The sequence below is a fragment of the Barbus barbus genome (genome assembly GCF_936440315.1).
Source record: "Barbus barbus genome assembly, chromosome: 28".
NCBI lineage: Eukaryota > Metazoa > Chordata > Actinopteri > Cypriniformes > Cyprinidae > Barbus > Barbus barbus.
The window spans coordinates 2,176,264-2,237,211 of NC_136756.1; the positions used below are offsets into that span (position 1 = coordinate 2,176,264).

The following is a 60,948-nucleotide window of genomic DNA, read 5'->3' on the forward strand; positions in this document are numbered from 1 at the left end:
AGTAAAGCTGAAGTACATGAAAAATGATAATTTCTCATTAAATGAAATGTCATTTGCAATGCAGGAGACAGATTTTCATGTGTTAGAGTATTTTTGAAGAGCAAGTCATGTTATAGCTTCAATGCACATAAATCACTGGTTTAGAGATTGTAAGAACACTAGTGCTGTGTTTAGTGCAACTAAGCAAATAAAGAGAAAGCAAGGCCACACAGACGCTGAAAAGATTCTTTCTCAGTGAGAGAAAGTTGGTTTATGCAATTTTAAGAGTAAAGCTGAAGTACATGAAAAATGTTAATTTCTCATGAAAAATGTTATTTGCAATGCAGAAGACAGATTTTCATGTGTTAGAGTTTTTTTGCAGAGCAAGTCATGTTATAGCTTCAATGCACATAAATCACTGGTTTAGAGCTTCTAAGTACACTAGTGCTCTGTTTAGTGCAACTGAGCAAATAAAGAGAAAGCAAGGCCACAGATGCTGAAAAGCTTCTTTCTCAGTGAGAGAAAGTTGGTTTATGCAATTTTAAGAGTAAAGCTGAAGTACATGAAAAATGATAATTTCTCATTAAATTAAATGTCATTTGCAATGCAGGAGACAGATTTTCATGTGTTAGAGTATTTTTGAAGAGCAAGTCATGTTATAGCTTCAATGCACATAAATCACTGGTTTAGAGCTTCTAAGTACACTAGTGCTCTGTTTAGTGCAACTGAGCAAATAAAGAGAAAGCAAGGCCACACAGACGCTGAAAAGATTCTTTCTCAGTGAGAGAAAGTTGGTTTATGCAATTTTAAGAGTAAAGCTGAAGTACATGAAAAATGTTAATTTCTCATGAAAAATGTTATTTGCAATGCAGAAGACAGATTTTCATGTGTTAGAGTTTTTTTGCAGAGCAAGTCATGTTATAGCTTCAATGCACATAATCACTGGTTTAGAGCTTCTAAGTACACTAGTGCTCTGTTTAGTGCAACTGAGCAAATAAAGAGAAAGCAAGCCCACAGATGCTGAAAAGCTTCTTTCTCAGTGAGAGAAAGTTGGTTTATGCAATTTTAAGAGTAAAGCTGAAGTACATGAAAAATGATAATTTCTCATTAAATGAAATGTCATTTGCAATGCAGGAGACAGATTTTCATGTGTTAGAGTATTTTTGAAGAGCAAGTCATGTTATAGCTTCAATGCACATAAATCACTGGTTTAGAGCTTCTAAGTACACTAGTGCTCTGTTTAGTGCAACTGAGCAAATAAAGAGAAAGCAAGGCCACACAGACGCTGAAAAGATTCTTTCTCAGTGAGAGAAAGTTGGTTTATGCAATTTTAAGAGTAAAGCTGAAGTACATGAAAAATGTTAATTTCTCATGAAAAATGTTATTTGCAATGCAGAAGACAGATTTTCATGTGTTAGAGTTTTTTTGCAGAGCAAGTCATGTTATAGCTTCAATGCACATAAATCACTGGTTTAGAGATTGTAAGAACACTAGTGCTGTGTTTAGTGCAAATAAAGAGAAAGCAAGGCCACACAGATGCTGAAAAGATTCTTTCTCAGTGAGAGAAAGTTGGTTTATGCCATTTTAAGAGTAAAGCTGAAGTACATGAAAAATGTTAATTTCTCATGAAATTTAATGTTATTTGCAATGCAGAAGACAGATTTTCATGTGTTAGAGTTTTTTTGCAGAGCAAGTCATGTTATAGCTTCAATGCACATAAATGACTGGTTTAGAGATTGTAAGAACACTAGTGCTGTGTTTAGTGCAACTAAGCAAATAAAGAGAAAGCAAGGCCAGACAGACGCTGAAAAGATTCTTTCTCAGTGAGAGAAAGTTGGTTTATGCAATTTTAAGAGTAAAGCTGAAGTACATGAAAAATGTTAATTTCTCATGAAAAATGTTATTTGCAATGCAGAAGACAGATTTTCATGTGTTAGAGTTTTTTTGCAGAGCAAGTCATGTTATAGCTTCAATGCACATAATCACTGGTTTAGAGCTTCTAAGTACACTAGTGCTCTGTTTAGTGCAACTGAGCAAATAAAGAGAAAGCAAGGCCACAGATGCTGAAAAGCTTCTTTCTCAGTGAGAGAAAGTTGGTTTATGCAATTTTAAGAGTAAAGCTGAAGTACATGAAAAATGATAATTTCTCATTAAATGAAATGTCATTTGCAATGCAGGAGACAGATTTTCATGTGTTAGAGTATTTTTGAAGAGCAAGTCATGTTATAGCTTCAATGCACATAAATCACTGGTTTAGAGCTTCTATGTACACTAGTGCTCTGTTTAGTGCAACTGAGCAAATAAAGAGAAAGCAAGGCCACACAGACGCTGAAAAGATTCTTTCTCAGTGAGAGAAAGTTGGTTTATGCAATTTTAAGAGTAAAGCTGAAGTACATGAAAAATGTTAATTTCTCATGAAAAATGTTATTTGCAATGCAGAACACAGATTTTCATGTGTTAGAGTTTTTTTGCAGAGCAAGTCATGTTATAGCTTCAATGCACATAAATCACTGGTTTAGAGCTTCTAAGTACACTAGTGCTCTGTTTAGTGCAACTGAGCAAATAAAGAGAAAGCAAGGCCACAGATGCTGAAAAGATTCTTTCTCAGTGAGAGAAAGTTGGTTTATGCAATTTTAAGAGTAAAGCTGAAGTACATGAAAAATGATAATTTCTCATTAAATGAAATGTCATTTGCAATGCAGGAGACAGATTTTCATGTGTTAGAGTATTTTTGAAGAGCAAGTCATGTTATAGCTTCAATGCACATAAATCACTGGTTTAGAGATTGTAAGAACACTAGTGCTCTGTTTAGTGCAACTGAGCAAATAAAGAGAAAGCAAGGCCACACAGACGCTGAAAAGATTCTTTCTCAGTGAGAGAAAGTTGGTTTATGCAATTTTAAGAGTAAAGCTGAAGTACATGAAAAATGTTAATTTCTCATGAAAAATGTTATTTGCAATGCAGAAGACAGATTTTCATGTGTTAGAGTTTTTTTGCAGAGCAAGTCATGTTATAGCTTCAATGCACATAATATCTGGTTTAGAGCTTCTAAGTACACTAGTGCTCTGTTTAGTGCAACTGAGCAAATAAAGAGAAAGCAAGGCCACAGATGCTGAAAAGCTTCTTTCTCAGTGAGAGAAAGTTGGTTTATGCAATTTTAAGAGTAAAGCTGAAGTACATGAAAAATGATAATTTCTCATTAAATGAAATGTCATTTGCAATGCAGGAGACAGATTTTCATGTGTTAGAGTATTTTTGAAGAGCAAGTCATGTTATAGCTTCAATGCACATAAATCACTGGTTTAGAGCTTCTAAGTACACTAGTGCTCTGTTTAGTGCAACTGAGCAAATAAAGAGAAAGCAAGGCCACACAGACGCTGAAAAGATTCTTTCTCAGTGAGAGAAAGTTGGTTTATGCAATTTTAAGAGTAAAGCTGAAGTACATGAAAAATGTTAATTTCTCATGAAAAATGTTATTTGCAATGCAGAAGACAGATTTTCATGTGTTAGAGTTTTTTTGCAGAGCAAGTCATGTTATAGCTTCAATGCACATAAATCACTGGTTTAGAGATTGTAAGAACACTAGTGCTGTGTTTAGTGCAAATAAAGAGAAAGCAAGGCCACACAGATGCTGAAAAGATTCTTTCTCAGTGAGAGAAAGTTGGTTTATGCCATTTTAAGAGTAAAGCTGAAGTACATGAAAAATGTTAATTTCTCATGAAATTTAATGTTATTTGCAATGCAGAAGACAGATTTTCATGTGTTAGAGTTTTTTTGCAGAGCAAGTCATGTTATAGCTTCAATGCACATAAATGACTGGTTTAGAGATTGTAAGAACACTAGTGCTGCGTTTAGTGCAAATAAAGAGAAAGCAAGGCCACACAGATGCTGAAAAGATTCTTTCTCAGTGAGAGAAAGTTGGTTTATGCCATTTTAAGAGTAAAGCTGAAGTACATGAAAAATGTTAATTTCTCATGAAATTTAATGTTATTTGCAATGCAGAAGACAGATTTTCATGTGTTAGAGTTTTTTTGCAGAGCAAGTCATGTTATAGCTTCAATGCACATAAATCACTGGTTTAGAGATTGTAAGAACACTAGTGCTGTGTTTAGTGCAACTAAGCAAATAAAGAGAAAGCAAGGCCAGACAGACGCTGAAAAGATTCTTTCTCAGTGAGAGAAAGTTGGTTTATGCAATTTTAAGAGTAAAGCTGAAGTACATGAAAAATTTTAATTTCTCATGAAAAATGTTATTTGCAATGCAGAAGACAGATTTTCATGTGTTAGAGTTTTTTTGCAGAGCAAGTCATGTTATAGCTTCAATGCACATAATCACTGGTTTAGAGCTTCTAAGTACACTAGTGCTCTGTTTAGTGCAACTGAGCAAATAAAGAGAAAGCAAGGCCACAGATGCTGAAAAGCTTCTTTCTCAGTGAGAGAAAGTTGGTTTATGCAATTTTAAGAGTAAAGCTGAAGTACATGAAAAATGATAATTTCTCATTAAATGAAATGTCATTTGCAATGCAGGAGACAGATTTTCATGTGTTAGAGTATTTTTGAAGAGCAAGTCATGTTATAGCTTCAATGCACATAAATCACTGGTTTAGAGATTGTAAGAACACTAGTGCTGTGTTTAGTGCAACTAAGCAAATAAAGAGAAAGCAAGGCCACACAGACGCTGAAAAGATTCTTTCTCAGTGAGAGAAAGTTGGTTTATGCAATTTTAAGAGTAAAGCTGAAGTACATGAAAAATGTTAATTTCTCATGAAAAATGTTATTTGCAATGCAGAAGACAGATTTTCATGTGTTAGAGTTTTTTTGCAGAGCAAGTCATGTTATAGCTTCAATGCACATAATATCTGGTTTAGAGCTTCTAAGTACACTAGTGCTCTGTTTAGTGCAACTGAGCAAATAAAGAGAAAGCAAGGCCACAGATGCTGAAAAGCTTCTTTCTCAGTGAGAGAAAGTTGGTTTATGCAATTTTAAGAGTAAAGCTGAAGTACATGAAAAATGATAATTTCTCATTAAATGAAATGTCATTTGCAATGCAGGAGACAGATTTTCATGTGTTAGAGTATTTTTGAAGAGCAAGTCATGTTATAGCTTCAATGCACATAAATCACTGGTTTAGAGCTTCTAAGTACACTAGTGCTCTGTTTAGTGCAACTGAGCAAATAAAGAGAAAGCAAGGCCACACAGACGCTGAAAAGATTCTTTCTCAGTGAGAGAAAGTTGGTTTATGCAATTTTAAGAGTAAAGCTGAAGTACATGAAAAATGTTAATTTCTCATGAAAAATGTTATTTGCAATGCAGAAGACAGATTTTCATGTGTTAGAGTTTTTTTGCAGAGCAAGTCATGTTATAGCTTCAATGCACATAATCACTGGTTTAGAGCTTCTAAGTACACTAGTGCTCTGTTTAGTGCAACTGAGCAAATAAAGAGAAAGCAAGCCCACAGATGCTGAAAAGCTTCTTTCTCAGTGAGAGAAAGTTGGTTTATGCAATTTTAAGAGTAAAGCTGAAGTACATGAAAAATGATAATTTCTCATTAAATGAAATGTCATTTGCAATGCAGGAGACAGATTTTCATGTGTTAGAGTATTTTTGAAGAGCAAGTCATGTTATAGCTTCAATGCACATAAATCACTGGTTTAGAGCTTCTAAGTACACTAGTGCTCTGTTTAGTGCAACTGAGCAAATAAAGAGAAAGCAAGGCCACACAGACGCTGAAAAGATTCTTTCTCAGTGAGAGAAAGTTGGTTTATGCAATTTTAAGAGTAAAGCTGAAGTACATGAAAAATGTTAATTTCTCATGAAAAATGTTATTTGCAATGCAGAAGACAGATTTTCATGTGTTAGAGTTTTTTTGCAGAGCAAGTCATGTTATAGCTTCAATGCACATAATCACTGGTTTAGAGCTTCTAAGTACACTAGTGCTCTGTTTAGTGCAACTGAGCAAATAAAGAGAAAGCAAGGCCACAGATGCTGAAAAGCTTCTTTCTCAGTGAGAGAAAGTTGGTTTATGCAATTTTAAGAGTAAAGCTGAAGTACATGAAAAATGATAATTTCTCATTAAATGAAATGTCATTTGCAATGCAGGAGACAGATTTTCATGTGTTAGAGTTTTTTCGCAGAGCAAGTCATGTTATAGCTTCAATGCACATAATCACTGATTTAGAGCTTCTAAGTACACTAGTGCTCTGTTTAGTGCAACTGAGCAAATAAAGAGAAAGCAAGGCCACACAGATGCTGAAAAGATTCTTTCTCAGTGAGAGAAAGTTGGTTTATGCCATTTTAAGAGTAAAGCTGAAGTACATGAAAAATGTTAATTTCTCATGAAATTTAATGTTATTTGCAATGCAGAAGACAGATTTTCATGTGTTAGAGTTTTTTTGCAGAGCAAGTCATGTTATAGCTTCAATGCACATAAATCACTGGTTTAGAGATTGTAAGAACACTAGTGCTGTGTTTAGTGCAAATAAAGAGAAAGCAAGGCCACACAGATGCTGAAAAGATTCTTTCTCAGTGAGAGAAAGTTGGTTTATGCCATTTTAAGAGTAAAGCTGAAGTACATGAAAAATGTTAATTTCTCATGAAATTTAATGTTATTTGCAATGCAGAAGACAGATTTTCATGTGTTAGAGTTTTTTTGCAGAGCAAGTCATGTTATAGCTTCAATGCACATAAATGACTGGTTTAGAGATTGTAAGAACACTAGTGCTGTGTTTAGTGCAAATAAAGAGAAAGCAAGGCCACACAGATGCTGAAAAGATTCTTTCTCAGTGAGAGAAAGTTGGTTTATGCCATTTTAAGAGTAAAGCTGAAGTACATGAAAAATGTTAATTTCTCATGAAATTTAATGTTATTTGCAATGCAGAAGACAGATTTTCATGTGTTAGAGTTTTTTTGCAGAGCAAGTCATGTTATAGCTTCAATGCACATAAATGACTGGTTTAGAGATTGTAAGAACACTAGTGCTGTGTTTAGTGCAAATAAAGAGAAAGCAAGGCCACACAGATGCTGAAAAGATTCTTTCTCAGTGAGAGAAAGTTGGTTTATGCCATTTTAAGAGTAAAGCTGAAGTACATGAAAAATGTTAATTTCTCATGAAATTTAATGTTATTTGCAATGCAGAAGACAGATTTTCATGTGTTAGAGTTTTTTTGCAGAGCAAGTCATGTTATAGCTTCAATGCACATAAATCACTGGTTTAGAGATTGTAAGAACACTAGTGCTGTGTTTAGTGCAACTAAGCAAATAAAGAGAAAGCAAGGCCAGACAGACGCTGAAAAGATTCTTTCTCAGTGAGAGAAAGTTGGTTTATGCAATTTTAAGAGTAAAGCTGAAGTACATGAAAAATGTTAATTTCTCATTAAATGAAATGTCATTTGCAATGCAGGAGACAGATTTTCATGTGTTAGAGTTTTTTTGCAGAGCAAGTCATGTTATAGCTTCAATGCACATAATCACTTTTTTAGAGCTTCTAAGTACACTAGTGCTCTGTTTAGTGCAACTGAGCAAATAAAGAGAAAGCTAGGCCACAGATGCTGAAAAGCTTCTTTCTCAGTGAGAGAAAGTTGGTTTATGCAATTTTAAGAGTAAAGCTGAAGTACATGAAAAATGATAATTTCTCATTAAATGAAATGTCGTTTGCAATGCAGGAGACAGATTTTCATGTGTTAGAGTATTTTTGAAGAGCAAGTCATGTTATAGCTTCAATGCACATAATCACTGGTTTAGAGCTTCTAAGTACACTAGTGCTCTGTTTAGTGCAACTGAGCAAATAAAGAGAGAGCAAGGCCACAGATGCTGAAAAGCTTCTTTCTCAGTGAGAGAAAGTTGGTTTATGCAATTTTAAGAGTAAAGCTGAAGTACATGAAAAATGTTAATTTCTCATGAAAAATGTTATTTGCAATGCAGAACACAGATTTTCATGTGTTAGAGTTTTTTTGCAGAGCAAGTCATGTTATAGCTTCAATGCACATAAATCACTGGTTTAGAGCTTCTAAGTACACTAGTGCTCTGTTTAGTGCAACTGAGCAAATAAAGAGAAAGCAAGGCCACAGATGCTGAAAAGATTCTTTCTCAGTGAGAGAAAGTTGGTTTATGCAATTTTAAGAGTAAAGCTGAAGTACATGAAAAATGATAATTTCTCATTAAATGAAATGTCATTTGCAATGCAGGAGACAGATTTTCATGTGTTAGAGTATTTTTGAAGAGCAAGTCATGTTATAGCTTCAATGCACATAAATCACTGGTTTAGAGATTGTAAGAACACTAGTGCTGTGTTTAGTGCAACTAAGCAAATAAAGAGAAAGCAAGGCCACACAGACGCTGAAAAGATTCTTTCTCAGTGAGAGAAAGTTGGTTTATGCAATTTTAAGAGTAAAGCTGAAGTACATGAAAAATGTTAATTTCTCATGAAAAATGTTATTTGCAATGCAGAAGACAGATTTTCATGTGTTAGAGTTTTTTTGCAGAGCAAGTCATGTTATAGCTTCAATGCACATAATATCTGGTTTAGAGCTTCTAAGTACACTAGTGCTCTGTTTAGTGCAACTGAGCAAATAAAGAGAAAGCAAGGCCACAGATGCTGAAAAGCTTCTTTCTCAGTGAGAGAAAGTTGGTTTATGCAATTTTAAGAGTAAAGCTGAAGTACATGAAAAATGATAATTTCTCATTAAATGAAATGTCATTTGCAATGCAGGAGACAGATTTTCATGTGTTAGAGTATTTTTGAAGAGCAAGTCATGTTATAGCTTCAATGCACATAAATCACTGGTTTAGAGCTTCTAAGTACACTAGTGCTCTGTTTAGTGCAACTGAGCAAATAAAGAGAAAGCAAGGCCACACAGACGCTGAAAAGATTCTTTCTCAGTGAGAGAAAGTTGGTTTATGCAATTTTAAGAGTAAAGCTGAAGTACATGAAAAATGTTAATTTCTCATGAAAAATGTTATTTGCAATGCAGAAGACAGATTTTCATGTGTTAGAGTTTTTTTGCAGAGCAAGTCATGTTATAGCTTCAATGCACATAATCACTGGTTTAGAGCTTCTAAGTACACTAGTGCTCTGTTTAGTGCAACTGAGCAAATAAAGAGAAAGCAAGCCCACAGATGCTGAAAAGCTTCTTTCTCAGTGAGAGAAAGTTGGTTTATGCAATTTTAAGAGTAAAGCTGAAGTACATGAAAAATGATAATTTCTCATTAAATGAAATGTCATTTGCAATGCAGGAGACAGATTTTCATGTGTTAGAGTATTTTTGAAGAGCAAGTCATGTTATAGCTTCAATGCACATAAATCACTGGTTTAGAGCTTCTAAGTACACTAGTGCTCTGTTTAGTGCAACTGAGCAAATAAAGAGAAAGCAAGGCCACACAGACGCTGAAAAGATTCTTTCTCAGTGAGAGAAAGTTGGTTTATGCAATTTTAAGAGTAAAGCTGAAGTACATGAAAAATGTTAATTTCTCATGAAAAATGTTATTTGCAATGCAGAAGACAGATTTTCATGTGTTAGAGTTTTTTTGCAGAGCAAGTCATGTTATAGCTTCAATGCACATAAATCACTGGTTTAGAGATTGTAAGAACACTAGTGCTGTGTTTAGTGCAAATAAAGAGAAAGCAAGGCCACACAGATGCTGAAAAGATTCTTTCTCAGTGAGAGAAAGTTGGTTTATGCCATTTTAAGAGTAAAGCTGAAGTACATGAAAAATGTTAATTTCTCATGAAATTTAATGTTATTTGCAATGCAGAAGACAGATTTTCATGTGTTAGAGTTTTTTTGCAGAGCAAGTCATGTTATAGCTTCAATGCACATAAATGACTGGTTTAGAGATTGTAAGAACACTAGTGCTGTGTTTAGTGCAACTAAGCAAATAAAGAGAAAGCAAGGCCAGACAGACGCTGAAAAGATTCTTTCTCAGTGAGAGAAAGTTGGTTTATGCAATTTTAAGAGTAAAGCTGAAGTACATGAAAAATGTTAATTTCTCATGAAAAATGTTATTTGCAATGCAGAAGACAGATTTTCATGTGTTAGAGTTTTTTTGCAGAGCAAGTCATGTTATAGCTTCAATGCACATAATCACTGGTTTAGAGCTTCTAAGTACACTAGTGCTCTGTTTAGTGCAACTGAGCAAATAAAGAGAAAGCAAGGCCACAGATGCTGAAAAGCTTCTTTCTCAGTGAGAGAAAGTTGGTTTATGCAATTTTAAGAGTAAAGCTGAAGTACATGAAAAATGATAATTTCTCATTAAATGAAATGTCATTTGCAATGCAAGAGACAGATTTTCATGTGTTAGAGTATTTTTGAAGAGCAAGTCATGTTATAGCTTCAATGCACATAAATCACTGGTTTAGAGCTTCTATGTACACTAGTGCTCTGTTTAGTGCAACTGAGCAAATAAAGAGAAAGCAAGGCCACACAGACGCTGAAAAGATTCTTTCTCAGTGAGAGAAAGTTGGTTTATGCAATTTTAAGAGTAAAGCTGAAGTACATGAAAAATGTTAATTTCTCATGAAAAATGTTATTTGCAATGCAGAACACAGATTTTCATGTGTTAGAGTTTTTTTGCAGAGCAAGTCATGTTATAGCTTCAATGCACATAAATCACTGGTTTAGAGCTTCTAAGTACACTAGTGCTCTGTTTAGTGCAACTGAGCAAATAAAGAGAAAGCAAGGCCACAGATGCTGAAAAGATTCTTTCTCAGTGAGAGAAAGTTGGTTTATGCAATTTTAAGAGTAAAGCTGAAGTACATGAAAAATGATAATTTCTCATTAAATGAAATGTCATTTGCAATGCAGGAGACAGATTTTCATGTGTTAGAGTATTTTTGAAGAGCAAGTCATGTTATAGCTTCAATGCACATAAATCACTGGTTTAGAGATTGTAAGAACACTAGTGCTGTGTTTAGTGCAACTAAGCAAATAAAGAGAAAGCAAGGCCACACAGACGCTGAAAAGATTCTTTCTCAGTGAGAGAAAGTTGGTTTATGCAATTTTAAGAGTAAAGCTGAAGTACATGAAAAATGTTAATTTCTCATGAAAAATGTTATTTGCAATGCAGAAGACAGATTTTCATGTGTTAGAGTTTTTTTGCAGAGCAAGTCATGTTATAGCTTCAATGCACATAATATCTGGTTTAGAGCTTCTAAGTACACTAGTGCTCTGTTTAGTGCAACTGAGCAAATAAAGAGAAAGCAAGGCCACAGATGCTGAAAAGCTTCTTTCTCAGTGAGAGAAAGTTGGTTTATGCAATTTTAAGAGTAAAGCTGAAGTACATGAAAAATGATAATTTCTCATTAAATGAAATGTCATTTGCAATGCAGGAGACAGATTTTCATGTGTTAGAGTATTTTTGAAGAGCAAGTCATGTTATAGCTTCAATGCACATAAATCACTGGTTTAGAGCTTCTAAGTACACTAGTGCTCTGTTTAGTGCAACTGAGCAAATAAAGAGAAAGCAAGGCCACACAGACGCTGAAAAGATTCTTTCTCAGTGAGAGAAAGTTGGTTTATGCAATTTTAAGAGTAAAGCTGAAGTACATGAAAAATGTTAATTTCTCATGAAAAATGTTATTTGCAATGCAGAAGACAGATTTTCATGTGTTAGAGTTTTTTTGCAGAGCAAGTCATGTTATAGCTTCAATGCACATAAATCACTGGTTTAGAGATTGTAAGAACACTAGTGCTGTGTTTAGTGCAAATAAAGAGAAAGCAAGGCCACACAGATGCTGAAAAGATTCTTTCTCAGTGAGAGAAAGTTGGTTTATGCCATTTTAAGAGTAAAGCTGAAGTACATGAAAAATGTTAATTTCTCATGAAATTTAATGTTATTTGCAATGCAGAAGACAGATTTTCATGTGTTAGAGTTTTTTTGCAGAGCAAGTCATGTTATAGCTTCAATGCACATAAATGACTGGTTTAGAGATTGTAAGAACACTAGTGCTGTGTTTAGTGCAAATAAAGAGAAAGCAAGGCCACACAGATGCTGAAAAGATTCTTTCTCAGTGAGAGAAAGTTGGTTTATGCCATTTTAAGAGTAAAGCTGAAGTACATGAAAAATGTTAATTTCTCATGAAATTTAATGTTATTTGCAATGCAGAAGACAGATTTTCATGTGTTAGAGTTTTTTTGCAGAGCAAGTCATGTTATAGCTTCAATGCACATAAATCACTGGTTTAGAGATTGTAAGAACACTAGTGCTGTGTTTAGTGCAACTAAGCAAATAAAGAGAAAGCAAGGCCAGACAGACGCTGAAAAGATTCTTTCTCAGTGAGAGAAAGTTGGTTTATGCAATTTTAAGAGTAAAGCTGAAGTACATGAAAAATGTTAATTTCTCATGAAAAATGTTATTTGCAATGCAGAAGACAGATTTTCATGTGTTAGAGTTTTTTTGCAGAGCAAGTCATGTTATAGCTTCAATGCACATAATCACTGGTTTAGAGCTTCTAAGTACACTAGTGCTCTGTTTAGTGCAACTGAGCAAATAAAGAGAAAGCAAGGCCACAGATGCTGAAAAGCTTCTTTCTCAGTGAGAGAAAGTTGGTTTATGCAATTTTAAGAGTAAAGCTGAAGTACATGAAAAATGATAATTTCTCATTAAATGAAATGTCATTTGCAATGCAGGAGACAGATTTTCATGTGTTAGAGTATTTTTGAAGAGCAAGTCATGTTATAGCTTCAATGCACATAAATCACTGGTTTAGAGCTTCTATGTACACTAGTGCTCTGTTTAGTGCAACTGAGCAAATAAAGAGAAAGCAAGGCCACACAGACGCTGAAAAGATTCTTTCTCAGTGAGAGAAAGTTGGTTTATGCAATTTTAAGAGTAAAGCTGAAGTACATGAAAAATGTTAATTTCTCATGAAAAATGTTATTTGCAATGCAGAACACAGATTTTCATGTGTTAGAGTTTTTTTGCAGAGCAAGTCATGTTATAGCTTCAATGCACATAAATCACTGGTTTAGAGCTTCTAAGTACACTAGTGCTCTGTTTAGTGCAACTGAGCAAATAAAGAGAAAGCAAGGCCACAGATGCTGAAAAGATTCTTTCTCAGTGAGAGAAAGTTGGTTTATGCAATTTTAAGAGTAAAGCTGAAGTACATGAAAAATGATAATTTCTCATTAAATGAAATGTCATTTGCAATGCAGGAGACAGATTTTCATGTGTTAGAGTATTTTTGAAGAGCAAGTCATGTTATAGCTTCAATGCACATAAATCACTGGTTTAGAGATTGTAAGAACACTAGTGCTGTGTTTAGTGCAACTAAGCAAATAAAGAGAAAGCAAGGCCACACAGACGCTGAAAAGATTCTTTCTCAGTGAGAGAAAGTTGGTTTATGCAATTTTAAGAGTAAAGCTGAAGTACATGAAAAATGTTAATTTCTCATGAAAAATGTTATTTGCAATGCAGAAGACAGATTTTCATGTGTTAGAGTTTTTTTGCAGAGCAAGTCATGTTATAGCTTCAATGCACATAATATCTGGTTTAGAGCTTCTAAGTACACTAGTGCTCTGTTTAGTGCAACTGAGCAAATAAAGAGAAAGCAAGGCCACAGATGCTGAAAAGCTTCTTTCTCAGTGAGAGAAAGTTGGTTTATGCAATTTTAAGAGTAAAGCTGAAGTACATGAAAAATGATAATTTCTCATTAAATGAAATGTCATTTGCAATGCAGGAGACAGATTTTCATGTGTTAGAGTATTTTTGAAGAGCAAGTCATGTTATAGCTTCAATGCACATAAATCACTGGTTTAGAGCTTCTAAGTACACTAGTGCTCTGTTTAGTGCAACTGAGCAAATAAAGAGAAAGCAAGGCCACACAGACGCTGAAAAGATTCTTTCTCAGTGAGAGAAAGTTGGTTTATGCAATTTTAAGAGTAAAGCTGAAGTACATGAAAAATGTTAATTTCTCATGAAAAATGTTATTTGCAATGCAGAAGACAGATTTTCATGTGTTAGAGTTTTTTTGCAGAGCAAGTCATGTTATAGCTTCAATGCACATAATCACTGGTTTAGAGCTTCTAAGTACACTAGTGCTCTGTTTAGTGCAACTGAGCAAATAAAGAGAAAGCAAGCCCACAGATGCTGAAAAGCTTCTTTCTCAGTGAGAGAAAGTTGGTTTATGCAATTTTAAGAGTAAAGCTGAAGTACATGAAAAATGATAATTTCTCATTAAATGAAATGTCATTTGCAATGCAGGAGACAGATTTTCATGTGTTAGAGTATTTTTGAAGAGCAAGTCATGTTATAGCTTCAATGCACATAAATCACTGGTTTAGAGCTTCTAAGTACACTAGTGCTCTGTTTAGTGCAACTGAGCAAATAAAGAGAAAGCAAGGCCACACAGACGCTGAAAAGATTCTTTCTCAGTGAGAGAAAGTTGGTTTATGCAATTTTAAGAGTAAAGCTGAAGTACATGAAAAATGTTAATTTCTCATGAAAAATGTTATTTGCAATGCAGAAGACAGATTTTCATGTGTTAGAGTTTTTTTGCAGAGCAAGTCATGTTATAGCTTCAATGCACATAAATCACTGGTTTAGAGATTGTAAGAACACTAGTGCTGTGTTTAGTGCAAATAAAGAGAAAGCAAGGCCACACAGATGCTGAAAAGATTCTTTCTCAGTGAGAGAAAGTTGGTTTATGCCATTTTAAGAGTAAAGCTGAAGTACATGAAAAATGTTAATTTCTCATGAAATTTAATGTTATTTGCAATGCAGAAGACAGATTTTCATGTGTTAGAGTTTTTTTGCAGAGCAAGTCATGTTATAGCTTCAATGCACATAAATGACTGGTTTAGAGATTGTAAGAACACTAGTGCTGTGTTTAGTGCAAATAAAGAGAAAGCAAGGCCACACAGATGCTGAAAAGATTCTTTCTCAGTGAGAGAAAGTTGGTTTATGCAATTTTAAGAGTAAAGCTGAAGTACATGAAAAATGATAATTTCTCATTAAATGAAATGTCATTTGCAATGCAGGAGACAGATTTTCATGTGTTAGAGTATTTTTGAAGAGCAAGTCATGTTATAGCTTCAATGCACATAAATCACTGGTTTAGAGCTTCTAAGTACACTAGTGCTCTGTTTAGTGCAACTGAGCAAATAAAGAGAAAGCAAGGCCACACAGACGCTGAAAAGATTCTTTCTCAGTGAGAGAAAGTTGGTTTATGCAATTTTAAGAGTAAAGCTGAAGTACATGAAAAATGTTAATTTCTCATGAAAAATGTTATTTGCAATGCAGAAGACAGATTTTCATGTGTTAGAGTTTTTTTGCAGAGCAAGTCATGTTATAGCTTCAATGCACATAATCACTGGTTTAGAGCTTCTAAGTACACTAGTGCTCTGTTTAGTGCAACTGAGCAAATAAAGAGAAAGCAAGGCCACAGATGCTGAAAAGCTTCTTTCTCAGTGAGAGAAAGTTGGTTTATGCAATTTTAAGAGTAAAGCTGAAGTACATGAAAAATGATAATTTCTCATTAAATGAAATGTCATTTGCAATGCAGGAGACAGATTTTCATGTGTTAGAGTTTTTTCGCAGAGCAAGTCATGTTATAGCTTCAATGCACATAATCACTGGTTTAGAGCTTCTAAGTACACTAGTGCTCTGTTTAGTGCAACTGAGCAAATAAAGAGAAAGCAAGGCCACACAGATGCTGAAAAGATTCTTTCTCAGTGAGAGAAAGTTGGTTTATGCCATTTTAAGAGTAAAGCTGAAGTACATGAAAAATGTTAATTTCTCATGAAATTTAATGTTATTTGCAATGCAGAAGACAGATTTTCATGTGTTAGAGTTTTTTTGCAGAGCAAGTCATGTTATAGCTTCAATGCACATAAATCACTGGTTTAGAGATTGTAAGAACACTAGTGCTGTGTTTAGTGCAAATAAAGAGAAAGCAAGGCCACACAGATGCTGAAAAGATTCTTTCTCAGTGAGAGAAAGATGGTTTATGCCATTTTAAGAGTAAAGCTGAAGTACATGAAAAATGTTAATTTCTCATGAAATTTAATGTTATTTGCAATGCAGAAGACAGATTTTCATGTGTTAGAGTTTTTTTGCAGAGCAAGTCATGTTATAGCTTCAATGCACATAAATGACTGGTTTAGAGATTGTAAGAACACTAGTGCTGTGTTTAGTGCAAATAAAGAGAAAGCAAGGCCACACAGATGCTGAAAAGATTCTTTCTCAGTGAGAGAAAGTTGGTTTATGCCATTTTAAGAGTAAAGCTGAAGTACATGAAAAATGTTAATTTCTCATGAAATTTAATGTTATTTGCAATGCAGAAGACAGATTTTCATGTGTTAGAGTTTTTTTGCAGAGCAAGTCATGTTATAGCTTCAATGCACATAAATCACTGGTTTAGAGATTGTAAGAACACTAGTGCTGTGTTTAGTGCAACTAAGCAAATAAAGAGAAAGCAAGGCCAGACAGACGCTGAAAAGATTCTTTCTCAGTGAGAGAAAGTTGGTTTATGCAATTTTAAGAGTAAAGCTGAAGTACATGAAAAATGATAATTTCTCATTAAATGAAATGTCATTTGCAATGCAGGAGACAGATTTTCATGTGTTAGAGTATTTTTGAAGAGCAAGTCATGTTATAGCTTCAATGCACATAATCACTGGTTTAGAGCTTCTAAGTACACTAGTGCTCTGTTTAGTGCAACTGAGCAAATAAAGAGAAAGCAAGGCCACAGATGCTGAAAAGCTTCTTTCTCAGTGAGAGAAAGTTGGTTTATGCAATTTTAAGAGTAAAGCTGAAGTACATGAAAAATGATAATTTCTCATTAAATGAAATGTCATTTGCAATGCAGGAAACAGATTTTCATGTGTTAGAGTTTTTTTGCAGAGCAAGTCATGTTATAGCTTCAATGCACATAATCACTGGTTTAGAGCTTCTAAGTACACTAGTGCTCTGTTTAGTGCAACTGAGCAAATAAAGAGAAAGCAAGGCCACACAGATGCTGAAAAGATTCTTTCTCAGTGAGAGAAAGTTGGTTTATGCCATTTTAAGAGTAAAGCTGAAGTACATGAAAAATGTTAATTTCTCATGAAATTTAATGTTATTTGCAATGCAGAAGACAGATTTTCATGTGTTAGAGTTTTTTTGCAGAGCAAGTCATGTTATAGCTTCAATGCACATAAATCACTGGTTTAGAGATTGTAAGAACACTAGTGCTGTGTTTAGTGCAAATAAAGAGAAAGCAAGGCCACACAGATGCTGAAAAGATTCTTTCTCAGTGAGAGAAAGTTGGTTTATGCCATTTTAAGAGTAAAGCTGAAGTACATGAAAAAAGTTAATTTCTCATGAAATGTAATGTTATTTGCAATGCAGAAGACAGATTTTCATGTGTTAGAGTTTTTTTGCAGAGCAAGTCATGTTATAGCTTCAATGCACATAAATCACTGGTTTAGAGATTGTAAGAACACTAGTGCTGTGTTTAGTGCAACTAAGCAAATAAAGAGAAAGCAAGGCCACACAGACGCTGAAAAGATTCTTTCTCAGTGAGAGAAAGTTGGTTTATGCAATTTTAAGAGTAAAGCTGAAGTACATGAAAAATGTTAATTTCTCATGAAAAATGTTATTTGCAAAGCAGAAGACAGATTTTCATGTGTTAGAGTTTTTTTGCAGAGCAAGTCATGTTATAGCTTCAATGCACATAATCACTGGTTTAGAGCTTCTAAGTACACTAGTGCTCTGTTTAGTGCAACTGAGCAAATAAAGAGAAAGCAAGGCCACACAGACGCTGAAAAGATTCTTTCTCAGTGAGAGAAAGTTGGTTTATGCAATTTTAAGAGTAAAGCTGAAGTACATGATAAATGTTAATTTCTCATGAAAAATGTTATTTGCAATGCAGAAGACAGATTTTCATGTATTAGAGTTTTTTTGCAGAGCAAGTCATGTTATAGCTTCAATGCACATAATCACTGGTTTAGAGCTTCTAAGTACACTAGTGCTCTGTTTAGTGCAACTGAGCAAATAAAGAGAAGAGCAAGGCCACAGATGCTGAAAAGCTTCTTTCTCAGTGAGAGAAAGTTGGTTTATGCAATTTTAAGAGTAAAGCTGAAGTACATGAAAAATCATAATTTCTCATTAAATGAAATGTCATTTGCAATGCAGGAGACAGATTTTCATGTGTTAGAGTTTTTTTGCAGAGCAAGTCATGTTATAGCTTCAATGCACATAATCACTGGTTTAGAGCTTCTAAGTACACTAGTGCTCTGTTTAGTGCAACTGAGCAAATAAAGAGAAAGCAAGGCCACAGATGCTGAAAAGATTCTTTCTCAGTGAGAGAAAGTTGGTTTATGCCATTTTAAGAGTAAAGCTGAAGTACATGAAAAATGTTAATTTCTCATGAAATTTAATGTTATTTGCAATGCAGAAGACAGATTTTCATGTGTTAGAGTTTTTTTGCAGAGCAAGTCATGTTATAGCTTCAATGCACATAATCACTGGTTTAGAGCTTCTAAGTACACTAGTGCTCTGTTTAGTGCAACTGAGCAAATAAAGAGAACGCAAGGCCACAGATGCTGAAAAGCTTCTTTCTCAGTGAGAGAAAGTTGGTTTATGCAATTTTAAGAGTAAAGCTGAAGTACATGAAAAATGTTAATTTCTCATGAAAAATGTTATTTGCAATGCAGAAGACAGATTTTCATGTGTTAGAGTTTTTTTGCAGCGCAAGTCATGTTATAGCTTCAATGCACATAATCACTGGTTTAGAGCTTCTAAGTACACTAGTGCTCTGTTTAGTGCAACTGAGCAAATAAAGAGAAAGCAAGGCCACAGATGCTGAAAAGCTTCTTTCTCAGTGAGAGAAAGTTGGTTTATGCAATTTTAAGAGTAAAGCTGAAGTACATGAAAAATGCAATTTCTCATTAAATGAAATGTCATTTGCAATGCAGGAGACAGATTTTCATGTGTTAGAGTATTTTTGAAGAGCAAGTCATGTTATAGCTTCAATGCACATAAATCACTGGTTTAGAGATTGTAAGAACACTAGTGCTGTGTTTAGTGTAAATAAAGAGAAAGCAAGGCCACAAAGATGCTGAAAAGATTCTTTCTCAGTGAGAGAAAGTTGGTTTATGCAATTTTAAGAGTAAAGCTGAAGTACATGAAAAATGTTAATTTCTCATGAAAAATGTTATTTGCAATGCAGAAGACAGATTTTCATGTGTTAGAGTTTTTTTGCAGAGCAAGTCATGTTATAGCTTCAATGCACATAATCACTGGTTTAGAGCTTCTAAGTACACTAGTGCTCTGTTTAGTGCAACTGAGCAAATAAAGAGAAAGCAAGGCCACAGATGCTGAAAAGCTTCTTTCTCAGTGAGAGAAAGTTGGTTTATGCAATTTTAAGAGTAAAGCTGAAGTACATGAAAAATGATAATTTCTCATTAAATGAAATGTCATTTGCAATGCAGGAGACAGATTTTCATGTGTTAGAGTATTTTTGAAGAGCAAGTCATGTTATAGCTTCAATGCACATAAATCACTGGTTTAGAGCTTCTAAGTACACTAGTGCTCTGTTTAGTGCAACTGAGCAAATAAAGAGAAAGCAAGGCCACACAGACGCTGAAAAGATTCTTTCTCAGTGAGAGAAAGTTGGTTTATGCAATTTTAAGAGTAAAGCTGAAGTACATGAAAAATGTTAATTTCTCATGAAATTTAATGTTATTTGCAATGCAGAAGACAGATTTTCATGTGTTAGAGTTTTTTTGCAGAGCAAGTCATGTTATAGCTTCAATGCACATAAATCACTGGTTTAGAGATTGTAAGAACACTAGTGCTGTGTTTAGTGCAAATAAAGAGAAAGCAAGGCCACACAGATGCTGAAAAGATTCTTTCTCAGTGAGAGAAAGTTGGTTTATGCCATTTTAAGAGTAAAGCTGAAGTACATGAAAAAAGTTAATTTCTCATGAAATTTAATGTTATTTGCAATGCAGAAGACAGATTTTCATGTGTTAGAGTTTTTTTGCAGAGCAAGTCATGTTATAGCTTCAATGCACATAAATCACTGGTTTAGAGATTGTAAGAACACTAGTGCTGTGTTTAGTGCAACTAAGCAAATAAAGAGAAAGCAAGGCCACACAGACGCTGAAAAGATTCTTTCTCAGTGAGAGAAAGTTGGTTTATGCAATTTTAAGAGTAAAGCTGAAGTACATGAAAAATTTTAATTTCTCATGAAAAATGTTATTTGCAATGCAGAAGACAGATTTTCATGTGTTAGAGTTTTTTTGCAGAGCAAGTCATGTTATAGCTTCAATGCACATAATCACTGGTTTAGAGCTTCTAAGTACACTAGTGCTCTGTTTAGTGCAACTGAGCAAATAAAGAGAAAGCTAGGCCACAGATGCTGAAAAGCTTCTTTCTCAGTGAGAGAAAGTTGGTTTATGCAATTTTAAGAGTAAAGCTGAAGTACATGAAAAATGATAATTTCTCATTAAATGAAATGTCATTTGCAATGCAGGAGACAGATTTTCATGTGTTAGAGTATTTTTGAAGAGCAAGTCATGTTATAGCTTCAATGCACATAAATCACTGGTTTAGAGATTGTAAGAACACTAGTGCTGTGTTTAATGTAAATAAAGAGAAAGCAAGGCCACAAAGATGCTGAAAAGATTCTTTCTCAGTGAGAGAAAGTTGGTTTATGCCATTTTAAGAGTAAAGCTGAAGTACATGAAAAATGTTAATTTCTCATGAAATTAAATGTTATTTGCAATGCAGAAGACAGATTTTCATGTGTTACAGTTTTTTTGCAGAGCAAGTCATGCTATAGCTTCAATGCACATAATCACTGGTTTAGAGCTTCTAAGTACACTAGTGCTCTGTTTAGTGCAACTGAGCAAATAAAGAGAAAGCAAGGCCACAGATGCTGAAAAGCTTCTTTCTCAGTGAGAGAAAGTTGGTTTATACAATTTTAAGAGTAAAGCTGAAGTACATGAAAAATGATAATTTCTCATTAAATGAAATGTCATTTGCAATGCAGGAGACAGATTTTCATGTGTTAGAGTATTTTTGCAGAGCAAGTCATGTTATAGCTTCAATGCACATAAATCACCGGTTTAGAGATTGTAAGAACACTACTGCTGTGTTTAGTGCAAATAAAGAGAAAGCAAGGCCACAGATGCTGAAAAGCTTCTTTCTCAGTGAGAGAAAGTTGGTTTATGCCATTTTAAGAGTAAAGCTGAAGTACATGAAAAATGATAATTTCTCATTAAATGAAATGTCATTTGCAATGCAGGAGACAGATTTTCATGTGTTAGAGTATTTTTGAAGAGCAAGTCATGTTATAGCTTCAATGCACATAAATCACTGGTTTAGAGCTTCTAAGTACACTAGTGCTCTGTTTAGTGCAACTGAGCAAATAAAGAGAAAGCAAGGCCACAGATGCTGAAAAGCTTCTTTCTCAGTGAGAGAAAGTTGGTTTATGCAATTTTAAGAGTAAAGCTGAAGTACATGAAAAATGATAATTTCTCATTAAATGAAATGTCATTTGCAATGCAGAAGACAGATTTTCATGTGTTAGAGTTTTTTTGCAGAGCAAGTCATGTTATAGCTTCAATGCACATAAATCACTGGTTTAGAGATTGTAAGAACACTAGTGCTGTGTTTAGTGCAAATAAAGAGAAAGCAAGGCCACACAGATGCTGAAAAGATTCTTTCTCAGTGAGAGAAAGTTGGTTTATGCCATTTTAAGAGTAAAGCTGAAGTACATGAAAAATGTTAATTTCTCATGAAATTTAATGTTATTTGCAATGCAGAAGACAGATTTTCATGTGTTAGAGTTTTTTTGCAGAGCAAGTCATGTTATAGCTTCAATGCACATAAATCACTGGTTTAGAGATTGTAAGAACACTAGTGCTGTGTTTAGTGCAAATAAAGAGAAAGCAAGGCCACACAGATGCTGAAAAGATTCTTTCTCAGTGAGAGAAAGTTGGTTTATGCAATTTTAAGAGTAAAGCTGAAGTACATGAAAAATGTTAATTTCTCATGAAATTAAATGTTATTTGCAATGCAGAAGACAGATTTTCATGTGTTAGAGTTTTTTTGCAGAGCAAGTCATGTTATAGCTTCAATGCACATAAATCACTGGTTTAGAGATTGTAAGAACACTAGAGCTGTGTTTAGTGCAAATAAAGAGAAAGCAAGGCCACACAGATGCTGAAAAGATTCTTTCTCAGTGAGAGAAAGTTGGTTTATGCAATTTTAAGAGTAAAGCTGAAGTACATGAAAAATGTTAATTTCTCATGAAATTAAATGTTATTTGCAATGCAGAAGACAGATTTTCATGTGTTACAGTTTTTTTGCAGAGCAAGTCATGCTATAGCTTCAATGCACATAATCACTGGTTTAGAGCTTCTAAGTACACTAGTGCTCTGTTTAGTGCAACTGAGCAAATAAAGAGAAAGCAAGGCCACACAGATGCTGAAAAGATTCTTTCTCAGTGAGAGAAAGTTGGTTTATGCCATTTTAAGAGTAAAGCTGAAGTACATGAAAAATGTTAATTTCTCATGAAATTAAATGTTATTTGCAATGCAGAAGACAGATTTTCATGTGTTGAGGTTTTTTTGCAGAGCAAGTCATGTTATAGCTTCAATGCACATAATCACTGGTTTAGAGCTTCTAAGAACACTAGTGCTGTGTTTAGTGCAACTAAGCAAATGAAGAGAAACCAAGGCCACAGATGCTGAAAAGCTTCTTTCTCAGTGAGAGAAAGTTGTTTTCTGCAATTTTAAGAGTAAAGCTGAAGTACATGAAAAATGTTAATTTCTCATGAAATTTAATGTTATTTGCAATGCAGAAGACAGATTTTCATGTGTTAGAGTTTTTTTGCAGAGCAAGTCATGTTATATCTTCAATGCACATGTTAAAGTCATGTTCAAAGTCATGTAAGAACTTCATTAGTTTTAGACCTTTTTAAGAACATTAATGCTGTCTTAAGTGCAACTATGCAAATAAAAAGAAAGCAAGGCCACAGATGCTGAAAAGCTTCTTTCTCAGTGAGAGAAAGTTGGTTCATGCCATTTTAAGATTATAGCTGAAGTACATGAAAAATGTTAATTTCTCATGAAATTTAATGTTATTTGCAATGCAGAAGACAGATTTTCATGTGTTAGAGTTTTTTTGCAGAGCAAGTCATGTTATAGCTTCAATGCACATAAATCACTGGTTTAGAGATTGTAAGAACACTAGTGCTGTGTTTAGTGCAACTAAGCAAATAAAGAGAAAGCAAGGCCACACAGATGCTGAAAAGATTCTTTCTCAGTGAGAGAAAGTTGGTTTATGCAATTTTAAGAGTAAAGCTGAAGTACATGAAAAATGTTGATTTCTCATGAAATTAAATGTTATTTGCAATGCAGAAGACAGATTTTCATGTGTTAGAGTTTTTTTGCAGAGCAAGTCATGTTATAGCTTCAATGCACATAAATCACTGGTTTAGAGATTGTAAGAACACTAGTGCTGTGTTTAGTGCAACTAAGCAAATAAAAAGAAAGCAAGGCCACAGATGCTGAAAATCTTCTTTCTCAGTGAGAGAAAGTTGGTTTATGCCATTTGAAGAGTAAACCTTAAGTAGGGGAAAAATATTTCTTCATCATGAAATGAAATGTTATTTGCAATGCAGAAGACAGATTTTCATGTGTTAGAGGTTTTTTGCAGAGCAAGTCATGTTATAGCTTCAATGCACATAATCACTGGTTTAGAGCTTCTAAGTACACTAGTGCTCTGTTTAGTGCAACTGAGCAAATAAAGAGAAAGCAAGGCCACAGATGCTGAAAAGCTTCTTTCTCAGTGAGAGAAAGTTGTTTTATGCAATTTTAGGAGTAAAGCTTAATTATATGAAAGATGTTTCTTTCTCATGAAATGTAGTTATTTGCAAAGCAGAAGACAGATTTTCATGTGTTAGTGTTTTTTTGCAGCGCAAGTCATGTTTGAGCTTCAATGCTCAGAAAGCAAGGCCACGGATGCTGAAAAGCTTCTTTCTCAGTGAGAGAAAGTTGTTTTATGCAATTTTAGGAGTAAAGCTTAATTATATGAAAGATGTTTCTTTCTCATGAAATGTAGTTATTTGCAAAGCAGAAGACAGATTTTCACGTGTTAGAGCTTTTTTGCAGAGCAAGTCATGTTTGAGCTTCAGTGCTCAGAATCACAAGTTTAGTACTTCTAAGAGCACTAATGTTGTGTTTAGTGCAACTAAGCAAATGAAGAGAAACCAAGGCCACAGATGCTGAAAAGCTTCTTTCTCAGTGAGAGAAAGTTGTTTTATGCAATTTTAAGAGTAAAGCTGAAGTACATGAAAGATGTTTCTTTCTCATGAAATGTAGCTATTTGCAAAGCAGAAGACAGATTTTCATGTGTTAGAGCTTTTTTTGCAGAGCAAGTCATGTTTGAGCTTCAATGCTCAGAGTCACTTATTTGGAACTTCTAAGAACACTAATGCTGTATTTAGTGCAACTAAGCAAATAAAGAGAAAGCAAGGCCACAGATGCTGAAAAGCTTCTTTCTCAGTGAGAGAAAATTGTTTTATGCAATTTTAAGAGTAAAGCTGTAGTACATGAAAGATGTTTTTTTCTCATGAAATGTAATGTTATTTGCAATGCAGAAGACAGATTTTCATGTATTAGAGCTGTCTGTATATATGGGTATGTGTGTGATGTGAGTTCGTGTATTTGGAGGCCTGGAAATCCGCCCCGCTGGTATCCAAAACAAGTTGTCTCAGGCCGCAGATTGTGATAGCGACACAGCAATTGCATTGCCATGGAAACGGCCTTGATCGAATAGATAGAATCCGTATTGCGGTTGATGGTTTCAGTCTCAATGCTGACCGCTCTGCCCACTGCTTCTATCATGACGGGTATCCTTGTGAGGCTTTGGGCAGCTGTTCCCGTCTTCTGAATTAACCCAGGGCAAAGCCTAATCCAATCAGTAGAAAACCCGTTATCATGGTTCCGAATAGGATGTCGTCTTCAATGTCCTCCACGGAAAGAGCCGCCAGACACACGACCCGCCATCTCTCCCATGCGTCCATTGTGTAGCCAGTAGCGAATGTCCCGTCCGGACAATTGGGCTCCCCCGAGCCCAGGGCTCTTGTAGAGAATATGGTGTTAATTGCGTTGAGAGACCAGTTGATCAAATCCACGATTTTACGGTTTGGAGAGCAGTGCAGAAAGAGTATCTCAAGTGTTAGACAATAGACAAACGAGAGAGCACGCTCTGGAACACAGACCTCAGGTCGGTGTCTTTTTTAAAGAAGACAATCAGCAGAAATGTAGTGAAAGCATTTTAAAAAGTAAGAGTTCTAGAAGTTTGGGTTTACTGTGAAGAAAATGTACTGTATTTTCTTATTTTATATAAAGTAACTATTTTACAAAATGTTTTGGAATCTAAAATTGCTATAAAATTAAAGCCATTTCTCTAAATAATTTGTTCCAAGTTTAAAATTGATGTCATATATCAGTTGAGGTTCCTGTGAAATTTTGTGTAGGCGCTGTACCAAAAATAGCCACCGGGTGACACCCAATTCCACAGAATTTTTTGATGCATTTTCCTGTCACCAATGTATACATTTCTGTCACATTACTTCTATCCCAAAATAACCACCAAATTGTGTAATATGACACTTGAAGGGGAGAAGCCCCTTTTTAGAGTACCATTTCCATGGCAATGCGATGTCCAATTTCAAAACTTTTCCGCAGGGGTCTTGAAATTTTGATTTTAGATAGATAGGCAGACAGATAGATAGACAGACAGACAGATAGATATAGATATACAGATGATAGATAGATATTCATATATAGATCTTTTTTTTTCCCACGCCACAATATAGAAACTTCACATCAGTATAGAATTTAATAAAATTTATAAGCTAGTTCATGCACAGCTTTCTTATTGTCTCACAGACAGATGAAAACAAAGATGATTAGAATTACAGCATGGCATTACAACACCTATACACCAGTCACTGATAGACTGAAATAAAAAACATTAGGCATTTTTAAATATGTATACAATTTTGTTTAAAATAACCGCCTGCCGGTGTTAAACCCATATACCGTATCCATATGTGGGGGGTATATTTTTGAAACAACAACTAGGGTTTTGGCAAAATCACTGAGATTAAGTAGAGATGACTTCTGAACCAATACTAAAATAACAATAAACCTTATACAATAAAACAATTATGGGAAACAAGAACCGCATCTGTAACAGAGTTTAAACTGTAAAGCAGGGTTTAAGCAAATTCTATAAAAAATTATTTTGACATGGCTGATGATTAAGGTTGATGTCAGTTTGTATGTTCATTTGCAAAGAGAAGTGAATATTCTCTCGAATATAATCTACATATTTGCCAATGGACATCTATTCAACAGCCGTCACTTTACAGTAAAGTATGTAACAATGGTAAAAGACATTGAAACTTTTTTTTTTTTTTTACTTGTTTCACAAGATATTGGTGAAATTCACTTAGACTCAAACATGTTTAGAGATGCTCCTGCTGCATAAATGAAGCATGCATTTGTAGGTTTCCAAATATATGAGGCACATTTTGGACAGATCTTAGGCAGACTGCACAGTTGCACAGTTGGTGGTGATTCCAAACAAAAATTAAACTATTGAAATTTAATAAGAGAGCATGCAAATTTGCATGCTCGCTTATTAACCCCCCCGAACTACTAAATTTAAACCCAAATAAATACAGTCTAGGTCTATATTTGTTTGGGGTTTTTTTTGGGGGGAGGGGGAGGGGGGGTCATATAAATAAGTGCATGTCAATACTTTTCTTACAATTAGGACAAAATTAGACATTTTGTAGTTTTTGAAATGACAACAAAATTAGAAACTCACTTAAAAACTAGGACAATCTGTGCACATATCTGCAAATAAAAAGCAATTTAGTAATCTAAGTGCATTAAACCATCACGATTGTGTATATATTACATCTGAAAATGACACCTTTTGTACATTGCAGCAGCAGTCAAATGCTATAAAGATACAGATCAAATACTTCCTATATATCATTTAATAACAGATGATTTTTGAAACCAAGCAAATCAGATTATCTACATTTGTATGAACTATAGAGTTAGACACAATGAAATAAATACATGAGTTTGAAGGGAAAACATGATATTGAGGAGGAGGAGGCTGATTGTCATGACGGCAGAAGTGACAGTACAAAGTACATGATCTGTGGGACACAGAAAAATTAGCATTCTACTCAATAACTGCTTTATCAATGAGAAAAAATTCATGAGTAGCTATTCAGGGATCCAGAGATTCAAAAGCAAACTGTCTTGATGTTAACTGTTACATTCAACCAAGAATCACATCTTCCACTGGAAAAGACCATTGTTGTAGATATTATCCTCGTAAGTAAAAAAAAAAAAAACTGTATTGGGAGGTTTAATTTGAGGGTTTCAAAAGTTTGTCTTGGATTGTTTCCATTGGAATCATCATGAAGTGCTCAAGTGTTTTTAAATTATGTTTAAAAAAAGAAAGGCCTTTGTTTAATTTTCGAGGCAAATGTCCTGTCATTGGAACTAGTCCCATAATGCATCTCTCTGTAAACTACAACACAATATTTCTAGGGTAATGGTCACATACTGAAAGGCTTTCACTGTTGCAGCTCCTCTTGAGGTAGAGCTTGTTGGTCGGTTCAATATAACGTGATATATTTGAGTCACCGCGAGGGCAAGGGATGATGGGACTTGCATGACTTCAATCTCAAAGTCAAAATGAAATGACAGTCAGAGTGCGATCACACAGAAGGACTTGTGATTTGGCTGTTGTAGTCTGCAGTCTCCATTTTAAGGATATATGGGATGATACTGTCGATCGGTACATTTCCGATAAGGCCAGTAAAAAACAGCTCCTCAGTTATATTGGAATTCATCAACCGCAACGCTGGTAAACGCAACAGGATTCGGGGCAACCTGCAGCATCAATGAGCAATTAATGAAAAGACATTAGAAAATCAGGTAATTAACACCTAAATGAAATATAACCACAGTTCTGTGAACAGCAAATTGTCAGGCATGTTGTCAGCAACCACAGGAAAAAACAAACAAAACAAATATACTTGGGGCCAGCAGTGAAGTTTAAAGTTTTGTTATACTTTATCTGAAACTATACAACATCTGGTTGTGCGTTAAAAGTATAATTCTTGTGGGTGAATTTTGTTTTATGGAAATAATACTTTACAAACACTTGTGTCCAAGGAGGTCAAGAATACCTGCAGCAAGTTATTCATCTCAACAGTACTTTCTTGGATGGCACAGGACCTGAAAGTTATTATGGCCTTAGATGCTTAGTTGCTTGCTGTTTGCATTCTAAATTCCCACTAGAAGGACATTGCAAACATGTTTTTCCTTAAAACTGTTGTGTTAAAAATGTTTGTGTTAACTGACAGCATACCACAAATGCTGTTGGTCGAGACCATGATGCATTTCACCCAGAGGGGAACAGACCTGTAGGTATCATCGGGATAAGTCTTTTGCACATAGTCCTGGAGCTCCATCTGTGCTTTTTCCTGGAACTTTTCAATTTGGCTACAGCTGCTCAAACCTGGATGATCTTGTGAATTAATGAATCAGCTGTGAGTTTACATCTGTTATACAACAACTTTTTCAATCACTCAAATGCAACATTCTTTGAGGAACTGAATGGTTGTGTACCTGGACTGAACAGGACAATGGCTTTTAAGCAGGCATATTCATATCCGTCTGTCTGCAGCTTTGCCATGCTGTTGCAGAACTCCTGCAGCTTCCATATGTGCTCCATGACTAGTTTAATGCGTTCACTCGATAGCTTGTCTACTGAGAAGAGATAAGTTGTTAGTTCATTAAAGACTTATGACAATATTTACATCGGTTTACATCAGTTACATTAACGTATTAACAGAGGTAACTTGTTCTAGCAATGCTTCCAGCATCAACAATGTTTGATACGTTTTCATCATTAAAAAAAAAAAGAAATTATAATCTTTATAAAGAATTCCTTAAATTAAGCAGTTTGAAGGTTTGTTTCTGGTGTCTCACCAGTATACTACATTTACATTTACATTTATTCATTTAGCTGACGCTTTTATCCAAAGCGACTTACAATTGCTATATATGTCAGAGGTCGCACGCCTCTGGAGCAACTAGGGGTTAAGTGTCTTGCTCAGGGACACATTGGTGTCTCACAGTGGATTCGAACCCGGGTCTCTCACACCAAAGGCATGTGTCTTATCCACTGCGCCATCACCACCCCTACTATCCATTTAAAGCCATTATTTATTATGATGACACTGTCATATTTGTGTAGATTTGAAAACACTGAAAAAACTGGAACTAGGGATTGAAATTCAGTCTTTATGACAATGCCTTTATGTGCCGATTGAAACTGCATGGCAACATTTACCATTTCAACCACAACAGGTGCAGTGCTTTTTTGTGGGGAATGATGTTAGAGTAAATTCATGGTGCATGATTCCACGTTATTCTAATTGCACTGAAAAAAAGGGAAAGCACAGACTGTCAAATTAACTTAACACATAGTCTGTTGTAAACTTGATTTCTTTGCTTTTGGATGAAATGTAATTCTAAACGTGCAAACTACCAGATTAAATTGTGTTTGCAAATGTGTTTGCTCAACAGCACTTGAAAATGATTTCTGCTGTTGACACTACTGAAACAAACAATTAAATATAACATTTTGGTGGGAATAGGACTGAAAAATCTATGATGTGCAGACCTCTACTTTAGCTTTTCTACCACCATCTGTGGTTAAAACACAGAACTGCATGCCATTTGCAGAGCTGTGTTTTTACGTCAGCTGTGTTTCAGTACTGCTCTTCTTTCTGCAAGGATGGTTTTAATGGTTTGAGGAATCATCATGGTTACTGGTGGATCTGTCATGCTGCACCAAAACCCACTGAAAGTACTAGGAAACACTTTCAACAAAGCATATAGAAGAAGAAGAAGAGGAAGAAGAAGAAAAGCCACATGAGTAAGGTTTATATCTGCCACTGTTGTTCGGATCTTGCTTTGGCACAGGCTTTGTCATTTGGAACTGTTTTATTGCATGATATCTCTAGTCTCCAGCGCAAAGTACACTTTGTGGATGTCAGACTTGATGTTTAACTGTACCATACCGTCCTGGATACTGGACTGCAGATGATTGACGATGGCAGCGAGGATGGTGGACAGACTCATGATCTGAGTGCACTGTGCCAGCCCCAGAATAAACAACTCATTCCAGCATGCTCGCACCAGAGCTGTGTTACATTCCTGCCTACAGATACAAAGACAGAAACTGACAAATTCTAGAGTAGATAACATGCATAAGTACAGAGAGAAACCCCACAATAGAAATCTCACCCGAGAGCAAGGAACGCTGGAATAGAGCGTGCCCAGTGCATGGAGAGGAAGAGAAGGCGTGATGCAGACTCACAGATATAATGCACATTCAAATACTCGGGCATTGGGCTTGGCATCGTCAACTAGAGAGAGAAAATATTCAGACACGTAAGACTCTCTTCTATTATCTAGAATAGTAAAACACAAAAATAACTGTATTTTAACTTTTTAAAAACCTTAAATTTTGTCTAAGTACTATCAACAGCTGCAATTAAGCAGCATTATATATGACACTGGACCACAAAACCAGTCATAAGTAGTAGCAGGGGTATTTTGGAGCAATAGTCAATACATTGTATGGGTCAAAATTATCGATTTTTCTTTTATGCCAAAAATCATTAGGATATTAAATAAAGATCATGTTCCATGAAGATATTTTATAAATTTCCTACCGTAAATATATCAAAACCTAATTTTTGATTAGTAATATGCAATGCTAAAAACTTCATTTTGGACAGCTTTAAAGGTGATTTTCTCAAAATTTTAATTTTTGTGCACCCTCAGATTCCAGATTTTCAAATAGTTGTATCTCGGACAAATATTGTCCTATCCTAACAAAAATTTGAACCTTATTACTGATTTTGTGCTCCAGGGTCACATTTTCACACATGCTATATGAAATCATGTTTATTTTTTATACTCTACTTTATACAATAGAAATGATTTTGAAGCACCTTTACAGTAATAAAAAGTGTGCTGCAATATTCTTCAATTAGGAAACAATACGTTCAGTTAAGTACAAATATAAATCAACTCTACAGAAGACAACAGCGTAATTATTCATCTCAATTCACTTATTCTGTATTCTCATTCGACAACATGAAATAACAGTTCATCAATGTTCAAATCAATGATTTACTGAATATAAACTGTCCCAATATTATAATTGTTATATTAACCAGTATCAACTATATCAATGTGAAATACATTAGGAATACAAAAAAAAAAAAACTACTGAAACACACCACTTTATGCTTAATTATTCTGTAACAGACATTCACTGGAGTATAATTAAGATTAAGATTGTTTTTGAAAAACGTCTCGTGCTAATAATAATAAATGTTACTTGAGAAGCAAATCAGCATATTGGAGTGATTTCTGAAGGACCGTGTGACACTGAAGACTGGAGTATTGATGCTTAAAAATTCAGCTTTGCATCACAGGAATAAATTACATTTTTAAATATATTCAAATAGAAAACAGCTATTTTATATTATAGTTAGTTATAATATTTCTCAACATTACTGTTTTTACTGTGTTTGTGATAAAATAAATGCAGCCTTTGTAAGCAGAAGAGTCTTCTTTCAACAACATTATTTCAGACTCTTGACCCCCACTGTACATTATTAAACTCAAATGGCTTTCACAACGCATTTCGTGGGCAAACATTATTTAATGTGGTAAAACAATGTAGGGCAATGCTTAATATGATCTATCAGGAATTTATTGGATGATGAAAAGTGGGTTAGCCTGGAAATTGAGTCAGATCTGAAAACTACCGTCACTCACTTTTGAGGAGACATTTTGACAAGAAAGTGGACTCACCACTTGACTCCAATGTAACATGTTATTACTGCTGTAACTTTATTACATTAATACTAATCAATGATAAATAACAGTAAACCGATGTACAGTCTACAACCGTAGCCTAAAACATTTGAAGTATTTTTTATTTTTATGTTGACGTCAAGGCTTTTGCAAGAGTGTGAGAATGTCATGTACACACCTTAAAGCTGATGTGTGTGTCTGTAAGCAGAGGTCCCTCAACTTCCATGAGTGGTGTGATTTGATCCCTGCTGATCACTTGTATTGTTGCTCCACCCACCCCATCCACCTCTGACAAGCTCTGGCCCTGCGCCACCTCACTGGGGTTCAGAGCTTTAGCTAGCGTGTCAAAGGCACTGCAACACCAAACACATCACACTCAGAGGCAATTACACAAAAACATTTTTTTTTTAACTTTGTTTTGATGGTACAGTTCAAAACCAGATCTTTGAAATTTACTTAACCTTATGCCATTCCAAAACCGTACAACCTTCTCTCTTCTGTAGGAATATGAAAGAAGAAATTTGCACAATGTTCAGGCTTCTCTTTTTTAAGATGGCAACCCTGACAAAGAAATTAAGTAATAACAGCAGCAACAACACCAAACAAGTACCATAAAAGTAGTCCATATGACTTGTGTGCCATATTCCACATTATTAGGAGCCATACATACATCAGGTTTGTATTCAAACTAAGATGTTCCCATCTTCTTTTGTTTAATGGTGAAAACAACCCCTTCCACAGAAGAAAGAATTCATACGGCTTTGGAATGGAGTAATTTTCAGTTACACTTTATTTTGATAGTCCACTATAGACATACTACTAACTATAAGTAACTTTGCAACTACGTCAACTAATTCTCATTCATTTGCAACTACATGTCTACTAACTCTCAGAGTAGACTGTTAGGTTAGGTTTAGGGTTAGTAGAATAAGTTGATATATACTTGCAAATTTCTTATAGTCAGTATGTTGTATGTTGTGGACCCATCAAAATAAAGTGTTATATATTATATATATGTTATATAAAGATATTAAGCAGACAATCTACTAATACTCTAATGACTGCTAGTTGACATGTAGTTGCAAAGTTACTTACTGTTAGTAGAATGTCTAAAGTGGACTATCAAAATAAAGTGTTAACTAATTTTCTTTTTAAGATGACATTCCTATAACAAATACCATAATTTTGTATCTCTTTATGTTGTGAAAAACATACACATATTGTGTGCATTAGTGACACACCGTGTGATTTCACTGGGTGATTCCTCCAGCTGACTGTCTGTCATCTCTCCGTTACTGACCGGATCATTCAGGTTGGCTAATGAAGTAACCACATTAGCCAGCGTCCCCAGATCACCTTGTCCTGATTCCGCCTGATGAACAAACAAATTACATCTTTATAAGTGCTGTCGTATTAATCGTATCCAAAAAAAAATCTAAAGTTTTTGACATAATATATGTGTGTACTGTGTATTTATTATGTATAAATACACACACGCAAAAATATGTTATGTTTATATATGAAATATATTTCTATGTAATATAAATATATACATGTAAATATTTTCAAAATATATACTGTATGTGTGTGTATTTATATATGTGACCCTGGACCACAAAACCAGTCATAAGTGTCAATTTTTCGAAATTGAGATGTATGCATCATCTGAGAGCTGAATAAATAAGCTTTCCATTGATGTATGGTTTGATAGAATAGGACAATATTTGAAAATCTGGAATCTGAGGGAGCAAAAAAAAATCTAAATATTGAGAAAATCACCTTTAAAGTTGTTCAAATTAAGTTCTTAGCAATGCATATTACTAATCAAAAATGAAGTTTTAATATATTTATGGTAGGAAATTTACAAAATATCTTCATGGAACATGATCTTTACTTAATATCCTAATGATTTTTGGCATAAAAGAAAAATTGATAATTTTGACCCATACAATGTATTTTTGGCTATTGCTACAAATATACCCCTGCGATTTAAGACTGCTTTTGTGCTCCAGGGTCACATATACATAATAAATATACACAGTGCACACACATATATTATGTCAACAAAAACGTTTATTTTGGATGCGATTAATCGTTTGACAGCACTAATCTTTATTTATATTTTAAAGTGGAAAAAACAAAACAGCTACAGCTTTTGTTTATAACATGCATAATTATAATTAAAAAAACATTCAATTTCACAGCAACAAATACCAAAACATTTTGGATCAGGGACTCCCAACCTTTTATTTTAACTGTCAGTTCAATCCCTTTGATCTAAATTCTTGAATAACGCTCTGAGATTTCATTTAATGCTTAATCTTTCAATAAATAAATTCATGACAACTTTTTGTATGAGATAATAGTAAAAAGGTTTACTCATTACAATTCGGCATTTTGGCAATCAAAATTTCAAAATTTAAAGACACAAAAAAACAACCTTGCCTGCACACAACACAAAAGAAAAAGAAATAGTTATGTAGAGGTTTTTACTTTGTCTGTTGCTAATAGTATTGTGCCATCAGCTTGTATTAAAGGTTGTTGGATATTGACAAGCATCCCAGAGTCCAACAGCCTGGACCTGCACAGAGGATTAAATCATGACAAAATTTTTTCAAATTAATTAATTTAACAGATGCTTTTATCCAAATCAACTAAAATCAGCCAGAATCTGATATACTGATGTCTAAGAAATAAATAGTCAAATAAAGTATAGCAACAGTAAATGAATAGCCCATATTGAAATCCACTACACTAAATTCTTAGTTCTAATTTTAATTACATTAAGCTAGGTGTATGCATCATGTATAGCATGCAGATTTGTGAACACGAGTCTCACTGTGAGGCGTCTTTCTCAGAGATGAAGGTCGGTGTTGCGATGAGGGGACTTCGCAGATCTTTCCTAATGTAGATTTTCTCTGTGGATGCTGCACAGTTGGCAGGTTTTTCTCTAGGAAGATCAATGGGTTTCCGCTCACTCTGTACAGCTATGCAAGCAATACAAAATGCATAAACGCTGTGAGAAGCTTCCAAATTTTCACTCTGCAATAATGAAACATTTAAAGGGGCCACAATTTACACATTTGTGCCATTTTATTTTTTTGCCCTGAAGTCCACAAAAATGTCTTCGTAATAATACCATGTTCTCAAATCCTGCAGGACTGTGAAATGGTATGTTTGTTTGTGGAAAGGTTGTACAGTATCATAGTCAGTTACGAAAATTGCTGGGCTCTCATGTCACTGGAAACATGGGCCAGTGACAGTTTTGTACCTTTTTTCATGGTATGACCATGTGGACAGAATTATTATTTTTATATGCACTCACACTCCATCTTCATGCCCATCTCCAAGCACTTTCTGAGACGACAGAACTGGCAGCGGTTGCGATGATGTTTGTTGACCACACAGTCCTGGTTACTGCGGCAGCTGTATGTCAGACTCTTGCGCACACTTCGCTTGAAGAATCCCTTACACCCTTCGCAGCTGACCGCCCCATAATGCCTCCCTTCAAATACACAAACCCGACCATTGTATATTTAGAAATAAAAATATTCTAAATAACTATATTTAAAAATAGTGTCACTGTCAACAAAAATATCCAATGTCAAAAACTTAATACAATGACCAACTCACATGAAACAACTTCATGTGAGTTTCAACTACTCTCTTATTTATAGTCAAATCAATCTGTAAACTAGAAGATCCAGGTAAATAGGGGGCGCTGTTGCGTGCAAAGCATGTAGGAAGTGTTTTCAACCATTCCCTAGAGAAGGCAGCAGATTTATTCACTTAACGATACAACTTGTTTTTGTCTCGTTAAATTATTTAAAACTAGCAAAGGCTCAGAGTAGGCTTTCTAACTCTCTGTCCCAGGCACCCTCCTGATGCCTCTGACTTAAATAAATAGTTCACCACCCCAAAGCAGTGAATGGGTGCCGTCAGAGCTCAAACAGCTGATAAAAACATCACAATTGTCCACATGTAATCAACACCACTCCACTCCAGTCCATTAATTAATGTCTTGTGAAAGGCTACGTCTTTGTAAGAAGCAAATACATAATTTAGGCATTTTAACTTTCAACCATCGCTTCCATACTGCCTCCACTGAAAAGGTCAATCCCCTGTTGTCCTCAAAATCCACACACATACTTGTTTAGAACCGTTTTGGACTGTTTTTGCTTGTAAATGGTGCTTGACCTGTGCACAATTCTCTCCTGATTCTGACGAAACAACTTTTTCACTGAAGAAAGCAATATTATGGATAGAGGGCTTAGGTGGAATCAACCGTATGATGTTAAAATGCCTTAATGATGAATTAGTTTCTAACAAATATGCAGCTTTTCACTATGCAAAACATTAATTAATGGGCTGGAGTGGTGTGAATTATCAGCTGTTTGGACTCTCATTCTGACGGCACCCATTCACTGCAGAGCATCCATTGGTGAGCAAGTTATGCAATGCTACATTTCTCCAAATCTGTTCCGATAAAGAAACAATCTCATCAACATAATAGATGGAGCTTCCTTGTTTTGGAACTAAATTGTCAGCAGCAGCAACTACCTTATACTGACACTTGGACCAACACAATGATCAGTTCAAACTGGCTGTTTACGTTAAAGTGACCAGCAAAATTTTGTTTTGTTTTCACATGACCTTTAGTGGCGTGATGTAAATCTTTAACGTCTTAAACCTGAAATCAGACATAAATTTGAGAACAAAGAGCAATATACAAGTAAGATCAAGGAGTTTTCTAGGTTTCTCAAACAAACTCTTAAATACCCTGAATCAAAGATCCAATATGAACCCCACATACTAGCCAAATCTAATGATTAGTTATTTCTCTGAAATGCTCTTTGCAGCAGCCTAGAAATTTGAAAATACGAGGTTGTTTCTTGGTGTCAACTGAAATTGTTTGCAGCCAGCCAATCAGATTAGAACTGGTCTGGGCCATTATCATTGAAGATGATAGTAACCATTGGCACCAATGGTCTTTACGATCTACTTAGGTTTACAGTGCTTTTGGGAAATGCACCCCTGGTGATTTCAGGCATTATTTTTGCTATTTCAGCATGCAATACTCATCATATGGTCTATGGGCAACACATGTCTGTCATATGTAATCTTGCTTTATATGCTCTGGCATTATTCACATTGAATGGTTTTGTACCTGAGGCTTTATCTCCACACACCACGCAGTATTCTACAGGCTGGGCTCGGCTCATGTCTGCCCCTTTACCCAGAAGCCTCTCCACTGACACTGCATCTGTTACAAACTACCAGAAAAGGCAGAAGGATTAATTACTTGGCATTCAGGGTTGATGATGATGCCAAGGATAAAAGTAATGTGACAGTATATAGCCTCCTGTGTAAAATACAGTAAAAATGCATCATCTAATAGAGATTTTACTCTCTTTTTTTTTTTTCATGTGACAATGAAACATGGAGTACTATGAAAATACATAATGTGACAAAGCTGTTATTCACTGATGACAGACTTTAAATTCAATTGTGAATAACCGACTTTTGCTTTGTGTCCATCAATAAGAAAATAATAAAACTTTTACTGGACTATCCAACAACAGGCATACGCACATGGTTATTTAAAATATAAACCATTTTCACAACAGTTAGTTTTGGTCCTATAATTAGTTTCGCCATACAGATACATTTAATATAACATCACAGACTTGAGAAAGATGTCATTGCGACTGACCATTTTAACCAGAGTCTGTGACTGGTGTGGAGTTGGTGAGGAGCAGGCTTTCAGAAAATAGGAGCATCAGTGTTTTCTCTCACATGGAGCAAGGTTGCTTAGGATTTTCTTAAAACTTAAGAGTTTCTTAGGAGCAAGGTTTCTCAGAATTACATGGTATAAACTCAGAATTGTGAGATATAAACTCACAATACTGAGGAGAAAAGTCAGAATTGTGATATAAACTCAGCAATGCGAGATAAAGTAACAATTAGCTTTTTGATTTTTTAAATAAAATTATAACATAATATTTATCCAATTACTTACCATTATATGTGGTAGAATCTGTTAATATGCCAGTAAGAAAACATCATCTACTCTCGGAACCAGGAAATGCATACCGCCTGACCAGAATTGGGTATAAAATGTATCCCGTCTGGGGATGAAAAATTACTAGATTCGGGGATATCAACAGCATAGGCAGATAAATCTGCAAATTGCACCCTGGATGTAATAATTCAACTTTTTATGATGGATTTAAATATTTTAAGATTGAAGTTCAGGGTCTGAGACAAGAGTACAACAATAAAATCTAAACATAAAAGGCATTTGGAAAATAGCATAAATAAATGAAGACAGGGGTTAAAAACATGGTAAAAAGTGTTATCAAAAATTCTGTTCAGCAAAAATGTGACCCTGGACCACAAAACCTTAATTCGCTGGGGTATATTTGTAGCAATAGCCAAAAATACATTGTATAGGTCAAAATTATTGATTTTTCTTTTATGCCAAAAATCATTAGGACATTAAGTAAAGATCATATTCCATTAAGATATTTTGTAAATTTCCTACTGTAAATATATAGTAATATGCATTGCTAAGAACTTCATTTGGATCATTTCATCAATATTTAGATTTTTTTGCACCCTCAATTCCAGATTTTCAAATAGTTGTATCTCTGCCAAATATTGTCTAATCCTAACAAACCATATATCAATGGAAAGCTTATTTATTCAGATGATGTATAAATCTCAATTTAAAAAACTGGACTCTTATGACTAGTTTTGTGGTCCAGGGTCACAAATGAACTTTACAGTCCTATTCTGCATGTATATACTATGTACTTATTATAGTAATTACAATAATTGGGGAACAATTATGTACCAACCCTGAACCTACCCCTAAACCTAACCCATGTAGTTAGCTTATATTCCCCAGTTTCTTAGGTACACTATAACTTCATGTAAGTGCATGAACTGAAAATAATATACAAAAATCCCCTGAGACATAAGTGTGCCCACGGCTGAAGAAACACCCATGCGTTTATGTGACTTCATACCTGAATTCGTCCAGGCACCAGGCTGTCAGCAGTGGCAAAGATAAGCTGCTTGGCACTCGTACCCTCAGGTGATGCCAGGAGGACTTTGCCTGCTGAAGAGCCATCAGGTGCTGACAGGATAAATTGCTGTTTGGGCACAGTGGAGTCCAGTGCTGTCACTATCTGGATTTTTTGACCCGTCTGCTGTTCAGTGACTATCTGAAAAAGAGAAATAGTGTGTTGTGTTGGTGCACCATCTACGATAAAGCATGTGTGTGTGTGTGTGTGCACGAGCTTGTGTGTGGACCTGTATTCTCTGGGGAGTTGTGACAGAGGGGTCAGTGGAGATGATCTGAATGCGCTGGGGAGAGGAGCTCATCACTGAGCTGTCTGACGCAGATGACTGTCCCTGCAACACACAGTAAAATTCCTCTTCATCTGAGGGTCGAAGGCAGTGTGTTTCCAGACTTCAACAAACTGCCCAACAAAACAATGGAAATATAAAACATAATTCCAAGTTAGTGTTACGCTTTCTCCAATAGTAATTAATACAAACCCTCTCATCTCCCTATAGCAGGGATACTCAAATCTGGCTCGCGAGATCCAGATCCTTTCCTGCAGAGTTTAGCTCTAACCCTAATCAAACACACGTGAGCATGCTAATCAATGTCTTCAAAATCACTAGAAAATCACAGGTAGGTGAGTTTGATCAGGGTTGGTGCTAAACTCTGCAGGAAAGTGGATCTTGCGAGCCAGATTTGAGTATCACTGCCCTATAGTAAGACAATCTCTGCCTCTTCTGCGAGCACTTACAACGGATCCTCTGCAGTGAATGGGTGTCCATCATTTAATATCTTGTGACGTGAAAAGCTGCATGTTTATAAGAAGCAAATCTATCAAGCTGTTTTTTAAATGAATCTTAGATTTCTGCTCATTCGAAATCGGATACAAAAGTAGCACTGAAATATTACATTTGTTTGAATGCATTATTGAGAGAGTGACTGCGTGTGAATGTGTTGTACCTGTTTAAATCATGCTTTCACCTGAAAATATTCAGTATCTAGAGTAGGAACAAACAAATTAATTGAGAACTATAACTTCCCGCTCATGTCCATTGCCGTCATCGTAGCCTTCACATTCTTTCTGATTTGAGTGAACCTTCTCTATCAAGCTACCTAAATATGTTTAACGTGAATCCTTGTTAAATATGCAGCAGGGCTCTCAAGTTTGGAGTGAGATTTCATCTGTTAGGGGAGGAACCACTCAAATATTTGCAGCAGCAGCCCCTCGGTCCCACCCAATTCTCTCAAGTTTTTGCAGGCAGTTCAATTTTACCTATTGTTTACAAATGGGGAAGCCATAGTGCTTTATGTAGGAACCACCAACCCCTATCATCAAAGCATCAAAATGTGCAACAAACACAACAGAAAAAAAACAAAACAATGAAATGTGGACTCTCTCTCTCACACACAAGTCAAGTCAAGTCACCTTTATTTATATAGTGCTTTTAACAATACAGATTGTGTCAAAGCACTTAACAGTATCAAATTGGAGGATAGAGAGTGAGTAATGTATAATAATAAGATTAAACACTCAATTTCCAGTTAAAGGCATTTCATTATTGAACTCAGTGATGTCATTGTCTAGCTCAGTTTAGTTTAAATAGTATCTGTGAAATCAAATTGACGATAATCACTAGAAATTAAGTGTCCCCAACTGAGCAAGCCAGAGGAGACAGCGGCAAGGAACCAAAACTCCCTCTGAGACAGAATGGAGAAAAAAACCTTGGGAGAAACCAGACTCAGTCGGGGGCCAGTTCTCCTCTGACCAGGAGATTATTGTTTATTTATTGTTTACTTATTGTTTTAATTAAAATTTTAAATGTATAAATTATTATTATTTTTCTATTTTATATTGTTGCAATTTCTAACAATAATAGTATTATGTAGTTAGGTATTTTATTATATTTTTAATTATTATTATTATTATTATTTTTTATTGTATTTAAGTCGAGGTCTTCACTGGGGATATGTCCCCGGGGTTCATCCAGGTGTCTCGGCCTCCACCGACGATCAGGGAGATATCATCTCCCGGCGCCAATCCACCATCTGATCCGGACACGGACTGAGAAACAGAATAAGAAAGAAACAGACAAATATTAGCATAGATGCCATTCTTCTTACGATGTAACGAGTACATTGTGTGTTATGAGGAGTGTTCCCGGTTCCGGTTGATCTAATTAATGCAGCCTAACAATCCTTTAACGGATTTGAATAATAGAAGCGTATTAGTGTGTTATGTGTAAGCCAGGTTAAAGAAATGTGTCTTTAATCTAGATTTAAACTGACAGAGTGTGTCTGCCTCCTGAACAGTGTTAAGTAGATTGTTCCAGAGTTTGGGTGCTAAATAGGAAAAGGATCTGCCGTCTGCAGTCAATTTTGATATTCTAGGTATTATCAAACAGCCAGAGTTTTGAGAACGCAGCGGACGTGGAGGACTATAATGTGATAAGAGCTCACTCAAGTACTGAGGAGCTAAGTCATTCAGGGCTTTATAAGTAATTAACAAGATTTTAAAATCTATACGATGTTTGATAGGGAGCCAGTGCAGTGTTGACAGAACCGGGCTAATATGCTCATACTTCCTGGTTCTAGTAAGGACTCTAGCTGCTGCATTTCAGACCAGCTTTAGTTTGATTAGTCTAACCTTGAGGTCATAAACGCATGAATTAGCATTTCTGCATTTGACGTTGAGAGCATAGGTCGCAATTTAGATATGTTTTTGAGATGGAAAAACGCAGTTTTACAGACGCTAGAAACGTGGCTTTCAAATGAAAGATTGCTATCAAACAGCATACCTAGGTTCCTAACTGATGAAGAAGAAATGACAGAGCAGCCGTCAACGCAATGTCGAACGCAGCGCTAAGATCCGGTAGAACTAATAAAGAGATACAACCACGATCAGATGATAGAAGCAGGTCATTTGTAACTCTAATGAGAGCAGTCTCAGTACTATGATACGGTCTAAATCCTGACTGGAATTCCTCACAGATACCATTTTTCTCTAAGAAGGAATATAATTGTGAGGATATGACCTTTTCTAGTATCTTTGACAGAAAAGGGAGATTTGAGATCGGTCTGTAATTAACTAAATCTTTGGGGTCAAGTTGTGTTTTTTTAATGAGAGGCTTAATTACAGCCAATTTGAAGGTTTTGGGGACATATCCTAATGACAATAACGAATTAATAATAGCCAAAAGAGGATCTATGACTTCTGGAAGCAGCTCTTTTAGTAGTTTAGATGGAATAGGGTCTAACTCTCCTCTCCTATAGTAGAGAATGAGTGGAATTGTTCCTCAGGGGATCTATAGTGCATCTGATGCGATACTGTAGCTGATGGCTGCATGATTACAATTTTATCTCTGACCGTATCGATCTTGGAAGTAAAGTAGTTCATAAAGTCATTACTGCTGTGCTCTTACTGTGCATTACTGCTGTGCTCTGGGTCATGGCCTAATGGTTAGAGAGTCGGATTCATAATCCAAAGGTTACGGGTTCGAGTCTCCGGCCGGCAGGAATTGTAGGTGGGGGGAGTGAATGTCCAGCGCTCTCTCCACCCTCAATACCACGACTGAGGTGCCCTTGAGCAAGACACCAAACCCCCAACTGCTCCCCGGGCGCCGCAGCATAAATGGCTGCCCACTGCTCCGGAGGTGTGTGTTCACGGTGTGTGTGTGTTCACTGTTGTGAGTGTGTGTGCACGTTGGATGGGTTAAATGCAGAGCACGAATTCTGAGTATGGGTCACCATACTTGGCAGTATGTCACTTCACTTCTTGGGGAATGCCAACACCTGTTGATGCTTTATTTTTGGTTAATTTAGTGACTATATTGAATAAATACCGGGGGTTATGTTTGTTTTCTTCTAGAAGAGACCAAAAGTAATCAGATCTCTCTAGTTTTGTTTTCCTCCAGTTGTGCTCCATTTTCCGGGCTGCTCTCTTTAGGGTGCGAGTGCTCATTATACCACGGAGTCAGACTGTTTTCTTTGATCTTCCTTAAGTGTAAAGGAGCAACTGTATCTAAAGTGCTAGAAAAGAGAGAGTCCATAGTCTCTGTTACATCATCAAGTTTTTCTGCGCTGTTCGATATGCTGAGGAATTGAGATAAATCAGGAAGATTACTTACAAAGTAGGGATGGACGATATGGCCAAAATTTATATCACAATATATTTCTTAATTTCGGTCGATACAATATAATTCCGATTTCGATATGAACTCTATTTTAAAAAAGCCTCATAAAAACTGCCAACAATGGCCACAACAGATGCCTGTACCGACAACCTTATGAAAAATACATTTGCCAAGTCTACGAAACCTCCTCCTATAAAACTATATATTTTATTTAAAAAAAAACAACAACAAAAAACGCACAAATAAATAATGTTCACCTTTTATTTGTATTTAGCCTTCATACAAACAAGAAATGTGAAATCACTGTCAAATAAACATCTCAGACTCACCTTGTTCATATGAATATCTTTAACTTCAAACTATAGGCTAACATACATTACCGATCAAAAGTTTGTGAACAGTATGATTTGTAATGTTTTTTTAAAGAATTCTCTTCTGTTCACCAAGCCTGCATTTATTTGATCCAAAATACAGCAAAAACAGTAACATTTTGAAATATTTAAATAACTGTTTTCTATTTTAAAATGTAATTTATTCCTGTGATTTCAGTGGAATTTTTAGCATCATTACTCCAGTCACGTGAGAAATCATTCTAATATTCTGATATACTGCTCAAAAAAAATATATTATTATGTTGAAAACAGCTAAGTAGAATTTTTTCAGGTTTCTTTGATGAATAGAAAGTTCAGAAAAACAGCATTTATCTGAAATACAAATCTTTAGTAACATTATAAATGTCTTTATCAATCACTTTTAATCAATTTAAAGCATCCTTGCTAAATAAAAGTATTAATTTCTATCATTTCTTTGCAAAAAAATAAAAATAAATAAATTATACTGACTCCAAGGTTTTGATAGGAATAGTGTATAAATGTAACAAAAGCTTTTTATTTCAGATAAATGCTGATCTTTGTGTCTTTCTATTCAAAGAATCCTGAAAAATATGTACTCAACTGTTTTAAATATTGATCATCAGAGTGATTTCTGAAGGATCATGTGACACTGAAGACTGGAGTAATGATGCTGAAAATTTAACTTTGATTACAGGAATAAATTACATTTTAAAATATATTCAAATAGAAAACAGTTATTTTAAATAGTAAAAATATTTCTACATTTTACTGTTTTTGCTGTACTTTGGATCATAAATGCAGGCTTGGTGAACAGATGATAATTCTTTAAAAAAAAATAAAAAAGTTAAAACCTTACTGTTCAAAAACTTTTGACTGATAGTGTAGGCTGACTGTTCTTATAGATTGAAACAAATGTGCTTCAGCCAGGATAAAGAGTCTGAATAGTGCTCTGAGTTGCTGCAGAAAACAAAAGAAATTTAGCAACAACAAAAGCATGTTGCTTGAGACGGGCTTATTCTTGAAAATGCAATCTGATTCTCTGCCAGCAGGAGGCGCTGTGAGAGCGGCAGAACTAGCGGTTTCCCTGCTAATGGCTGTAATCAAAGCAGCTCCGCTCCTGAACGCGACTTTATCAGATCAAATGAAAATGTCATCGAAACTTTTCTGAAAACAGTAGGTTCCCTTCAGAGATACATTCATATAAAACACCCGTTTTGATTTTGAAACGTGTAGTGCTCATGTTCAACAAACGCCACAAATAAATCAATGTATGAAAAATACTGGTAATGTATATCGAAATATCGGAAATGTTTAAAAATCATTTCACCGTTATTGAAAAAAATTATATTGCGATACATATTGATATTGAATTATTGTCCAGCCCTATTACAAATCAGTCTTGATGGTTCTACCATATTTGTAACAAGGAGTAGAATTTACAGTTTTAGCTATATGGAGTTTACACAAGACTAGATAATGATCTGATATATCGCTTTGCTGCAGAATTTCAACACCACTAACATCAATTCCATGTGACAGTATTACATCTAGAGTATGATTTTGACAATGAGTAGGTCCTGAAACGTGTTGTCTAACCCCAATAGAGTTCAGAATGTCTATGAATGCTGATCCTAATGCATCTTTTTCATTATCGACATGGATATTAAAATCGCCAACAATTAAGCCTTCATCTGCAGCCAGTACTAACTCGGATAGAAAATCAGCAAATTCTTTAATAAAGTCTGTGTGGTGCCCTGGTGGCCTGTATACAGTAGCCAGTACAAACATCACAGGGGATTTATCACTAACACGTGTTTCTCTGAAGTTATGGTGCTGCCTATAACATTATCTAAACGAGTTATACTTAAAGCCTGCCGTCTGAGAAACACTGAGAATATTGCTATAAATTGTAGCAACACCTCCCCCTTTACCTTTTGGACATGGCTCATTTTAATAGCAGTAATCTTGGGGGGGTGGACTCATTTAAAGTAATGTATTCATCTGGTTTTAGCCATGTTTCTGTCAAACAGAGCAAACCTAGATTATGATCATTGATCTAATCATTTACGAAAAGTGCTTTTGTAGAAAGGGACCTGATATTCAGTAAGCCAAGTTTTATCAATTGTTTCTCTGTATTGTAAACATTTTTTATTTGTTGAACATCAATTAAATTGTTACTCTTAATTTGGTTTGGATGTTTTCTGTATTTTCTAGTTCGGGGAACAGACACAGTCTCTATAGTGTGATATCTAGGTGAAGGAGTCTCTATGTGCTGAGAATTAACAGACTTCTGTGACGTGAGGCGGCTAGCAGACGGTCGGTTTAGCCAGTCTGTCTGCTTCCTGACCTGGGCCCCAGTTAAGTCAAGTATGAACTCTAAGACTATGTGTCATATTTCTAGAGAGAAGAGCGGCACCACCCCAGGAGGGATGAACACCATCTCTTTTCAACAGGTCAGGTCTGCCCCAAAAACTCGCCCAATTGTCTATAAAGTCTGTTATTCTGCGGGCACCACTTAGACATCCAGCCATTGAGTGACGGCAGTCTGCTATGAATCTCATCACCCCGGTAAGCAGGGAGGGGACCAGAGCATATTACAGTGTCTGACATCATACTTGCAAGTTCACACACCTCTTTAACATTATTTTTAGTGATCTCCGACTGGCGAAGTCGAACATCATTAGCGCTGACGTAAATAATCTTACTGAATTTACATTTAGCATTAGCCAGCACTTTTAAATTTGCCAAGATGTCAGGCGCTCTGGCTCCCGGTAAACATTGGACTATGGTGGCTGGTGTCTCTATTTTCACGTTCCGTACAATAGAATCACTTTCATCAGGTTATCAGTGGGTGCATCACTGAGTGGGGAGAACCTGTTTGATGTTCTGATCGGAACGGAAGAGCTGTGTTTTGACCCGCGACTAGGCCGCCTCACAGTCACCCAGCTGCCCTGCTGCATGGGCTCTAATGCTGGAACCGAACAATGTACAGGACTCCCTGAGCTAGTCGCATCCAAAGCCGTATCTACAGCCCTCACATTCTTACTGTCCTCAGTTAAAGTTTGGATGCGTGTCTCTGGTTCTAAAATCTTCTCTGTCAGCCTAACTATATCCCTGCATTTATCACATGTGAATCCCTCATCGCCGACAGAGAGAGATAAACTATACATGTGACATGAAGCGCAAATAACAAGAGAAGGAGAAGCCATTACTCACCGTGATAGAGGAATGATTTACTTACCACTGTTGTTTGATGAACTCGTGAGTTCAAACGGAGCGAGGGAGAGATGAAACGGAACGAGAAAAAAGAAAACAATAATTGGCGTGAATAGAAACGCAAGTGGAAACGCGAATGACAAGCTAACCGGCTAACCAATGCTAACACGTGGCACACGCATTGCACTCGCAGTTTTATATTAAAAGTGAACGTTCAAATTAGTCAGATTAGTTTGATAGATAATATCAGAAATATGGAGGGAATTAAGAGTGATAGTAAAATTCAGCAGAAAAGCGAAGCTACACGGAGCTACAATCGCAAACCTCTCAGCAGAATGGCAGACAGGAGCAATCGACACACACACCTTGACATACATACTCAAGGCAAGTTCTGCAATCCTACTGTGTGTGTGCAATATGTACATAGTGCAAAGAGCACTACTGTTCAGTTGGCATGTTTGGGGCCAAATTTATTTTTATTTTTGATACTTAAAAAAAATATTTTTATTTATTTAAATTATATATATGTTTTGTAAAACAGGCATGGTTGAGTAGTTGTAAGGGATGTGGGTTAAAGCATGATCAGTGTACTGTGTCTCAGGTTGTAGTGAGTCTTAATTACAATGCAGTGTTTCAGTAACTTACAATCAATAAAGCATGGATGAATAAACTCTATCGCCTTGCGAAGCTGAAAGGTACACATCAAAGAAAACACGAACAAATGAATGAAAAATAGAAGTCTGTTAATCAGCCACATGCATTTAAGCTACCAGTAATCAAACGCCATCCTGTATGTTTCTATTGATACCAGTATATCTTGCTAATTATTATAAATTTATACTTTCAGCCCTGGATGCTGATTGGTCAATACAGCATTCCAGCTTCCAGTGCTGAAATACATAGTATAGCAACATTGTATAGTACATATAAAGGCCAATTGTTAACCTTAAAGGAACACTTTTTTGAAAATAGGCTCATTTTCCAACTCCCAAGTTAAACAGTTGAGTTTTACAATTTTCGAATCTATTCAGCCGTCTGGCGGTTGCACTTTTAGCGTAGCTTAGCATAGATCATAGAATCAGATTAGACCATTAGCATCTCGCTCAAAAATGACCATGGAAACACATTTACAATGATATTAACTATTATAAAGGTAATATATATATATATATATATATATATATATATATATATATATATACAAAGTTTATTTGGATTAATTTGTCTGTCTTTTTCAGAATTGTTCTAACATCTCTAGTACTTCCCTTAGTTTCAGGTAGCCAGCGCTAGGCTTCTGGTTGCAAAGCTGTTAGAGAGTTCTTGACTGCATCAATAATACTTTAGGGTGGATTTGACTATATTCCCCAACATCAGTGTAGTAAGGATGGTCTTAGCTGTGGCTAGGCAGGCAGCAAAAAAAAAGTAAAAATCTGAAGTTTCTTAAAGGTGATTTAATTTTCTTGTCAAGGCATGCTCCAAACAGTGTAACAGAGTTCCATCACCAAAATTCCAATACAGGAAAATCAAAGTACAAACAAAAGTAAAGGGGAAAACAACATAAAATAATAATTACCCAACAGTCACCCTTTGCCCCCCCCCCTTTTGTCCAAACAATTAGACTCTTTATAGTTGAGGCTCCTCCCCTCAAATTCAAACATACCAATGGCAAGGCTATCTCCAACACAATCTACATAGTTTATTTATGAGATCATATTTAACCTCAACATTCAAACATGAATCTTAGCATCTTCTTTATCAAGCTCCATATTCATCATGAAAACCAACGAGAATCTTAAAAGACATGCATTCAATGTAATAATTTTCAACATTCTCAATACTTGAACTCCTCCTCCTTTGGGAAGGTATAAGTCAGGCTTCCTGTTCGCGAGCCCCTCCTATTAGGAAGTTCCAGGAAGAAGGTAAGACAAGAGATTCACCATTAACAAACAAATCATTATTGGTATAATTTACATTCACCTTTTCTTATTTACAGGCACAAAAGGCTAAGACCGACAAACATGAATCGCAATGGAATGTGCACCTTCCATTCGACACATGTGAGACAAAACAGTAAATAAAATTATCTTGAACACAAAACCCATTGTTTGTTTCTTTGAATTGAAAGTTACATACCTCATTTTATCACATTCAGCTCTCGCTATAACAGGCAAGTGATTTCGTCCAGAAATCGTAAAATCAAAATGCTAAAAAAAAAATGAAGGGGTTACCTATTCATCGGATCTTGCTCTTCCAAATGCGTGCGCATCCATGTTGCTTAGTAATAAGCATGCTTGCGGGATCACGGAATTTACACGGAAACAACATCATCCTAATTTCTGATTGGCTGGTTTAACTCTGTATAACTCGAGACAGCTAGGAACTCGGCAGAGAACTTCCCTCCGTATTCCTGCGCCTCATCTATAAATTGTATATAAGCAGGACAAGTTAGAGCTGCACGATTAATCGTTAAAAGATCGCGATCTCGATTCAAACACCCACGTGATCTCATTTCTCAATGTCAACAATTCGCCCGTGTCTATTAAACCTTTGAAAAAACCTTACCGGAACATTTAAATCTGCGTTCGTGCTGCCGCTGGCACAGAGAGCCGTTATCATGTAGGTATGAAACAGCTTCACAAACAGTTTCTCTCAACTTCACCGTATTATTATATCTTACAATTCATTATGTATACTACTTATTGCAAATAGTGGCAATTATCTGCACCTCAGTATTGTAGTACATTATAAAACAATACGCGATAACGTATTGAGTGTAAATTATATTTTTAATTCAAATTATTAAATGGATGCCACCTCATTGGGACAATCAAACCCTCCCTACACCTACTCTAACCCTACCCGATACTTTTCCTTTCAACTTTTTGATTATTTCCTTCATTTTTATTGAAAATAAATGCTGATGCGATATGTGATTTGAAAAGGGGAAAAAAAAAAAGTTAGGAAAAAAGGCGGGCTCGAACTCGGGTCGATCACGTTAAAAAGCATGCACCTTACCATCTACACCACTGAAACTGATGCAGAGTTAGCGTCTTTTTTTAGTGTTGGCTAACCCAATCACACGGTAGTGGGCGGAGTTAGTGTAAATAGCCTTTCCCAAAAAGGCAGGCTATTGGCACTTAGTGTAAATAGATACTCCGTATTTTTTATGCCCTTACCCTAAACCTACCCCTAAACCCGCCCCTTACACAAAACTTTCTGCTATTTTTTCAAAAACTTCATTCTATATTATTCACAAGCTTGTTTCCGTGTGGGAACCAAAAATGTCCCCACAAATCAAAAATGACCTGATATTACTATCCTCGTGAGGACAACGGTTTCCCCAATAATATAGGGAATACCAGGGCACACACAATTGTCTCTTCGCATATTGTTCTAGCTTGTTTCCCAGTCTAGCTTTCTAATAAACCTGGCATTGTACAATGAATATTGCTGGCACTGTGATGCACTGATGATGTTCCTTTATATTAAGTCAATTTAGATAAAATCATCTGCTAAATGCATAACTCTAAGTGTATCTTAGCTACCAAATCATAAAGCACCATTAAGGCCATTTCAATGTAGAAGGATCCTTGAAACTCAGCCTTCATTAGGAGTATTTTGAAGGATGCATCAAGTATATCATTCATGTCCTCCAATCAGCCACAATCCTTTGCACACATTCCAAAGGAACTGGTGCAAAATGAATTGGAAGTGAACTTGTCCAATTACATTATGCAAAACAAAAATTATTTTTGAGCAGACGACTATGTTTTTAGTTTGTTGTGTTTAAATGAGTCACATAATGCAAAAGTGTCGAAAGAGCTAACACCACTGGGAGACAGATGCTAGTCATTCACTGTATCACATTAATAGAATGTCACTTAATAGGAACATTTTTAAGGTATTTTCCCAAAATTTAATTTATATTAGATTTTTGTATTGACTGTGGGGACAGAAACCTATATGATGTATCCATGTGTGCTTGCTTGACATTCTCATTCGAGAACTCCAGCAGGGTTGCCAGGTTTTCATAACAAAACCCTCCCAATTGCTACTCAAAACCTTCCCAATGGCATTTCGAGGGGGTAAAAATTGCATTCCGAGGGTTAAAATACATGTTTTTTGGCGAGGTTCCCCCTGGTAAAATTCACATTGCAGGGGCTAAATATAACATTATTAGGGTTGCTTCAACCCGCGGACATGAAAAACAATCCGCGGCAACAGTGTTAAAGTAGCCCAATTCCGCAGGAAAACCATGGACTTGACAACACTGAACTCCAGCCAAGAAGCCCCAGAAGGACTGGTACAGGAAAGATGCAGCCTTCCAATTTGCGATCAGATTTGTACGATAACGTTTACGTCTCCACACAAAATATATAGCCTACTTAAAACCTTTTCACTTGTTATTTCGGTTTATTCCCTGGACAATTTATTTGATTTATTTCAGTTGCTGTTAATATTGTAATAGTGAGTACACTGTGTAAATTTTCTGTATATTTTCATACAAGTGTAGTTATTCTGCAATAAAAAAGACAAACGTTGTAATTTTTTTTTTACTATGGGAAAAATTACATGGACACAAGTCATATTTTTATAATAAATATTCTCATATTACAAGTTTCATATCCATAAATGCAAGTGGTCTGAAAAGAAACCCAGTATTATCCAGTTCAAGAATAAAATTGCTTAAATGTATTCTATTAAACTGGAAAAAGGAACACCCTCCAACATTTGAACTATTTAAAAATATCATAAACGACACACTACATATGGAATATTTAGCATACAGTTTAAAAAACAAAACCCACATTTTCTAAGAGACCTGGAATATTATATGAACCCTTTGACTCGTGCCTATACAACTTGACATCCATTGTTATCACATTGACCATTCATGTTCCGTCATTCTATATCAGTTTTAATTTGCTAACACAAATTGGATTTGATGATGCATGTTTTTATATTTGTATACTCTGATACCTGTTTTTGTTTGTTTGTTTTTGTTGTATTATAAATCGGAAAATAAATAATAAAAAATTAAAAATAAATAAAAAAAAGAATAAAATTGCTTTATATTGAAACAAGGACCAAAACAAGAAACATAAAGGACCGCCGTCAAGTCATATGTGCTATAGAACTATGGACCTCTATAATAACTTAAATTCCTCCGTTTAATTTATCTTTACATGTATACCCCTTTTTTTGTGAATTATTATTGATTGATATTTTATGTTCATTAAAGACTATATGTGATGTGATCTTTAAAAAACAGCTGATGTGCGTTTTATATTTATTTACATAAATGCTCACAAATCTTTTTAACAGTAAAAGCTTTTATGTAAACTTAATATATTTGGGTCATTCTACAGAGACGTCCACTTTTGGTATGGCAAGATGTCTTAAAATGTATTTATTTTTCTAACATTTAAACTTAGACCACATTATTAGATTACCTTTTGACTTTACGAATACATACAAATGACAGCTTAATTTTTTTATAGCTTTTTTGTGCAATTATTTCAAGAGCACATGTACTATTTTTTGTCACTGGTATTACCTTCTTTAATCAGTTTTTATGAAATATTATTTCTCAGTTTTCTTTCAGCACATGTAGTCAGAGTTAGAGAAAAATAATGAAAATGCACAAAATAAGGAGATTGTTTTATTTATGTAATGTGACAGAAAAAACAGTACAGTAACAGTTCAGTAAAGTACGAAGTACGACTTCTCCGTTCACAACTCCTCCCTCGACTTCAAGCGGCAAATCTCGCCGATCGGTTTTCGGTAAGTTCAACTGAGATGCCAGACGACGAGAGTAGAAAGCTGCAGTCATCCTTTAATCGTATTTGTGTCTGATTGAACTCCATGCTGGTAGCGATAGCGCTTTACTATGCTGGCGGAAGTCTCAAAACGAAAGTTGCGTGACATCATGTGAAAAGGGTCAGGTGGAACTATGATGTCACTTTGTAGGCGAAAACCATAGACTGTAAAAAAAAGATGGACGACGCATCTCCGCTTGCTTCCATTATACAAAAGTGAAGCGAATACATCTCAGTATGGCTGCTGCCATCTTGCGTAAATGACGTCATTTGGAGCCCGAGTCTGCGCAGTAGAGTCTTGAGGTGGAGCCGCGGAATCAAACTCCAGCCCAAACTCCCGCAGCGCAGACTCAATCAACCACGCCCCCTGAACTTCTCATTTGACTCCCCGAAGCAGGCTTGTTAAAATAAGGTAAATACAACAACTAACAACATAAATTTAAAAACACACAATAAAATACTACACATGGGTCTTCTCGTTTGGCTCTCAGCGAAGGCGGTCACATTTTCTCTCTCCCCTCCTCTCCTTACCTTCCCTTCCCTGCTTTGCTCTCTTGTCTCATCTATTGTCTATTGTCTAATACTTGAGACTCTCTCTGCACTGCTCTCCAAACTGAAAAATCATGGATTTGATCAACTGGACTCTCAATGCAATTTTCTCGATGAGAAGTCTAGGTTCGGGGGAACCTGATTGTCCCAGCCGGACGTTCGCAGCAGGATATACGATGGACGCATGGGAAAGGTGGCGGGTCGTGTGTCTGGCGGCTCTTTCCGTGGAGGACATTGAAGATATCTACCTATTCGGAACCATGATAACAGGTCTTCTGCTGATTGGATTAGGCTTTGCCCTGGGTTATCGTAAAATTCAGGAAACGGGTACAGCTGTCAAAAGCCTCACTAGGCTGCCCGTTATGATTGAAGCAGTGGGCAGAGCGGTCAGCTCTGAGACTGAGACTATTAACCGCAATATGGATACCATCACGGAGAAGCTTTCGGATTTGAAAAGAAAAATTGATGGATTTGGAGACCAGAATGGACAATGAGAGGTGCCGTGAAAATTGTAATATGGCTACTCGCACCAAGACTAAACAATCTTATCTTCTTTCGGCTCTCTCAAAACAACACAACCTCGGACAAGGCGTGCTGGGAAACAACCCGGGAAGAGCACTGCTGTGTGACGCTCTCACATTACTTCCCTGACCTCTTCCACAGACACCTGCGGATTGTTGACTCTGTCTGGGTCCTGATCAAGGCTGTCTCCATAGCAACGTGCTGTGTCGCTATCACACTCTGCGGACTGAGACAACTTGATTTGTATGCCAGCGTGGCGACTCCACAGGCACATACTCACACACATACGCACATACACAGATATGCATTCACCTCCTAGCCCCGTTCCCTCGCCTTCGCCGCTTTGTTCCGCCAGCCTGACAAGCGGGTCCGACCGGCGCCGAAAATGGTTGCAGGACCGGATGGCTCCTTGCCGGAACTGGATTACCCCCCTGTTACAGTCATGTGACTTTGTTGTTGATTGACTATGTGCGTTTTGTTGCTGGGGTGTTTTTTCTGTCCTCACACTGTACTCTCATAAGAATATAGTCTGTGAATAATTTTTTTTCTCCCCCCTCTCCTCATGTCAAGCTGTATCTCTTCCTATAATACCTACATTTCACTGCTGGTTATACTCTGTATGATTATGTATTTGACAAATAAAATTACTTACTTACGTACTTAGGTGCTGGTCATAAAATTAGAATATCATGAAAAAGTTGATTTATTTCAGTAATACCATTCAAAAAGTGAAACTTGTATATTAGATTCATTCATTACACACAGACTGATATATTTCAAATGTTTATTTCCTTTAATTTTGATGATTATAACTGACAACAAATAAAAGTCTCAAATTCAGTATCTCAGAAAATTAGAATATCAATTAAGACCAATGCAAAAAAAATGCAATTCTCTGCCAGCGGGAGGTGCTGTTGGAGCAGGAGAGATTGAGGTTTCCCCGGTAAGGCTGTACACAAAGCAGAGCTCCGCTCACAAACGCTGCTTTATCAGGCATTACATGCGAGATTAAATGAAAATGACATCCAAAATGTTCTGAAAATAGTTGGTTTCCATCAGAAATACAGTGATATAAAAACATCTGCACTGGGTTTTGATTTTGAAACGTGCAGTGCTCAACCAAGCGTTCTCCCCACCCCCCAACCAATAGAATTTCTGTAGGCGGGATTTACAATTTGTGATGTCATAAATACAGGAAAACAACGCTGTAGTCCAAACGAGCCATTCGCTGTAGTTCTTGAAAAATATCTCCCTTTGGAGTGGACTTTGAGATTTGTAACTTTGTACATCGTTTTATGCCCAAACATACACACTACACTAACATTCAAAAAGTGAAAAAGCATAATAGGACCCCTTTAAATATATACATGCATATGTTTGTATTTACATAAATATACACACTATACACACATATATTATGTAAACAAAAATGTTTACTTAGGATGCGATTAATCATTTGACAGCACTAATATAAAACTATACAATCATATATAAATTAAATAAAATTATAGTAAGATTTGTTCTTGAGTGTAAAAACTGCAATTAATTAATTATCAGATTATCAGATAAGACTTGAACTGAACTGAGTTCAATGACACTGTAACTTCTGTAGAGCTGCTTTATAGCCGAAGCAAATTTGTTTCATAACTGATCAACTTTGTAACATCAACCACACTCTTATTAAACCAACCTGAATCAACATTGTACTGACTTGACTTGAGCTGAATGAGCTTGACTTGAGTGATTAAGGAGCAGAACATACCACGAAAGCTGGTCTGACAGATGCTCAACAATGGCCCTACACTGACCAACGACCGACCGCTGGCTTGGTGTGTCACACAACATTTAAATCCCCTCGTTTTAGTATCTCTCTCACATCACTCACCTCTGAAACCTGCTCAGCGGGCAATATCTGCTGAGCCAGCACCTCCACATTGGTTGTCATGGTGAAGTGAAGTCATTAGAAGTGTCTGATTGGACAAAGGCCAGCTCTGCATCTGCCAGCAACACCTCCACCTATGTGCCAATCAAATACAGATATTAAAGAATAGCCAATGAGTTTTGCAAGCACAAAAGAATCTTACATGCAACACTTGAAATTCATATCTGCAACATTCGGAAGATTTCATAGGTGGTTTGTTCTAGGCAGGGAAAAAATGTACTCAAACAGTTTGCATCTTTAACTCTACTCAAGCCCAATTATACTCCTCATCCACTCTTACATAAATCATATAATTCTATATTACATTAGTTAGTGCAGGTAATCACAAATTGATTATGGTAATGTAAAAAAGGCTTAGGGTCTAACTGTGTAAATGTATAAATAAACATTAACCATTATTAAGAAACTGCTGTAAAAGTATTGTTCAATGTTAGTTAACAGTGTTAACCCATTTAATAACACCAGTCACAATAGTAACCGTAAAAAATGTTTTTTATTTATAAAGCTCTAAAAACCTTACTGACTGATGTTTTAGTGCACTTCCTGCAAATATGGAAAAAAATAAAGGGTCTCAATGAAATATGAGCACTTTCACATGATCAGTGCAAACTGTCACATGACCAGAGCAGTTTATTTACTGTTTGCACCTTGAGAAGATGATAACTGCATCAAAGCTCCAAAATAAAAGGCTAGTTATGTTAACAAAGATATGACAAAGAGTTTTGGTACACATTACCTTTAAGGTGTCTATTATTAATATATGAATTCACATATATTCAGTTTTGTTGAGTGTGGTCATAGAATGAGTAAACACCTTGATGGTCACAATAGTGACCGGTGGGATAACAGTGAACTTAGCTATACAATATAAATCCAATTGCAGTTGTTAGTGAAAATTGCAATAAAATGTTGCAATGACAAAGTATTGCACTAAATTAAAAATGTTACAAAAAATGTACAATAATGATGTTGTAATACTCGTAGCATTGATATAAAAATGTGATGTTATATTTTAGAATAAAGAAACAATTTTGAAATATGTTGATGGTTGTATTTTTTTGTCTTATCTCAGTATTCCTATCAATGTTGTATAAGGGTATTTTATACATAACAGTAACCCTATAGATTGTCATCAAACAGTTTAAAATAGCTGGGCTAAGATATATAACTATATTTATGACTGCAGAAATTTGTTAATTCAGTACACACATTATCCCACCGGTCACAATTGTGACCGACTATAAAACACCATTTTTCACACACTTTCCCAAATAAATTAAAAACATAATTATTGATTATTTCAAAGGGTTACTAATGACTGAACTGTATTCATCCAGAGTGAGGAAAAGGGTTCAGAAAATCACTGTGGATCCCTCACATCCAAGTTATCACCTTTTTGAACTTTTGCCATCTGGCCGGCGCTACAGAGCCCCAATTACCAGCAGAGCCAAGCACAAGAACAGTTTCTTCCCTCAGGAAATCCACCTTATGAACAGTTAAATGCACCCCCCCACACATAATCTATAGCACAACTGTACATACAATTTATTTATTTTTCAATTTCTGTCTATTTATATTACATTTGTGTATTTTTGATTCTCATCTTATTTTTATTATCTGTGTGTTGTTGTCTGTGTACTGGAGGCTTATGTCACTAAAACAAATTCCTTGTATGCGCAAGCATGCTTGGCAATAAAGCTCTTTCTGATTCTGATGACACTTCATTTGGATATTTTCATGCCTGGGAAAAATTTGGGTTTAAATGGGTTAACTAGTGCTGTCACACTATTAGGCGTGATTAATCGCATCCAAAATAAAAGTTTTTATACTGTGCAGATTTATTATGTATATATAAATACACACACATACATGTATATATTTAAGAAAAATGTGTTACGTTTATATATTAAATATATTTATATATAATATGAATTATATAAATACAGGCATTTAAATACATGTAAATATTTTCAAAATATATATAGGTGCATGTGTGTGTATTTATACATAATAAATATACACAGTATATATATATCGTGATTAATCGTTTGACAGCACTAGTGTTAACTAATGTTCAAACATTCATTTTCAAATTATGCTTCCATCTCACAGACTTAAAAAATTGTATTCTTCATATTTTTACTTCTAAATATAGAGTTTACTAAAGAATATAGGATTCTCTGTTTTCATCCCCAAATTGGTTTCTAAGTTTTAACATAATAATAATAATACTAATAATAATAATAATAATGTGACAAACACAGTGATTGCTGAATCTCAAAACAGTAATAACAACTGAGGATGAAATGTACTTCACTGTCATAAACAATTTGAACGCCATATTTTCTGATACATTTAAACATTTAATTCACATACTTCTGACATCCTTAGTTAATCTAAGTATATAAATGAATACATTAGTAATTATTTTAGTGCTTGACTAAATTAATTTCCTTGACCTTTTCAGTCATTTGTTATTGATTTTGTTATTTAAAATAACTTTGATTCATAACAATTAAGACATTTTATGAACCAATTCAGTAAAAAAAAAAAAAATCTGTAGAAATCATTTAATCATTTTACATTTCTTTTCCCCAATATTCAATAGTTGAATTAAATTGTGCATTTCAGGTAAGTATTAATATTTAGCCGTATACATTTAAAAGAGTTGTGTTTTATTGCACTGCAAGTCCATTTATGTACTAGGGAAAAGTACATTAAAAGTATTTTTTATGTACTTTAAAAGCCATTTAAATGTCTGCATCAAAAGAAATTTAACAAAACTTATTGTACATAGAAAGCACATTAAATGCAAGTAAAGTATCTAGTTTTAAGGTTTCAAATAAGTTTGGGGAGAATAAAATGTCAAAATGTGGGTGAAACGTGGTTCCATTGTCATTCAGTGTAAGACTTATTATTCATGTAATAATTAAAACAATACACTTCTTATTATTCTGACCTGTAGTACTACTATAGGTATTAAAATATATAAACGAATAAGTGAGCATACAACATTTTATTGCATTTTAAATTAGTAAAAAATGACAAAGGACCAAATTGGGATAGTGACAATGTTTAAAAATGTAAAATTGCAAGTAAGTAATATTGAGGGTAAAACTAATCAGTCTTTTAATATGTCATAAACTAGGCCTAATTCTTGTGGTAAATATGCCTGACAAGATTGTTACACTGAATTACATTTTAGTGCCTGTTTTCTGTAAATCATGGTAAAAAAAAACAAATATGATATTTATTTGTTGCGCAAAAAATAAATAAATAGGACACTTTCTAATGTATTGAAAAATAACAATTGAAAGCTGTATTACACTTATTGTTTTAATGCTTAAAAACCATTTTTCACCTTTGACCCACTAATATATAAAGTACTTGTTTTATTAGCATTTATGTAATCAACAAATCCATAAAAATGTCATTTATAGATGTGTAGTTTATAACAGATTCACAGTCACAGGATTCTGATGAAACTGTACAGGCTTTCACTGATTGGCTGGCTTTGCCGTTCGTCATTATTCAACGACTCGCTGATAGGTTAGCGGTGAGGTTAAGAACACGCCCCAGAGCGGAACTATCCAGGAAGTCGTGTTCAAAACACGGAACAAAATGGAGACCTTGGCGCAATGCCAAGAAAAAAAACCAAAAAAAAAACACATGAAGCCTTTGTTAAACGTCTGTTAAAATAATTAACATAGAGACATTCGTGATTCCACATGACCGTAATATTCAGGTCAAGTCAAGCGACGGTTCAAAAGTATCCAGTAAAATGTATGAACATTGAGGGTAAATCCTCCCACTGAAGAGACCCGCGGTGGCAAAGGTAAAAGGGTCGAGTTCATATGTTAGCTCTCAGGCTAACAAGCTAATGCCTGAAACATGTAAGTTATACCGATGTATAAATCACAGCACAATGATTGACTCCGTTACATTTATATACAACAGTTGCTCTAGTCTATAACGCGAAATATGCCAGCCATACCACATTCAGACAGGCTTTTGTCCTTAAATAAAAGCACAAGCGTGAATGTTTACAGCACCGAGGAGGGCCTGCATCTCTGCACTGCACGCGCAAACGGGTTTTTTTTCACGGATCGTTTTGACCAACCATTGTACGACATGCAGAAATTAAAAGCTGCTCACCTGTGATACGGACGGGCGCAGGTTTGTTGCTCTCGGGTTTATTGCATATTATTTGTTATTGTTTTACTCCAGTGAAAGGTCATAGTTCGTGACCCCGTTTGCAAGCGTGCGAGAGTTTTTCTTCCTCTCGGGCTCGTTCACGGTTGCGCGGACACGAGCGTCTGGAGCAAGGCGTCGCTGACGTCATCATGTCTGTCTCCAACACGACAGCGTGCGGATTCCTACACACACACACACACACACACATACTTATCTAAGTGCCATCTGAAATTTTCTTCTAAATGAATAATTTTTCTCAGGCTCCTATGTTTATCTTCAGTTATTTCACTTTAAGAGGAAAAGAGAGGGAAAACATTACATGACTGCTGTAATCAAAAACTAGGGCGAACCAATAAAATATAAAAATAAAATAACATTATATTCTTGTATTTAAAGTATGCTTTATTTTTTGTGAGCTTTTTGTTTTTCTATGCATTTTTTCAGAATCAGAAAGCGCTTTATTGCCAAGTGTTTACACACACAAGGAATTTGTCTTGGTGTTAGGAGCTTCCAGTACAGAAGTACAAGCATAGTGCAGACAACATATAATCAAGGTAATAAAAACACTAATAATGACGAGAATAGACAATAAATTATAAATAACAACAGTAATAAAAATACAAATATACAGAAAAGAAAAAAAAGAACAAATGTCCATAGACAGAACTGTGAATGTGCATATGTCTTATGTACAGATGAAGGTTTGATGAGTTATTTGCCAGTTTTATGAGGAATCATTCTCAGAGTCTTAGGGTTTTGATGCCAGAATTTAGATTTTATTATCAGAGACAATAAAACCGAGAGACCCTGCAGATAATCTCTCGAATCTGTGTTCGTTCCCTCTTAAATACAGTTTTTTCCCCTACATTTCCTATATTGTTATTGTTTCTAGGAAACAGTCTCCATCTGTTTCCTAGAGCAGACAATAGGCCCCAATTTACACTGTAAAAAATATTGTTTGGACGCAACAAAAAAAATTAACGCAACAGTTTGCATCAATTTTTTTGAGTTAAGGCAATTTCTTCTGAAATTAAGATCAACCAATAAACTATATTGTGTTATGTATACTTAGAAAAGTGTGTTAAAACTAACAATTATTAAGTTGAATACTCATAAAAATTAAGTTGTTCTAGCTTGTTTTTTCACATTGTTTTAAATTTGATTCAATCATAGACACTGGTTACAAAAACTACTAAAATATGTTTTTTGACGAAACAATACTTAATGCTGTATGGAAACCAA

At 35.4% G+C, this 60,948-nt stretch overlaps 1 protein-coding gene across 11 annotated transcripts; it reads right to left on the reverse strand.

Annotated features, from left to right (window-relative positions):
- Positions 1 to 26,712: 26,712 nt before the first annotated feature.
- Positions 26,713 to 59,852, reverse strand: LOC306848724 (nuclear receptor subfamily 2 group C member 2-like). Of its 11 annotated transcripts, none has more exons than XM_079383455.1 (15): positions 59,668 to 59,852; positions 55,456 to 55,586; positions 39,227 to 39,328; positions 38,941 to 39,138; positions 37,077 to 37,182; positions 35,235 to 35,414; positions 34,749 to 34,896; positions 34,403 to 34,490; positions 33,151 to 33,281; positions 32,088 to 32,262; positions 30,323 to 30,444; positions 30,097 to 30,236; positions 28,637 to 28,774; positions 28,430 to 28,535; positions 26,713 to 27,895 (listed from the first exon to the last, which is right to left on the reverse strand). In XM_079383455.1, exons 2-15 carry the CDS (start codon positions 55,513 to 55,515, stop codon positions 27,721 to 27,723), a joined length of 1,869 nt encoding a protein of 622 aa, XP_079239581.1. In that variant the 5' UTR covers positions 55,516 to 55,586; positions 59,668 to 59,852; the 3' UTR covers positions 26,713 to 27,720. The 11 variants fall into 11 exon arrangements, 9 of the variants coding, with proteins under 9 accessions (XP_079239581.1, XP_079239580.1, XP_079239579.1 ...); XM_079383454.1 differs by having other exon boundaries at positions 28,637 to 28,777; XM_079383453.1 differs by having other exon boundaries at positions 30,097 to 30,257.
- Positions 59,853 to 60,948: the final 1,096 nt, after the last annotated feature.

Bases quoted from the DNA above. Each gene is read 5' to 3' on its own strand.
- LOC306848724 (XM_079383450.1), bottom strand. From the start codon at position 55,515: ATGACAACCAATGTGGAGGTGCTGGCTCAGCAGATATTGCCCGCTGAG. The intron at 34,897-35,234 runs GTGAGTGCATAT...TTGCTTGCATAG, and splicing joins GATGGGCATGAAGATGGAGT to CTGTACAGAGTGAGCGGAAA. The intron at 34,491-34,748 runs GTGAGACTCGTG...TCCTCTGTGCAG, and splicing joins TCTGAGAAAGACGCCTCACA to GTCCAGGCTGTTGGACTCTG.